The following is a 72,089-nucleotide window of genomic DNA, read 5'->3' on the forward strand; positions in this document are numbered from 1 at the left end:
TTAAGTGGAGAGCAAATGCCTTGAGAATGATTGGGGCAGGGAATGTATGGATGTGCTTTATACAATTGATGTATGTATATGTATGGATTGTGGTAAGAGTTGTATGAGTCCCTAATAAAATGTAAAAGAAGAAAAGAGAAAAAAATGATTAGGGCAAAGACTGTACAGATGTGCTTTATACAATTGATGTATGTATATATATGAACTGTGAAAAGAATTGTATGAGCCCCAATAAATTGTTAAAATTTAAAAAAAAAAAAAAAAGAAAAGCTTCCAACAAAATATCGTCCAACCAGCCCAACAGTAGACTCAACTGTTAAAAAAAAAAAAAAAGAAAAAAAAAAAAAAGAAAAATCAATCATGGGGCCGATCCCCAATCCCAACTACATGGGTACCCCCCACTTCCCACCCCAGAGGATGGCACTTCAGAGGACAGCATTGAAACTATGCTCAGGAAGTGGGGCGTGTCTTAAAGGAGCAAACAGAGGGAAGGAGAGCATGTGGCACACCCCACACAACCAAGCCCTGAGGACAATAATCCTGCTGGGAGCAGCCAATGCACTGAGAGGATCACAGGGCCGGCCCCAGACGAGACAGGACAATGTCCCTCACAGACACCTGGCACTAAGGGGGATGGCACTGAGGACACACGGAGGGAGATGTGCCCTTTCTGATGCCACAGCACTGCGGTGAAACACTCAGGGCATACAGTGGAGCGTGAAGGGGGAGCAAAGCAATTAAGTCCCAGAAGATTGCCCAAAGGGACTTGGGGGCCAGGGTGTGGCACTTCAGCGGACTCAACGGGAAAACACTCATAAAGGTCAATGGACAGACCTGGAACTGTTTGAGCGTTTTTCGGTTTTGCTGGGTTTTTTTTATTTGCTTTTTTGTTTTGGTGTATTAGCTGTTGTTAATTTACTTTTTGTCTTCTTTTGTTGTTGTTGTTAAGTTTTTCTTTGCTTTGTTTTTTGCGTGTATTATTGACTATTCATATCTATCTGGACAAGATAGGCGGATGAACAATCCGGAGGAGAGAACAATGGGACGACGGTTTGGGGTGGGGGATGGGGAGACACGGGCGACGGGGAGGTGGGGGGAAAGGAGGCGGATGCTCAAAACCCAAAGACAAGGGAAGAATAAGTGATCTCACATTGATGGCAAGGACAGCATAGCATGCTTTGGGGGTGGGGGGGTTCCATCAAGAGCAATGTAGCCGAGAGAAAGTACCAAAACCCAAATGAAGGCCAAATATGATAGTGGGACAGGAGGAAAGCAAAAGGAAATAGAGGAAAGAACTGGGAAGCAAAGGACATTTATAGAGGTCTAAAGACAGGCATGTATATATGTAAATACATTTATATATAAAGGGAAATAGAACTATGTACATATATTTATTTATAAAGTATTATGGCAGCAGATGGACATTGGGTCTCCACTCAAGTACTTCCTCGATGCAAGACGGTACTCTGTGATGTTCACCTACCCTGACACAATCGCTGAAGACAAAATGGGTACATAAGCAAATGTGGTGAAAAAAGCTATTGGTGCCCGCCTATCAATAGGTATAGCATTTGGGATCTTAAAGTCTTCAAGATAGACAAGCAGCCATCTAGCTGAGAAACAACAAAGCCCACATGGAAGAAGCACATCAGCCTGCATGATCATGAGGTGTCGATGGTATCAGGTATCAGACATCAAAGATCCAAAACACAACAAACAAACAAAAATCATATTGATGAGAATGAGGGGGAGGACAGAGTGGAGACCCAAAGCTCATCAGTAGTCAATTGGACAGCCCCTGTCAGAAGGGCTACAAGGAAGAGATAAGCCAATCAGGGTGCAGTATAGCACCGATAAAACACACAACCTTCCTCTAGTTCTTTAATCCCCACCCCCTGCTATCATTACTCTAATTCTATCTTATAAGTCTGGCTAGACCAGAACATGTGTATTGGTACAGATAAGAGCTCGCAACACAGGAAATCCAGTACAGATAAACCCCCCAGGACCAATAAAGTGAGTAGCCATACTAGGAGGGTATAGGAAGGGGGAGGGGGAACCAATCATAATTGATGTATGGCTCCCCTCCCAGGGGGAAAGGCAGCAGAAAAGTGGGTGTAAGGAGACAGTAGTTGGTGTAAGACATAGGGGAAAAAAGAACAATTTATAAATTATCAAAGGGACATGGGGAATATATGTATGGGTTATGATAAGAGCTGTAAGAGCCCCTAATAAAATTAAGTTTTAAAAAATCACAGGCAAATGCTTTTAGAGTCCTTGAACAACCAACAGAAAGGATGGAAGTTCAAACCCACCCAAGATTTCTTGGAAGTAAAGCCAAGTGATGAGCTTTCAAAACAGTCTCTGCTTTGGAAGCCTCACGGAACAGTCTACTCTTCATGCACAGAGACACCGTGAATCAGAATGGGCTGAATGGAACTAACCATAACCTAATTCAGGAGGCAGTGGGACAGGTGTGCCGGAGCTGTCTCTTACAGATTCATGAGAGCGGATGGTGAAACCATTGTCAAAGTTTTGCATACATAGCAAATGAAAATGCCATGTTTTGGGTCAGGCATGACTCAGTTCTCAAAGAGATACCTTTGCTCTTTCTCACATAAAGTAAGTACTGTGCAGCAGATTTACCCAAAGCTCATCATTATTTGATTTCTTTACCGAAGCTTCCATGGGCATTGATGGTGAACCCAAGTAAAATGAAATCATTGACTACTTCAAACATATCTCCATTGAACACGATGTCCTTGATTCAGTTATGAAGATTTCTATTTCCTTTACATTGAGGTGTGATCCATGCCAAAGGCTGTCATGTTTGATCTTCATGTTCAAGTTCTCTTCACCGTCAGCAAACACAGCTTTGTCATTGGTGTATCCAAGGGTACTAATGAGTCTTCGTCTAATCTTGATGTCATCTTCTTTGTATAGCTCACTTTCTTGAATTATTTGCTCGGCATAAAGATTAAGTAACTATGGTGGATCAAAGCAAACCCTGTGCAACACTAGCATCGTGACCTTGGGGCAGAACCAGCTCAATGGGAGTGGGCTTGTTTCAGCAGCCTGGGACATTCAAAACATGATCAGTCCATAATAAAACTGTGTGCTTTGTTTCAATCATGAAGTATCTTTAAACACTGTGTTATTGTGTTCTTCAGTGAAATTTGGATAAGTAAATCTACATTGTTATTCATGAGGAGAAAATTCGATTCCGGTGTTTCAGATTAATAGCCTCACAAAACGAATTACTTCCATCACCAACAAAGTCTTGTTCCTCTGAAAAAGGAACACTGCTTAAAATCTGGCAGCATATTATACTTAATGAGAGTATTGCAGAAAATATAAATACTGTGGTTTTTTTCTAAAGTAATCTATTCATTAGTTGAAAGTTTGCCTTATATTATTAACATGAAGGTAAATTTTTGAAGATCTCATTTCTTAACAAGTCATAGAGTATGCTTCTGTGAGAAATCTAATACTTTTTCTTAATTTAAATTTTAGTTCCCTTAACTAAATAAATCAATAAGCAACCAACCTCACTGCCTGTGAGCCAATGGTGATTCAGAGTGACGATATAGTATAGTGTTGAACTGCCCCTGTGTATTTCTGAGACTGTAACTCTTTATGGGGATAGAAAGTCTTGTCTTTTTCTTGCAAAGTTCATTGAGGGCAGCAATTAAAGCAAAGATCCCTACCAAGTTAAATTAGGCCTCCATTCACAGTTTCTTCATTGCCAGTAGATTCAAAAACTAAGGGTTTATTAATTTTTTGCGTTTTGTTGGTTTTCGCTGTACTTTTCTTCTTAGAACATGCAGAAAAGCAGTTGCTATCTATCACTTGACTCCAATTCATTGTAAGCGCATGTGTGTCAGATGATAGCTATTCTGTAGGGTTTCATTGGCTGGTGTTTCAGAAGTGACTTGCAAGGCTGTCTTCTGAGGTTTCTCTGAGTGGATTCAACAGTCAACCTTTCCGCTAGCAGCATTCACACCACTCAAAGATTTCCAGCCTTGAGGGTCTGTGAAATGTGCTGTTCAGAATCTGCCTGCCCTCACTGTCTTTCTGAGGTTGACAATGACACAAATCCCATTGATTGAAGGAAAGAAACTGATTTTGTAAGCAAATGAATACACTCAGAAATCATCTTCTACAGACCCGATCATAGGTAACTCCGACACAGTGCTGCCTCAGAGTACGAGCGGGCCAATTTGCCCTTTGCAAAAGTTATAAATGCACCCAGAAACACATTGCTCTTGGAGGAATCCCCTGCTGGACTGCTAAGCTTTCTGGAGAAGACCTCCAAGAAGACACTTTCCAGGTGTCTTGAACATTTGTGATCTATGAAAGTCACTGGGGTGCAGGGCTCGGAAAGATATTTTATATTGCTATTTTAAGCTTTGGAAAATCTTAAAAATAGAAGGTGTAGGAGTACCACCTCATGTTGGTGGAAAAGCCTTCACCTGTCAGTCTAATGCAGGAGAAATCCAAATCCTGTTACATAATTATTAGGTCACACATGAAGAGCTGAAAACAAACGGGAATGAGTGATAGGAATTGTGTTTTCACAGAGGCATTTTCCATAGTCCATTCTCCCTTCTGCCCTTTGAGCCTTCTCTGACATCCCTGGCACATACAACATCCGGACCTTATCGCCTGGTCTCCACTTGTGATGGAAGACACAGCTTCTCGAATACTACTTTGGTCTTTGCTTAAATGCCTTGTTTCCCTCTTGCAACACAATTAAATAACACATTTCAGAAATCTTTTTGTTGGATAAGCTTAAATTGTGTGCGTGTTCTGGTGGCGGTAGTCTAAAGAAAGAACGATTCTCTTGGGATTTGTATCATCGATGGGCAACCTCAGAACAGACCGACATGAAACACACAGCTATTGAGTTAAATGAGGTGCCGTTTGTTTTGCTAGCTGCAGAGCTACAACTGGATTTGTTGAGAAGATGGAGCTTTTAAAAAAATCCAGTATAAAAACAATTTCCACTCCAGGCTGAAAAATATTCTCCAGATCATGTTTAGGCCTTTGTGTAACCAGGGAGAGGCAAGCAGAGAACACTGTCTTTGTTCTGGGACTAGAATAATGTAGAAGGCCACAGGCCTTGGGCCAATACTCTACTTCTCTACAGTGTGTGGAGAACGCCTGCACTTCATTAGGAACTGGTGGGGAGCAGCACTATTTTTTTTTTTACAGCATGGGTTTATAAATAATTAGATATTTTCAAAAAGTTCCACATGACAACATAGCACCGAGCACTGTAGTTTTAGTTCTTGTTAAAATAGAATGTTATTGATTTTCTATCAGCAGCAGAGGCAGTGTCTTCCATCCTGAACCCCATGTCAAGTATCCCATAGGAAGATCTAGTTTATTTTGGCTCTCGCTTCACCTAAAATCCACATGCAAGTCATGCCTCAAGAGAGCCCAGAACTCACAGAATGGAGGCCAACTATTTTTCTGTTAAAGGAAATTGCCTTTTCTTAATTTGCTGGTGAGTGAGTGCAGCAGCGAGGGGAAACTCATGAGGATACAGCTATTTGGACCATGTGCCAAGCACGGTAGTTTATCATAGACTTACTACAATGGTAAGGCCAATTGCACTTGCAGCTCTGGATGTACTAATCTTCCCTGGAGCAGCAAAAATATCATAGCCTCTGGCCTGACACGTAGCCGTTGAGCTAAAATAATTTTGAACCTCGCTATCAGCAAAATTAAAAAGAAGCGTTTACTTTTAACTAGCAGGGATAGCATACTATTTTCCCCACTTGCTTTGAGGCTCTCTGTGTCAGCTGACTAGATAGAGTAGTTTGGTGGTGAAATTCTCACCTTCCTTGCACAAGACCCAGTTGTGATCACTGGCCAATCTACCTCCTGCGCAGTCACCGACTTGGGTAAAGCTGTGGTGTGAACAGGTTTCAGGGAAGCTGACAGACAGAGACAGGCTAGGAAGAGGTGATCTGTTTTAGAAAACCCGCTGAAACCCCTATGGATCACAACGGTTTGACCCATCGCGCATACGGTTGCCGCAAGTTGAGGGTTGATTCGAAGACAGTGAACAACTTTCCAATACACTTCGTTTTTGTCATACGATGCTACGGAGGGGTTCGATCATCTGAGCACCCTGCAGAGCTCTGTAGTCATGTAACACTTTGATGACATCACGCAACTGGCACCTGGTAGGCAGGAACCGTCCAGCACCTGCGTGCCTTAGTGACGCACACATTGACTAGGAGGCTGTGATAAACCACACTAGTTTCAAGGCTTGTGAAATAAGTGAAGCATCTAGGTGTCCCGTGGTCTTGGATATGTTGGGGTATTCATTCTGAAGGGCAGTATCTGTTTCTGCAGCTGCCGGCCAAGAAAGAGGCAGTATATTTTGTGAGTTTCTTTGTATTTGTGAGGCTGCATACAAGGGGAAATCCCCCTCAAAACATCCATAATTTTTTCAAAGCTATGTATGTAAATTTTTTTATAAAACAACCTTGTCACCTTCAAAGTACTCTCTATTATACTTAACAGTTTTGTCAAATCTGCGATTCCATTTTTCTTTATTGTTCATTTTATTGAGACCCATAAATCAATTATATTAAGTGAACTTGTACAGATACTGCCATCATCATTTTCAAAACATTTTCTTTCTACTTGGGTCCCTTGATATCAGCTCCTCTTTGTTCCTTCCCTCCCCAACCCTGCCACCCTCGTGAACTCTTAATATAATTATATATATATAAATTTCATATCTTATACCATCCATATATTCCTTCCCCCACAGTTCTCTTATTTGTCTCTCTCATTAGGGGTTATACAGCTATCATTGCTATAAGCCCCCCCTTGTCCCCTCTGCCCTTCCTGTGCTTTCACGGAATCGTTACTCCCATTATTGTTTCTGAGGGGTTTATCTATCCTGGAGTCCATGTGTCAAAAGCACTAATCTGTACCATTGTACCTATGCCAGTCTAGCCTATTTGTGAGTTCGAACTGGGGCCAGGAGAGTGTGGGGAAGAAGCGTCAAAGAACTAGAGGAGTGTTATCTGTTTCCTTGGTGCTATACTGCAGCCTGCATGAGTCGTCTCTTCCTTGTTTCCTTTCTGTGAGGGAATATCCAATTATCAACTGATGGACTTTGGGTCTCCACTCTGATCCCTCTCCTTCACAACAATATGATTGTTTTTGATCTTCTGATACCTGCTCCCATCGACAGACACCTCATGATCACATAGAACTTTGTTCTTTCCTTGCTAGATGGCTGCTTATTTAACTTCAAACCTCTAAGACCCCAGACACAATATCTTGTAAGAGCTGGGCACCATCAGCCTTCTTCACCACATTTGTTTATGCTCCCATTTTGTTGGTGCGATCATGTTGGGAAGGTGAGTATCACACAGTGCCACATTATTAGAACAAAGTGTTCTTGTGTTGAGGGAAGGTGTAAGCAGAGGCCCAATGTCCATCTGCTATCTTACTGCTTTTGCATATAAGTATGCATACATAGACCAATGCCCCATCTTTATATATTAATATATTTACCCATATGCATGCCTGTATTTATACGGCTATATCTAGCTTTTCCCTCCTAGTTCTTTCCTCTATTCCCCTTTCCTCTCCTCCTGTCCCACCATCATGGTCACCCTTCATTCAGGTCTCATTAGTTCCTCTCGAGCTACATGACAATTGATCAAACACCACCAGGCACTCTCAACCTTCCTCACTGTTGATTTTAGATCCCTTGATGTTCTATTGCCCCTGAATTTGTTGCCTCACTGATCCCTTCTCCCTGCCTCCTCCTCTTCCATGCCCCACTCCCTACCTATCTTATATAGATAGACATATAGTTTTAAAAAAAGGAAAGCCTAAGCTTAGTTTCAGTTCTATTTGTGGATCTTTGTGAGTGTCCCCCAACCTGCTCAGGTGAGGCTCCAAGTACTGCCCCCTGAGTCAGAAATCTATTTTTGGGGATTCCTCAGGGACTTCATGACTTTGCTTCCCTTGGTGATCTGTTATGGTCTCTTCGTGACTTGCCCCACTGGGAGTGTGGTGAGTTGTCAGACTGGACACACTTCACACACTGTCTCCAGTGTTGACTGCTGTAGCACTGTGGACCAGTGAGTGGACAGCATGTCTGAAGCTGGGGCTGGTCCTATGGTCCTCTCTGTGCATTGGCTGCTCTGAGCAGGAGCACTGCCCTTGAGGCTTGGTGGGCCAGGATGAGGTTCTCTCTCTCTTTTTTTTCTCTCTCTCCTTCTTAGTATGTTCTCATGAGGGCAGGACAGACTGGTCATTCTCTCCAATCTGCGTCTTCAGTGCTGTCCTCTGTAGCACATTCTTCTGGGGAGGGGTCAGCATCGCTCAGACTGGGGCTGGCCGTGCAGTCCTCTCTGTTAATGAGCTGCTCCATGCAGGTATGTTGTCCACAAGGCTTGGTGCCAGGAATGAAGTCTGGTCTCTCTCTCCCTTTCCTGTGGAGGCATAAACAATACGCTCCCCATGTTTGGCTTAGTCCCCTATTCTTCCAATTTCCTCTTCTTTTCTTCTCTTCTCCCTCATTGGTCCTTAAGGACATGGAATAGGTGGGAAAGATGAAGGTATCTTTCTGTCCTGATGCTATTGGCATCTTCTTCTTGTTATTATATATAAATAGAATAACAAGGGATATATATCCCTTTTCCCACCGTCTCTTTGGTTGGATGCTGTATACATCCCTGGGTTTGGTCTGACCCTTGCCAGAGTGCTTGAACCTTGACCTGGAAATGATGAAGTAAGTTACTTTCCTCTAAGCCCTTTGTGCTGTTTGGTCTTGCCTCAGCAGACTCATGTTGTATTTGTCCTTTTGTGTTCAGATAACTTTTCTTAGCATGATTTTTTCCAACTCTTCCCATGCTTCATGCATCATCACCGCTTTTTTACGGATACATAATACTTCATAACACCAGAGTGTTTAATTCATTCATAAATTGATGGAGATTTAGACTGTTCCAATTCGTTGCGACTGTGGACTGCACCGCGATGAACATTGGGGCCTAGATGTCTGCTCGTGGTCTGTTTCTTATTTATTTTGGGTATATGCCCAGTAGAAGGATAACTAGGTGGCATGGTAGCTCAATTTCCATTTGCTTTAGGTATTGGCAAATTGCTTTCCGATTGTTATACATAACTACAAGACCACCAACAATGGATGAGAGTTCTCATCTCACCACACCCCTGCAACATTGGTTGCTTTCTGATTTATTGAATTGGGCTATCTTTGTGGGTGGTAGGTGGTATCTCATAGTTGTTTTAATTTGCATTTCCCTTTTAGCCAATCAGGAAGATTTTCTCATATGCTATTGGCATTCCGGTTTCCACCCTTGTGAAACTTCTGTTCAGTCCTTTAGTCCACCTCCTCAGTGAGCTATTTGCTTTTCTTCCTTAGAGAAAGAACAGAACATGAAGATGTTGGGTTTGGGGGAGAGATACGTTTGTGCCCCATGCATATGACTTTTGGTGTTGTTGTTCTTGCTAGGTGCCATCGAGTTGGTTCTGACCCAGAGTGGCTCTGTGCACAACAGAAGGGAACACTGTCTGGTCCACCACCATCCTCACAACTGTTGGTATGCTTGAGAACATTGTTGCAGCTGCTGCCTCAGTCCATCTCCTTGTGGGCCTTCCTCCTTTTCACTGCCCTCAGTTTCACCCAGCAGGACTCCCTATTCCAGGGACTCATCTCTCCTGACAACATGCCCCAAGTATGAGAGACGAAGTCTTGCCATCTTTGACTCTAAGTAGCATTCTGGCTGTCGTCCTTCCAAGACAAATTTGTGTGTCCTTTGGTAATGTATTATCCTTTCAATATGCTTCCCCAGCAGCACAATTCAAATGCACCAATTCTTCTCCATTTTTCCTTATTCAATGTCCAGCTTTCCCCTTGATTTGAGGTGATTGAAAGTACCATAGCTCGAGTCAGGCATACCTTAGTCCTCAAAGTAACTGCCCTGCTTTTCAACACTCAGAAGAGGTCATGGGCAACTGAGAGAGTACCTAATGGAAGCCAAGATGGTGTTGTGAGTTAGGTATTGGACTGGTAACCACAAGGTGAGCAGCTCAAACTTACCAACTGCTCTGAGGGAGAAAGAAGAGGCCAATTGTTCCCATAAAGGTTTACAGTCTCAGAAATCCTAAGGAGCAATTCTACCCTGACCTAAGTAGATAGAAGATCACTGTGAGCTGGAGTTGACTTGGTGTCAGTGAGTTTAATTGATAAATAAATGCTTTTAATGACTAAATGAATATTATATATTGTAGGAATGTTCATCTATTTTCCTATTTCCCTTTTCTTGAGTAATGGAGGCATCTCAAGCAGACATGGTGATAAAAATGGAATGGAAGACATAGAGGCATACATGGACTTTCCAGTGGACTCACCCACATGGACTCCCTCTTGTCAAAGCTGATATATGCACAGCATCACTGATGTCTACAGCATTGACCATTGTTAAGCCCCAAATATAATACAGCTATTCATTAGATGAATCTCATAAGATTTATGTATGGCATCATCTGGAAACAATTCCCATGAGGCTAAATATGAACTGCAGAATGCAGTATATGGCTCATATTGGTGGCCAAAGTAAGGTAACATTTTCTTTAGCACTGGAAACTATGTGCCCAGGAACCATGGGTTCTATATGAGAAGAACTTCTAACTATTAGACTAAACATAAATTTAGAGCAATTTTTCATCTATGCATCCTTAGATTCAGTAGATTTATGGTGCTGGAAGGAGGAATAAATCCACTGCGAAATACAATAATAATTTCATTTAATTAGACGCCAAAACTGCCTCTTTGCCCATTGTGGCTGATGAATCAATTGGCCTGATTTGCTTTTATAACTAAAAGGCTAAAGACACATCCTATATAGATATAATCTCACTTTTGTAACCAAAGTCCTATTCCCAAATGGTTGCATCCATAGGTCGAGCAGTTTAGGATTTATAACACATATTCCTGGGAGACCTTGTGCAATCCATAATACTGTTCGATGATTCAGTAGCCAAAAGAACTTTGCTGGAAGTTGAATTAATCATGTCTTTTTATGGTAGGAATTCTTATAGCTTTTAATTTGTACCCTGTGATTTCAAGAGACAGGTGTATTAAGAAAACCTATCTAAGAGAATGAGGATAGAAAATACTTTTAGGAGGATTCAATTCTTACATCTTAGACCATGAGTTTCCATGCATATAATATAGTTGAGTATGCACTGAATTAAATTTTTAGTGACAGATATGTTGGCAGAATAATTTTAGGATGAAGACTGGTATAATAATTAGTATGTGTGTATGGAGAAAGAAGAGGGAGTATGTTTATACCGGCAACCTTAGTATTTTGTTCTATGAAATATCTTATTTGTCAAGGAAGGACGTCATTGCCAATGTATTATTTCTCTACTCAAACCACATATTATTCTTACTGTCTAAACCACCCTGGTAGAGTGGTAAAAATTTTTAAAATATATAAATCATTTTACTGGGATTTTACAGCTTTTATTTATTTATTTGTGTTAATTCTTTTTACTAGCTCTAGTCCCAAGAAATACTTAACATCAACCTGTTCATTTAAAAAGTCATTTTATTTGGGGCTCTTACCACTCAGCACCTTACAGGTCTTATAACAATTCATATAGCAATTGAATCAAGTATATTTTTACATATGTTTCCATCATTATTTATTTATTTATATTAAAAGATCATTTTATTGGGGGCTCTTACAGCTCTTATAACAATCCATACATCAATTGTATCAAACACATTTGTACATATGTTGCCATGATCATTTTCAAAACATTTTCTTTCTACTTGAACCCTTGGTATCAGCTCCTCATTTTTTCTCTCCTTCTCCCATGCACCCACCCTCGTGAACCCTTGATAAGTTATGTTATTATTTTCATATCTTACATCATCTGCTGTCTCCCTTGACCCACATTTCTACTGTTCGTCTCCCTTTGGGGGTGGGGGGTGGGGATGGTTATACATTGTTTATTGCGATTGGTTTCCTTTTTCTTCCCCTTACCTCCCTCCACCCCCGCGTCCTTCCCCCTATCCCTCACGGTATTGCTACTCCCACAATAGTTCCTGAGGGCTTTGTCCGTCCTGAATTCCATGCATGGAGAGCTCTTATCTGTACCAGTGTGCATACTTCTGTCTAGTCAGATTCATAAGGTAGAACTGAGTCTTGACAGGGAGGGGAGGGGAGCATTAAAGAACTAGAGGAATGTTCTGTGTTTAGTCAGTGCTATACTGCACTCTGGTTGGCTTGTCCCTTTCTTGTGACCCTTCTGTGAGGGGATTAATACATCTTTAAGTCTACTATGAATGTCTCCTGTTCAGCTCCACAGAGAGCCTCAAGGAATCTGACAACTCAGTTGTCTCATTGCTTCCAATCTAGTCTGTACTGCTTGATAGTCTCTTTGCTGTAGTAAGTGTCCCATTCCTAAGAAAGTTCATGGTAGAAAATATTGAGTAATGAAAACCCTTCAATTTGTGGATTCAAGTATTCAGTCCATAAGTAGAAAGTGTTGGGATGAAATTCCTCATGACATTTCTGCATACTTTATGATGCTCTATTCAAGGATGTTTGCAAAGCAAACAAATTGGGACCCTAGAAAGAGTGCTTCTCTTGGTCGGATGGAGGGCACACTTATTTCCAGATCAGGTTAATGGAGAGAATGTCTCCCAGTTGGGCAGATTGCTAGTAGCACTTAAGAAAGATTGGGGTTTCCCAAGCTCTCTATAGAAGTCGCTAGGTCTCACTAAGTGGTCAGTGCTCAACTACTAGAAGAAATATTGGTGGTTTCCTAAGCTCTCTATAAAAGTCTCTGGGTCTCACTAAGAGGTCAGTGCTCAGCTACGGGAAGAAAGATTGGTGGCTGGAAGCCATCAGAGGTCCACCCCAAGATGGGCCCGGGAACTGTTTCTGTAAAGGTCAGAGTCTTGAACACCCTATGGGATGGGTCTACTCTGCAGACTTGGAGTGTCTAGCTGATGGAATTGACTTGACAATAAACTTCCTCAGCTATGACACAAATCACTGCTGCACTGGCCCATTCGATCTGCACTTAGGACTTGGAGCTCAGGGCCCCGTCTGTCTGCTGTGCTGCAAGTAGCAGACTGTAAATGAATTTGGACTTGTCATTTGAATACTAAGTGAAACGACGGACGTGTGGCAAGTGGTGGCTGCTGCTCAGAGACTCCTTGACGGGACAGAAATCTCACAAGGCAAATGCAGGTGCAGTTGGTTTCACAAGCGACTTCTCACAAATAGTTAAGGGAGAAGTCCTGGAGTATTAATCAAAATATCTTCAAAGAATACACACAGAGGAACCTTCCATTGTGGCCGACCTCCCTTCGAAAGGGCAGCTCCTCCTCGGTCACTGTGAGCGCCTTCTGGCCACGCCCTCTGACAATGTTCTACTTCGATTCATGAGCTTTCTGTGTCTGACAATTGTTTGATGCTATTCTTAAGGTTTTCAGAGGCAGACAGCAGATTCTTTCTTAGCCGCTCCACTGACATGTGTTCAACATTTCAGCAGCATACAGGCCTCCACTGACAAGAAGGTGGTGGGTGTGCTTTCGGTGTATCATCCAGACATTTAACCTGGGTCTCTTCATGGAAGGTAACAATTCTACCACTAAATCACTACAGCCCTCTATGTCCTGAAAGGTTAATGATTGTTTTTGTTATAAATGATGCAAGTTTGGGATGGTCTAGCCTAAACTCCATTTTCCCATAACCTCTGGTATTTTAGTTAGACTTGAACTCTGGTGATGCTGTGGGCTACAAGATGGGCGGTTGACTTTTTGGTTGGAAGTTCAAACTCACTAATTGTTCTATGGGAGACACATGAGGCTGTCTATTCTCTAAACAACCACAGTCTTTATGGGTCATTATGGGTCAGAATCAACTCAATGGCTGATGGTTTATTTTCTGCAGGGCAGGGATAGGAGGTAGAATTGGTATCTTTAGGGCCTGGTCTTAGAGAAAATGATGATTTCTAGTAATGGTGTTATGGTAGAAACAACTGAATCTGACATTTCAAGCCTTGGCCCTGGTGGTGTAGTGGTTCCGTGTTGGGCTGCTAACTGCAAAGTCAGTAGCTGACTTCACCAGCCTCTTCTGCAGGTGAAGATGGAGATTTTTATTCCTGTAAAGAATTACCATCTCAGAATCGCACAGGGACAGTTCTACCCTGTCTGATAGGGTTGCTATGAGTTGGCATTGCTTTGATGGCATTGAGTTCAGAGAGTTTTTGAGTGGGAAATTCAAAAAAGGGATTTGCCAGCTGGAAAAATATAAGTGGTGGCTATTGGTTAGAAGGATGATTCTTGTGCAACAGGTTTCTTCATATATGGTCTTTCTCAGCCTACGTTTGAAGTTCTGCCAAGATAATTTGCTAGGCCACAATCTTGCTAAGGGATTGTCCTATTTATTATATAAGTATGGTGTGTAAAACCATTGCAAGAATATTATAGTTTACTATGTAAATAAGAATATTGTTATTCTGCTAATCTTACAAAGACTAATTCCATGGAACTGAGGAAGACCTCATTAGAGCCAGGAAGAACCTAGATTAAAGCATGTCCTTTGGATCTGGAGTTCTTGTGCTGAGAAACTCCTAGACTCAGGAAACCAAGAGAGTTGCAACATTGAAGACAACAGAAGACAACATGGGCCAAGAAGGACTAAGAACTGTCCTGGTTGAAAATTGTATATTCTCTCCTGAGTTATTCTTGTTATTTCTAAGTTGACCTTGCTCCTGAGCTGTAACTTGTAGCAACCTTCTGTACAACAGAACAAAACACTGCTGGGTTCTGCACCATCCTCACAATTCGCACTCTGTTTGAATCCATGGTTGCAGCCACTGTATCGCTCCATGTCATCAAGGGTCTTCCTCTTTTTTTACTGACTCTTCTAAGCATATAGCCTTTCCAGAGACTGACTGGTCTCTTCTGATAACACGACCAGAGTATGTACACTTGGTATCTCCCTAGTACACCCAAGAACCATGAGTGTTGTCTGTGAGTTCTGTGTGGCCACTGCAATGAGCTATTGAGCCCAGCAGAGAAGTAGAGAGTGCTGTGGGGAGGATAACTGGAGTCAGAACTGGTAAAAAGGTTGGTGAATGTAGGTAGGTCTGACCTTTACCTCAAAGAATTGGCTTTGGGCTGATCTTGAAGGTGATTCTCCTCTCTTCCCCGTGAAGTTGGAGGATTTCAGATCCTGCCACACTTCAACAACCACATCTGCTTCATCTTGCTTATAGACAGTTTTGCTGTGATAGGTTAACATTTGACAGGATGAAAACAGACTAGAAAAAGCAAAAATTGCTATAACCAAATGTGGAAACTGAAAACAAATTCTAATTAGTATTAGATTGTTTTTCAAGTACCATTTATATTGTGATAGATTTTCAAAAGAGGCTCAAGGATGCTCTGTGGCCCACTCAGGGGATTGTGTGCATGGGTGGCCAGTACACTTAACAACGCTTTTTTGGGTCTAAAACGGCAGATTCTTGAGTAGCCTCACACAACAGACGTTGCCTCAAAATGTGGAGGCGAGGATTCATTGGGCATGGAGGAGGACATAACTTCTAGCATACAGGCAGGCCACACAGTTCCAGAAGTAGGTTTCCTTGCAGGGACTTGGACATATTGGCTGACAGGGCCAGCCTGGGAAATATGAGTCATAGAGACTCTTCGGTCTGACCTGCCCACATGTACCAGAAGCCACACTGCTGACCACATAGGCATAATTGTAGGTTCTTCATCGGACGCCTCTGTACATTCAGCCTTCTCTGTAGACTTCTCTCTATCCAGCCATGTGGGAGAAGGAAAGATCAATACTTCTTAAAATTCAAGTTGCATACCCCAGTCTCTAGAAGTTTCTTTTAAATAATGATCACCAGTGATAGGTAGCTCACTCTCATTAAATATATACCAACAGCAGCAACAACAAAAACAGTAGAAAACACAAACAAAACACATAACAAACCCATTGCCAGTGGACTGATCCCAATTCGCGGCAACTCCATGCATTGCAGTGCCAATTTGCTTTGTGGGTTTCTCTTGGCTGTAATCTTTATGAGAGCTGAGCCCCAAGCCCTTTCTTCGGTGATACTGCTGGATGCGTTTGAATGACCAACCTTTAAGTCAGCAGTCAATGCACACTGTTGGGACCACCAAACATGCAGAGTTCATAGCATGGAGGCAGATGGCGGTTTCTGTAGGGTCAATTCCAACGCACAACAACTCTATAGGGTGGAGTAAAACTGTTCCACAGCATTTCCAAGGTTGTCCTCTTAGGGGGAGACAGCCTGCCTCATCTTTCTCCCGTGGAGTGGCCAGTGGTTTCTCACTGCCAACCTTTTCGCCAGCACCTAAGCACTTAACCACTGAGTCACTAGGACTTCCTAAGCCAGACCACCTGATTTTAAATGCTAGGCATGCTACGTTACCAAGTATGTGGCCTTGATCCAATTATTTATTTAATGTCTCTGTGCCCGTTCCATCATCTGTAAAAATGGACATGTTAATATGCAAATGACTGTCAGAGGACTAAAAACTTAGAACAGTGCTTAGCGCTACACAGCTGTTATTCAAAGTATTATTCAAATTATTACTATTAGAATGAAGAACGGTCACCCACATAAGAACACATGGGAACTTGGTGCCATGTCCTGATGTGCCTGAGAAATTACATCGTATGCCAGAAAATGTGGTGGTTTTGTACCATTAGTCCATTCATCCTTCTAGAAACTACACAGCAATATATCTCTGGGAGACAGCCTCTCTGCTTTTGGAAGGAGGATTTCAATTGCTTCAGTAGCGTTGACTTTGCCTCCTGCTCCAAAGGTGGGCATGGAAATCAGTGCTGTTTCTTCAAAGCAACACACGCACCTGTCCCCAGGATTGATTCAGAGTTGGCATAAACCATGATCAGAGCAAGTGATAGAAAATGAATGTTTCACTGGGTGCTAGGAGAAAAACAGGATTTTTCTTCGTAGGTTTTGAACCTGGAGGGATGCAGTTCTGGAACTGCTAGAAGCCATTTTGGCAGTGTATTTTTCCTAGAAAAAGAAAACTCTAGTAGAGATAGTTATTCCTCCATTCCCACTGGATTTTTGTTCCAGGACCTCCATGGCCCACAGTTGGCTCCTCGCCTTGCTTTGGTTGTGGACATTGCACTTCTCCATTGTCTCTTCCCAAGGATGAAGTCAATTACATTCCTTTGTCTTTCGGCTGGTGAGGTCCAGGCATACACTAGCCAATAACCTTATATTTGAAAGCTATATTTAATGTTATATTTGCAATGAAGAAATTATTGGTCTTGCAAAAATTCTATTGTAAGATCTATGCTTCATTTCTATCACTAAGGGCATACTTTAAAATTAACGATTCTTCTTTTTAGGTGTATGAATATTTTTCTATTGCATGCATAATCATTCTTACAGATATAGCTTCAAATACTTTTTTGACAACGAATGTGATGCCGCTTTTCTTGACTTTGTCATTCCTGGCATAGTAACTCATGATCATCTGATTTAAATGGAATTCACTTCAGGTCACTAATGCCTAGAATACTGATCTTAATGCATTTTGTCTCATTTTTTACAACTTATAATTTTTCTAGATTAATATTTTGTACATACCACTTTCAGATTATTAGTGGATACTTGTAGCTGTTTCTTTTGGTTTTGAGTCCTGCCCCACCAGCAAATGAAGGTCTGAATGCTGACTGCATTCATTTTATTAATACTGATTCTCGTTTGAAGGAAGCCTTAGTGGCTTATGATTAGGGGTGCTCACCACAAGGTTAGCAGTTTGAAACTACCAACTGCTCCATAGGTAAAAGGTGAGGCTTTTTATTCCCACAAAGATTTACAGCCTAGACAACCACCAGGGCAGGTCTCTTTTGTCCTCTAGGGGCGCTATGAGGTAGAAACGGTCTCAATGGCAGTGAAAGCTCCTTTGAGGAGTCAGCTGGTTCCCAGTCTTATTTTGAGAACCTTCCAACCTGAGGAGCTCATCCTTTGGTAGTGTATCAGTCATTATTCCAGAGTTATTCATGAAGTTTCAGTGCCTAATACCCCTGAAGCCAACTACCTGTTAATTACTCCTAGTCTTAACCTAAAAGGCACCCTGGAGGCGCCATGTGCGACCCTGCTGGCATCTGAAATACTGGTGCCATAGCTGCTGGTACCACAAAAACACACAAGACGATGTTAAGGCACCAGATTTTTAAACAATCAATGCTGTGACTTTGGTTAAGTGACCTTGAACTTTCCATTTTCAAGTAAAAAGTGAGAAGATTACTTATGTTAGTGACTCCCAACATATAGTCTGTGGATTTAGTCACTTTGGACAAAGTTCTACCTACGCTGTAGTGAAAAAGTAGAAATTTTGTTAGTTTTTTAGATATCCCAAAATTCAAAAATACATACCTTTCTCCCTTTCCTTGTCTAGGATTACAGGCTCTCTTTTGGAATTAGAATATTCTTTCTTTTAGGAAATGATGCCAATTATAGTTCGTAGCTGTTTCTCTTGTTTTTCGTGTATGAAATACAACGTTAGTAAACGAATCACTAAAATTTGGGGAAATTCTACTAGTTTACACAATTAAAACCTTTGGGAGACACTCCATTAATTTTTTTAACTCTAAAATTTTAACATTTTATGGTATACAAAGGACTAGAGCAAATGCTCATGTAACTTGGGGAGTTGTTCTTGTAAGTGCCATGGAGTGTGTTCCTGCTCACGGTGACCCTGTGCACAGCAGAGGGACCACTGCTCGTCCTGAGCCATCCTCACGATTGCTCTTATGTTTGAGTCCATCGTTGGAGCCACTGGGTCCGTCCATCTCATTAAGGGCCTCCTTCCTTTTCCCCTGCCTTTCTCCTTGACTAAACATGATGTTTTTCTCCAGGAACGCGTATCTCCCAGCAGCAGGAGACTGTTGGGAAGATAAAAATCAAGCAAGCAAGCAAGCAACCGATCAACCAACCAAACAAAACACCCAAAGAAGACAGAAAATATTCAGACAAAGGGCTTTTAGTCATTGGGGATAATTAATGCCACGCAGCACTCTATGAGCACCGAGGCAAATTGACTCACAAAATGCTACTTTTCAATTCTGCTGGTAAACATTTCATGCCCAATTTCTGTTGTTATTGTTGCTGATTCTGACTCATAACAGTTAACAATTAACATGGTCTTCTCATGGTTTTCTAAGTGATTATATAAACCAGTCTGATCATGTCCAACTTTGATTTTAATCTGCTGGAGCAAGGCAGTAACCTGAAACTCACACCCTACAGAAGGAGAGAGGAAATAGTTTTATTTCCTGTTACTTTCGAGGTCTATCTCCTCTGTGGTGTAGCAGTTGCATGGTGGGCTGTGAACTGCAAGGTCTGCAGTTAGAAACTACCAGCTGCTCTGAGAGAGAAAGATGGGGCTTTCTACTCCAGTTAAGAGTTACAACTGGGACATTGAATCCTGGATCTTCAAGGCACACAACAAGCTGCAAAGACCCCACCAGAGGGAATTGATGGGGGAAACTCCACTAGGTGAACCGGACTCTACCTCAGACACACCTGTAACCTGAGGATTTAAGACTGAAAATTCATGGTGCTTGAAGAAGCAGAAGACAGCAATATCAAGAGTATTGAATTATTGGTAGGCGGACAAACATTGACTTAGTACATCAATGCCCTATTTGCTGTATTAAGATATATATTATTTTGGAAAACTTGTGATGGGAATTTTCAGTAAATATTATTGTAAATTTTTCCTGACAACAAACTCCCATTGTTTGTGTAAATAGCATCCGGCCACATAAGGATTTATCTGTACAATGGAATAATTGAGGTATTGTGACATGTAGTTAGTTTACACTGGTCCAATATCCTTCCCTCAATAATGTTTTTAAAATTAGAACAAGGAGTAATCGATGACAATATTAATGGAAGATCTTAATCCCCAGGGAGATGATTGATAAGACTTTCTATCATAAATTAACAAGGAGGTCTCTGATGGGGGCCAAAAACAGATTAAAAAATACATAGAGATCCAGGAGTGGGTTTTGGGCACACATTAAATCCTTGCTCCAGTTTAAGAACAATGAGTTCTCACCTCAGGAAGGGAACACAGAAGACATGGGTGCTATAGCAAAATGTGGTGAAGAAATTAGATGGTGGCTGGTATTAGATATAGTGAAGAAATTAGATGGTGTCAGATGTAGTAGAATCTAAGGTCGTAAAGGATTATTTCCAAACAAGCAGATATCTAAATGAAATGTCAACTAAGTCCACATGGAAGAAGCACACTAACGTCTATGGACCATAGATTGTAAATGATATAATCCAAAGCCAAAGGCAGGAATAGTATCAGAGCTTAAATGATGAGATTCTGGTTTGCAGAGGGGGATTATGACAGTGGAAGCCCTAGCTATATTTGTGAGGTCTAGACAGGAAATAACCCTCTTGTGACTCACCTCTATCCATCATAGGGGGATGGGAGTCATCCGGTTACCAAACATAGAGATAACTCTAGGAGATCGAAATGATAAACCTGATTTAAACAGTTAAATCTCTGACATTGGATCCTCCTCTGGGCTTCATTTGTTTTTCAACATTTCAACATTTTCTGATTTTATTTTCATACTGGGATTTACCTCCAATTTATTTTGCTATCTCTAATGATGTAGCCTTCCTGAATTTTTGTTAAAGGTGTTTTCAGTATATGAAACCCAGGACTGATGAACCTATAGAGAGACAACAAGTAGAATAAATGTTCCTGGGCAGCCCAATGAGGGAGGATAGGTAAAGGAGAGCGGCTATCAAGGCATACAAGAAGGAAGAGAAGTTTGGAAACTGCTTGTGGTGGCAATTGTACAATACTGTATGATGTAATTGAATGCTGGATTGTATGATCTCTGTATTAACTCCCAATAAAAAGTTTATTTTTAAAATCTTTTTATTTGGGCTCATAAGGCTCTTATCACAATCTGTACATACATCAATTGAGCAAAGCACCCTTATACATTCGTTGCACTCATCACTCTCATAATTCACCTTCCAATTGGGTTCCTGGAATCAGCTCGGTTTCCCTTTTTTCCCCCCATCCCCCTCCCTCCCCGATCCCACCCCTGGTCCCTTGATAGTTTATAAATACTTATTATATCTTATCTTACACTCCCCGGCATCTCCCCTCACCTGCCTCCCCCTTGCCAATCTCCCAGACAGGAGGTTACACATAGATCTCCGAGATCGGTTCTCCCTTTCTACATGCCCTTCCCTCCTGGTGTCGCCACTCCCACCGCTGGTGTTGAGGAGTTCGTCTGTCCTAGATTCCCTGTGCCTCCAGATCCCCACTGCACCGCTGTACATCCTCTGGTATAACCAGGTCCGCAAGGCAAGGTAGGATTGGGGTCATGATGATTGGGAGGGGAGGAAGCGTTCAGAAACTAGAGGAAGGTTTTGAGTTTCATTGTTGCTACACTGAACCCTGAGTGGCCCATCTCCTCCTCACTACTCCTCTGGAAGGGGTGTCCAGCTGTCTACAGGTGGGCATTGGGTCCCCATCATGCACTCCCCCTCTTTCACGGTGATGTGATTCTCACCACCACCCCACCTTTGATGTTGGAGACCTGGTCTCCTCTGTCCTTCATGGTCACCTATGTTGGTGTGCTGCTTCTGTGTGGGCTCGGTTGCTTCTGGGCTAGATGGCCACTTGTTTGCTTTCAAACCTTTAAGTCCCCAGATGCTATATCTCTCAGTAGCCGGGCACCATTCGCCTTCTTCACCACACTTGCTTATGCACACTTTCGTCTTCAGCCATTATGTGAGGAAGGTGATCACACAATGATTGTTTTTGTTCCTTTGTATCTGCTACACGGTCCATTCAACACCTTGTATTCGCTTAGGCCGTGTGCTTCTTCTCTGTGGGCTTTGTTGCTTCTGAGCTAGATGGCCGCTTATTTGCCTTCAAGCCTTTAAGACCCCAGACGCTATATCTTTTTTTGATAGCCGGGCACCATCAGCTTTCTTCACCACATTTGCTTACACACACGGCTGTCTTCAGTGATCATGTCGGGAAGATGGGTATCCTGCAATGGCTGTTTAGCAGGGTGAGGTGCTATTGTATTGGGGGATTATGCATGAGGAGGCCCAATGTCCATCTGCTACCCTACTACTGAACCTATAAATATATGCATATAAATCTATTGCCCCCATAATCATAAATATATTTACATATGTACATGTCTGTATTTAGGCTTCTCTGTATGCACTTTGCCTCCTACTCCTTTCCTCTATTTCCTTTCGCTTTCCTCCCGACCCATTACCATGTTTGGCCTTCATTCTGGATTCAGTAATTCCTCTCAGTTACCTTGCTCTTGGTCACTCCCTACCAGTCTTCCCCTCCCCTCCCTCCTCTGGTCCAATAAAAAGTTTTAAAGAAGAAAAATGTTACAGTCTCAGAAACTTAGAGGCAGTGAGAGATAGGTCCTCTTTAAAAAAAAAATCATTTTATTGGGGGCCCGAACAATTCTTATCACTATCCATACATACATCCATTGTGTCAAGCACATATGTACATTTGTTGCCATCACCATTCTCAAAACATTTGCCTTCCACTTGAGCCTTGAATATCAGCAAGATATGTCCTCTTTATTGGGACACCATGAAAAGTAAAGGAAGACTGGTTTTCCCTAATCAAAGAAACTGGTTTCCATCAAGTCAATTCTAATTGATGATGATCCAGGCTCCCAGAGAACTCTGCTCCAAAGGGTTTGCAATAGATGCTTTCATGAAGTATATCAGTAAGTCTTAATTCTAAATGGCTCAAGGTGAATTTAAACATTAAACCTCTTGGTAGGCACTGAATTGTTTGCACTAAATATATAATGAACTTTAAAAATTAATCTTATACACATCAGATAGTAAACATTGTGCATAAATGGATGACTCCTCCGGGAGGGTGGACATGAAGTTGTTGCTTTGGTGACTCATTTGTAAGCAAATAATACTACTGCTATTGTTCATACTCATAGCAAGCTGGTGTGCATCAGAACATGAAACACTGTTCTGTCCGTCACCACCCTCACCTTCAGCCCATTACTGCCCACTGTGCCAATCCATCTCATCAAGGGTCTTCCTCTTTTTTTTTTTACTGCCTTTCTACTGGACCCAGCATGATGCCCTTTTCCAGGAACTCGCCTCTCCTGAGCACATGTCCAAAGTATGTGAGATGAAGTCTTTGCCATCCTCTCTTCTAAGGAACATTCTAGATGTACTTCTTCCAAAAACAGATTTGTTTGTTCTTTTGACAGTCCCCGGTACTTTCAATATTTTTTTCAGCGCCATAATTCAAGTACATTAATTCTTCTTCAGTCTTCTTGATTCAAGGTCTCACATTCACATGCACATGAGGTAATTGAAAATATTGTGGCTTAGTTCAGGTGCACCTTAGTCCTCTAAGTAACAACCTGGTTCTGCAAAACTTTAAAGCGGCTTGAACAACAGCTTGACCGAATGCAATGCACCATTTGAATCCTTGACTGCTGCTTCCATGAGGCTTGATTGTGGATCCAAGCAAAATAAATCCGGGGGACTTTAATCTCTCTGCACTTATCATGAGATGACCTATTGGTTCAGGTGCGAGGTCCTTGCCTGTCTTGACACTAAGGTGAACTCCACAGTGAAGGCTGGAATACTTGATCTTCATGAGAATTGCTGCACATTTTCGTATTCAGCAAGGAAGGTTGTGTCACCTGCCTATTCCAGGTTGTCCATAAGCCTTCATCCAATCCTGATGATGTGCTCTTCATGTGATTCAGCGTCCTTAATTATTTGCTTGGCATACAGATTGAGTAAATATTCTGAGAAGACACAACCCTGGTGAGCATCTTTCTGATTTTAAACTACGCGGTATCCCATTGTTATGTTTGAACTGCTGCCTCTTGGTCTATATCCATGTACAGGTTTCCCAACATAAAATCAATTCATTGCACTGAAGTTAAGTTTTTCCTATTAGCTTTCCCCACCATTTGTCTGACAGTTTGTCCTACTGTGATGGCTTGCATGTTACGGTGATGCTTGAAGCTATGTCACCAGCATTTCAAATACCAGTAGGGTCACCTAAGATAAACAGATTTCAGCAGAGCTTTCAGACCAAGAGCAAAATACCAAAAATTAGCTACCGGAAACCTTATGACTAGCAGCAAAACCTTGTCAGATATTGAAAGCCTCATGCCATTTCAAGATTTATCTTGAAGTACAATGGCTACTATGATAGCATATCTGCATTACTTAGATTTTGTGTCAACTTGGCCGTGCCAGGGATCTCAATAGTTTGGCAATAATCCTCCATGATGTGATCTAACACAATGTAATCAACTCCATGATGGAATCAATCAGGACATAATGAACTCTGTGAACACGCAGCTGCTGTGGTGGTGTGCTGCCCTCTTGATTAGGTCACAGTCTTCTCGCAATTGGAAGGAAGTCTGTAAGAGGGTTGTCTGATCCTTCTTAAGTAGAATCTTTGGGAACGCTTATCGTTTCTGCTGGATCTGGATCCTACATCTGATTTGAGAACCCTCTGCCATATTTCCAGCCATCAGCTGACTGTGGCCCTTCGATTCATTCAACTGTAAATCCACTAGCCTGTGGTCTTTCTGACTTATCTGCCTGCTTCTGCTCCATCAGCCCCTGAAACTACAGGAGTCAGGAGAAGACTTCAGTTTACCATCAGGTCCATAGATTTAAAGTGAATTGAGTTTATTCACTTCTATAAGTGTGTGACACATTTCTGGATATGTATATAGAAATTACTTTCTATATACTTGGACATATAAGTCTCACTAATTTTGCTTCTCTAAACAACCCAGCCTAATACAATATCTGTATGCATAGAAGAAAATCCAATTGATAATTCAAATTTATTCACCAATCACTAAAGCTAATGATGAAGAAATTGAAGAATTCTACCAACTTCTTCCGTCAGAAATTGATCAAACATACAAAGAAAATGTTTTGGTTCCAATGCATTGGCAACTGAATGTAAAAGTTGAAATCGAGGAAGAAAGAACAATAGTTGGAAAATATAGCCTTGATGATAGAAACCGGAGATTTTATGACAGAATTTATGAGATTTTATGATAAAAGCTGGAGATTTTATGATTGAATTGTGTTATACCAATGATTTCTATATTACAAATACCATTTTTGTACAGCATAAACAGCAAATTAACTACATCTGCAGGAAGATATTATGGAGAAAAAGCTCAATATCTGTAGCCAAAACAAAGGCAGGGCTGACTGTGGAACAGATGATCAGCTGTTCTCACCAAAACGGAAGAAAATTAAAAGCAGTCCAAGAGAACCAGCATATAACTTTGAGTATATTTTGCCTGAACTGGAGAAGATCTGCAGAATAAATTTGAACCATTGAACTCTATGAAAACACTGCCTTATGAACTATGAGATGACATCTAGGACATCACACAAGGAGAAAGAAAGATAATTAAAATATAAGAAAGAATAAAGACAAAAGTAGATGTTAGAAGAGAGTCCGAAATTTGCTCTTGGACATAGGGAAGGGATGGTGAAGTACAGGCACTGAATGGAAACGAAGCAGAAAATTATAGTGAGATGTGTAAAGACCTAGAAGGAGAAAACCAAAAAGGAAGAATATGCTCAGCACATATCAAGCTAAATGTGGTGAGAAAGAGTGAAACCTTGGGACACAATATATAAAAATTCTGTGGGAAGAATATTGAACAATGCAGGAGGAATCAGAAGAAGATGGAAAGAACACACAGTCACTGTAAAAAAAGAACAAACCGATATGCAACCATTTGAAGAGACAGCACACGGTCAAGAGCCAACGATACTGAAGCTAGAAGTCCAAGCTCCCCTGAAGGCATTTGTGAAAAGCAAGTTTCCAAAACCTGACTGAATATTAATCAAAATGTTTCAACAACAAGCTAATAAAGCACTTGAAGCACTTACTTCATCTTGGCATCAAATTTTGGAAGGCAGCCACCTGACCAATTGAATGGCAGAGTCCATATTTGTGGTGATTCCAAAGAAAGGTGAGCCCACAAATGTGCAGTTCTCTGTACTGTGATCTACTTCTCAAAATAAACTGAAGAAAACCCGATGGAGCACAGCACTGTGGTGTTGTGCAGGAGAGCGCATTAGGTAAAGGCCAATTGGACGGCAGCTCGTGACAACAATAAAGTTGATATTGATTTAAAAATTCAATTGTAATGTTTTCATTCATCAGGAAAATCTCACCTTCTTATGTAGATGCTTCTTTTGTCTGTGTACAACTTTAAAGGTTTTGATTTACCAGCTTTTCCTTCTCTCTCTCTAAATATAGGAAAAAATGTGTATGTAATTATGTCTTCTCCCCATTCAGTTTCTCTATCCAGGATTTCTATTTATTTTTTCAGAAGAATTATAAGTAGGAGCAGATTACCCAATAAGCAAGGTAAGCACAGGATTACTTGTATTTATGTGCTAATCTGTTTCTATTCACTACAGATTAGTACTCATTATTACCTTGCTTATTGAGTAATCCTTTCATAAACATTTATGGCTTCAAGATATAAATGCATTGACTACTCAACAGTAGAAATGACTGTTTCTCTGAATTGAGATTGTAGAATCAATGGTTCAGGTTAAACATTTTCTTTGTCTGAGTCTTGCTTTTTAATGTTTACCTCAGTTACTTTTCCATTAACTGTCTATGTTGCAAATCACCTTGGCCCACGGACCTTTCCATCCAGGCAAACAACGTTGGCTAGAAGGCAAGTTAGAGATGGGAAACCAAAAACGAGTCTCACGTCCAGAGCTCCAGCTCCAGTGGAATTTGCAGAATAAATTCCCAGAATGGGTCACATTTATTACAGAGAAACCCAAATACAAATATGTACATATGTAAATATATTTATGACGATGGGAGAATAGACCTATGTGCATATATTTATAGGTTCAGTAGTAGGGTAGCAAGTGGACATTGGGCCTCCTTGCACACCTTCCCTTAACACAAGAGCACCTTGCTCAGCTAAACAGTCATTTCATGATACCCACCGTCCCGACATGATCGCTGAAGACAGACATGTGCATAAGAAAACGTGGTGAAGAAAGCTGATGGTGCCTGACTATCAAAAGATATAGCATCTTGCGTCTTAAAGGCTTGACGGCAAACAAGCAGCCATCTAGCTTGGAACCAACAAAACCCACACAGGAGAAGCACACATGCCTTTGTGAACATGAGGTGTTGAAGGGATCAGGTAGCAGACACCAAAGAAGAAGAACCATCATTGTGTGATCACCTTCCCCACATAAATGCTGAAGACGAATGTGTGCATAAGTAAGTATGGTGAAGAAGGCTGATGGTGCCCGGCTATCGAGAGATATAGTGTCTGTGGACTAAAAGGCTTGAAAGTAAACAAGTGGCCATGTAGCCCAGAAGCAACAAAGCCCACATGGAAGCAGCACACCAACATGTGCGATCATGAAGAACCGAGGGGATCAGGTTTCAAGCACCAAAGGCGGGGGTGGAAAATCATATCATCGTGAATGAGGGGAGTGCATAATGGGGACCCAATGGCCATCTGTAGCCAACTGATTATCCCTTGCAGAGGGGTAGTGGGGAGGAGATGAGTCACTCAGGGTTCAGTGTAGCAATAATGAAACTCACAACCTTCCTCTAGTTCTTAAACGCGTCTTCCCCCCAACTATCATGATCCCAATTCTCCCTTGCAAACCTGGTTAGACCAGAGGATGTACAGTGGTACTGATGGGATCTGCAAACACAGGGAATCTGGGACAGATGAACCCTCAGGACTAAGGGTAAGAGTGACGATACCGGGAGGGAAGGGGGGTGTGTAGAACGAGGGAACCGATCTCAGGGATCTCTCTGGGGGATGGACAACAGGAAAGTGGGTGAAGGGAGACGCCGGGCAGTGTAAGATAAGAAAATGATCATTTATAAATTATTAAGGGTTCATGAGGGAAGCGGGAGTGGGGAGAGAGGGGAATGGAAAAAAAGAAAATGAGCTGATTCTAGGAACCCAAGCAGAAGGCGAATTTTGAGAATGATAAGGGCAATGAGTGGATAAGTGTGCTTTACACAATTGATGTATGTATGGTTGTGATAAGAGTTGTATGAGCCCTAATAAAATGATTTTTTAAGAAAGAATAAAGGAAAATTCCAGAATGTAGACACAATTTATTGTCAGTGTGCTTTGTTGATGACGAGAGGCAATTCCGGTCAGTTCAAGGAACAGGCAAGACAGATAAGCGGAGAAGCCATTGGCTATAAAGAGTAGTGTCTCTGTTTTCCCAAGGCAGTGTGTTCTGTAAAGAATTGTGAATATTTGGATTCTTACAAAGAACTGTGTTTAGTTTCCCTCAAATATGCAAGTGCAGATGAGAAAAAAGCAGAAGAAAATGTACCCAAGAGAACACAGCTCATCATACCAGACTTTAGTGTTTTGTTTTGTTTTGTTTATAGAGCTCTGGTCACAGGATGGAAAACATTCCTTCTGCCAAGATTGTCAGCCTGTCTGCTGCTCCGGAGCTGTTCCACAAACTCCATGAACACCCGTCACTTCTGGAAGATCTGCTGGGTTACAGGCAGGTTAACTATGAAAGAAATGCATCCGGGTCTGCAGCCGAGCAGAAGAGAAAGATTCGAAAGCTGTTGATTACACGTTCTAATCCGAAGTGATGAGTGCTACCTGAGGGCGAGGTGAGGAGGACTGGGAGGACTTCGGGTAAACAATGTGTCCTCACTTGTCTGGAACTTTTCTGGTTTTAGCACAGAACGTTCCATATTCTAGGAAGTTCTCCAGTCACAAGAAAATCCAGACAGTTGGCAATCCCTAATTTTTCTGCATCAGAATGTCCAGGCGCAGCTTAAATATTTTCTCTCCCTACACCCCCAGTATTTTTGCCTTTGAAGGTCAGCTGAGGAGGTAGCAATGGATCAAAGACAAGGTCACAGGTGACACAGACTCTTCCTGCAAGGCCTTTTCTTTCTCAGTAAATTTATATTGTTAATTTCATAAGTACCAATATCCAGTGCTTTGTAGGTTTGGGCTCATATTTGTTGAAGCGCTACATCTGGTTCCTTCCTCTCTTGCCCCATTGCTTTCTAGCGTTTCCTTATACCACTGTGCCTTAACTCGGAGCAGGCTGCATGTCTGTCTGCTCAGAATTCCTCTATAGGTTTTCTGAGATTTGCAAATCTTCATGAGAGCAGATACCCTCAACTTTCTGCCTTGGAGTGGATTTGAACAGCAGACCTTGTGGTTAACCAGTGAACACTCATCCAATAGCACTGCTAGGGCATAATTACTTATTTCAATTTGAATACTGCCATATTTATATTCAGTTCTTGGACAAGAGTGTAAAACCAATCTTTCATTAGAAACTTTGCTTTGTCAATTGGCATTTACTCTTTCTTCTTTTTTAGCAGGTTTGTTTTTGGACTTTTATTTATTTATTTATTTTTCCTTTTCTTTTTTTACATTTTATTAGGGGCTCATACAGCTCTTATCACAATCCATACATATACTCTTTCTTCTTAAGGATTAGAGGCAAATAGGATTTTTTTAAAATTTGGGAGTTATACATATATCATTCCCTAGTTCAATCACATTAAGCAGTATTGTACAGTCAGTTCAATCAGTTTCCAAATATTCTTTTCCTTTCTGGACTCCTTGACATCTGCTCTGTTTTCCCCCACCTACCTACTACCCACTACCCACTACCACCAGACCCCTACCCCCTGAGACCCTTATTCCACTTGCTGTCCCTATAGATTCATTGATCCTGGGTTGTATATACCAAAAAAACAGAAAAACATATAAGACAAATTCAAGAGGGTGACCCCCTATGACATAACACATCTGAGATAAAGCCCGATATGAACAAACAAAATATAAGAAATGTTGAAAAACAGATCATGTCCAGCATGCATCGGTAACCATTCCAGGCAGGGTTACCCCTTTAATCTTTCACAGTCATCTCTCCAAGGCTCTCTGTTTAGTAACACTTTCCTCCCAGCCCTCTACTATAGACAGAGGGAGGTCACTGGAGGCTTATTTCCTATGTAGTTCCCACAAATGTGTCTTGGGCTCCTATAGATTTCGCAATTTAGGCTCTGATACTATTAACCTCCTTTGATTTTGGATTATATAATTTACAATCCTTTGGCGATGGATGATAGTGTGGTTCTTCCATGTGGACTTAATTGACATCACATTTAGATGGCCACTTCTTTGGATACAAACCTTTAAGACACCAAGTGCTATTTTATCTGATAGCTGGGCACCATCTAATTTCTTCACCACATTTTGCTATAGTGCCCATATCTTCTGGGTTCCCTCCCCGAGGACAAACAGGCCATGATGTAAGAACTAATTGCTCTTAGGTTAGAGCCAGGATTTAGTGTGACCCCAAACCCACTCCTCAATCTATGATTTATCTATTTATTTATTTATTAAATTGGCCTTTGGCTCCTTTCCAAAAACATTCTTGTTATTCTATGGTAGAGAGTTTTATTGATCATCTGCCTATGACATAATAATGTTTCATTAATATTGACTTTGATTAGCCCCTGCTGCTAATTTTTTAAAGCCCTGTTGAGAGGAGGGATATTGGGCCAATATAGCCTAACTCTCTATCACAGTACGTGAATTATTCACTTGTACAGAATCAGTCCTTTCATGGCTGAATGCTGTTTCTACAAGCAATGGGGTTTGTCAGGGAAAATTTACAATAATAATCACTGAGAATGTCAGTCACAGGTTTGCCGAAATCATACATATCTTAATACAGTATATAGGGCATTGATGTAGCAAGATCATGTTTGCCTGTCTACCATCAGTTCAACAATCTTGGTACAGCTGTCTTCCACTTCCTTGGACACCAGGTATTTTCTGATTGAAGTCCTTGGGTTACAATGTATCTGAGGAATGCTTTTTACACAAGTTCATCTTTGTTCAATGTAGAACGTTTATGCCACCTTTGGTCATTTTCAAGGAGCCCTGGTAGTATAGTGGTTACACTGTAAGGTCACCAGTGTGTAACCACAAAGCTCTGTAGGAGGATGATGGGGCTTTCCACTCCAGTAAATACAGTCTCAGAAAGTCACAGGGGGCAGTTCTGGCCTGTCCTTGAAAGTCACTGAGTTGGTTTCAGTTTGATGGCAGTGCATGAGTATGTTAGTCTGGGTTGACTAGAGAAACAAATTCACAGAGACTTATATGTGAATAAGAAAAAGTCATATAAGAGCAAATGAATTTTGAAAAAACATCCCAGCCCAGTCCAATATTAGCTCCAATATTAGCCAATATTAGCTCATATATCCGATCCCAATCTATAAAGTCCTCTTCAGATTCATGAAATACATGTGATGATGACAAATGCAGGAGTATCACAGACCAGTGGTTTGGAAGTCTTGTGGATCCAGTGGCCTGGTAAGCACCTCAGTGCTGGAGGTGTCTCCACGTGGCTCCTCAAGCTCCCAGGGCATGGGGTCTATCAGCATAGTGCCATGTGTCTTGTCCACAGACATCTCCAAGGGAGTGAGTAGAGAGAGAGATAGTGTCTCCTGCCTCCCAGAAGGAATACTGGAATTCCAAGAATTCTCAGGAGAAAGTCATGGCCACACAAAGGCCTCATTGGCTATAATCATATTGACAGATTAGACTCCACCCCTCATTCTTAATCTTCTCAAGTCCCAAATTGACACCAGATTATGTAGCTACCACAATGAGGGAGTGAGTGAGATAATCATTTTCAATGATCTGGACTGGGCTGGGATGTGTTCTTAATATACAATTACTCTTTGATATAAAGTTCTCTATTATATACATATAAGTGTCTATGAATTTGTTTCCCTAATCAACTCAGACGGACACATTGGCAGTTTAGACCCACCCAATGGAAATGTGAAAAAGAAGGTTTAGAGATCTTCTTCCATAAAGATTATAGACAAGAAAGTCCTATGGGGAATTTCTACTCTGTAAAAGAAGGGATTACATGAGTTGAAACAAATTCAATGGTAAAATGTTTGATTCCTTGGCATATGGTTAATAAACAACCAGAAATCCAAAAGTCTAGCATAATGGAGTTTTATTTAGTAATGAACAGTTATTAAAGGTCAAAGTCCTGAGAGCATCATTCACGATTTGGGTTACACAAAGAGTCCCTGGGTAACACAATTACTTGACTACTGTGGTAGTTAGATTTCATGTCAATTGAATTTGTATGAAAGTGTTGGGTAGAATCCAAACTCAATCAAATCAAAGCCTGATGATACTTCCTTGTTGGGTTTGGCCTCTTAATAAGGGAGAAACTGGGACCCTCCTGTCTCTTCCTGCTTGCTGGAACTCTGTGGGAACCGTATGTAGGCCACCCAAACCTGAGAGCTGTCAGTGCCTTGACCTGTTTCCACACAACTCTCCACCCACTGGCCTATGATCTGCCCGCATTACCAGGCTACAGCTCTGTGAGTCTGATGAGGGCCCTGGCCACCAGATGTAGAATTTGAGTTGGACTGGAATAGGATGTCTTCTTGATATGGAATTATTTCTTGATATAAAGTTACATCTTATACATAAATGAGTGTCACTGATTTTGTTTCTCTAGGCAACTTACCCTAATACCACTACTAACTGAAAGGTTTGAGTTCACTCATATGTGACTGAAAAGAAAAGCCCCATGATCTGCTTCCAAAAATGCCATAAGCATGGACAATCCTATGACATACACATGTCACAAGCATGGACAATCCTCTGACATACATATGTCATAAACATTGACAATCCTATGACATACATATGTCATAAGCATTGACAACCCTATGATGTACATATGCCATAAGCACTGACAATGCTACAACGTACAGTTCTACTCTGACACGGGGTCACTGTGAGATTGAATTGACTTAATGTCAATAAGCTTCTCTTTTGGGGGGTTGGGGGTGTTACACTAGAGAATGCTAAATATTTTGTGGAATTCATATAATAGCTCATTTGGATAACATCAATGACAGTTATTTTTCAGAAAGACTTTTTCCCCTACTGCTATGTGCTGGGAAATGTGACACCAAATTATTGGTCAGCATGCTTCTCAACAGGAAAGCAATTAGATATCTGTAGAGAATTACTCATGAAATATTTTACACCGTGTATTTTGGGACCTTGAGTGAGCTTAATTATGAATCTCTTTTTTCTTTCTTTTTTTTAATCATTTTATAAGGGGCTCATAAAACTCTTATCACCATCCATACATACATCCATTGTGTAAAGCACATTTGTACATTCATTGCTCTCATCATTCTCAAAACATTTGCTCTCCACCTAAGCCCCTGGCATCAGCTCCTCATGTTTTCTCCTTCCGCCCCGCTCCCCCCTCCCTCATGAACCCTTGATAATTTATAAATTATTATTTTGTCCTATCTTGCCCTATCCAACATCTCCCCTCACCCACTCTTCTGTTGTCCATCCCCGAGGGAGGAGGTCACATGTAATCGGTTCCCCCTTTCCAACTTACCCTCCCTCCACCCTCCCAGTATCGCCACTCTCACCACTGGTCCTGAAGGGATCTTCCGCCTTGGATTTCCTGTGTTTCCTGTTCTTATGAATCTCTTTTTTCATGAACAAAAGAAAGCGGATATCTATTTCTTAGTTATTTAGTGCTTCTATAGAATAAATACCCCCAAATATGGATAGATTTACCATTTAGGAGGCTAGAACTTCAAATTCAAGGCCATGGCTCTAGGGAAAGGCTTTCTCTCTCTGTAGGCGCTAGGGGAAGGCCCTTGTTTCTTGGTTCTTCGTGTGACTTGACATCCATCTTGCCCCAATTGAGCTTTTCTGATTTGCTTGTTTTAATCTCTTTTATGTCCCAAAAGAGATTGATTTAAGAAACATACTATGCTGTGCTGTCTCATTGACATAACAAAGAAGATGCATTCCCAAATGTGATCGTAACCACAGGGTTGGGGTTGCCACACATATTTGGGGGATGCACAATTTAATCCATAACAATCCTCTATTTCAGCAGCTTGGTTTCTTGACACTCAGTAGGTACCTGTTAGAAATGGGGTAAGACATAACCCTGGCAGAACTGAAAAATGAAAGCCATGAGTTGGGTCTTGCAAATTCATGCAGTTAACCTTCCATAATTTGACCCTATTTTTCTTCAGAAAGTGACTCCTGCCTGCATGTTTTATCCCACCGTACTTGCACCCTTTTCTTAACCTGTTAAGACATTACATGTACTCATTAATAAACAAATGACATGAAGTGCTAATTCGTTTAATGGGTCCAGTGTGCAATGAAGTATAAAACAGGCTGAGATCCAGAACACAACATCAACAACGACAAGACAGCGAGGCAACTGACTAATATGGCACTGAACCTGAAATCAGGTGGATACATGGAGACTGCATTGTTTGCATAAATGAGTGTGGAAATTTTTAAATCTAATCATCTTTGCAGCGGAGTGGTGAAAGGGTTGGTTCCTCTTGCTCTAAGATGAACTATGGAAGCTCTGGGTTGAAAGGGGCACCTCAGAAGCCCTGTGCTCATTTTTGTTTTGGTAGGTGGAGCGCACTGCCGAATACAACAACCTACACTCGGAAGTCAGGATTTGCTCCAGGGCATCTGTTCAAGCCGCTTAGAAAACCAGGGGTGTTTTCCTGTCTGATGTAGACGCCACCCATGCCCAAATTAAGAGCAGATGTTCCAAGTTCACTGGGGATGTTTATAGCTCAGAGTAAACCTTCCAGTCATCTCCCTTCAGCAGATCATTCTGAGAGATGGTACACGTTTTGCAATAATGCTGCCGTCTAGCAGATTTTTAACTTCTGTGCTCTGCAATTAGACTACACATTCTGTTTGCTTAGTGGGGGTTGGGGGAAGAGCTGCTGGCAAAAGAAACGTCAGGTATTTTCCATATTACATTTGTCCTAATCATCCACTTATAAAATCTGGTATCTTAACCAAAAGCAAGAGGGTTTATTTTAGGTGGACATTCGAAATGTCCAACTTCATAAATGCATATACTTTCCTTCAATAGGTTGAACTCAAAATCATCACGACATCTATAAAAATAGTGAGGGAAAAGAGTTTCCATGGAAAGAAATACATATACCATTTGGATTTGTAATTTTATGGCACCAAATACTTATTATGTGCAATATGTACATAGAATGGTCATTATAGGGATTAAACAAAGAAGCAAAATAATTACACCCTGGTCTCACTGAATGTGGAATTGTTGGGGAGACACTTCTTCCGAGCATAAAAATTGAAGTTAACATAATGTAACAACTAAAAATAATGGAATAAGGTCTGCGTGTGTTAAGAACATGGTAATATGGGAGAGAGATTGGAATTTCACCTGAAATGGTATTCTTAAAAAGAAAAAACCAACGTTTTATTAGGGACTCATACAAATCTTATCACAATCCATACATATACATACATCAATTGTATAAAGCACATCTGTACATTCTTTGCCCTAATCATTTTCAAAGCATTTGCTCTCCACTTAAGCCCTTTGCATCAGGTCCTCTTTTTTTCCCCTCCCTCCCCGCTCCCCACTCCATCATGAACCCTTGATAATTTATAAAGGATTATTCTGTCATATCTTGTCCTGTCCAGCGTCTCCCTTCACCCCCTTTTCTGTTGTCCATTCCCCAGGGAGGAGGTCACATGTAGATCCTTGTAATCGGTTCCTCCTTTCCAACCCACTCACCCTCTTCTCTCCCGGTATTGGCCCTCACACCTCTGGTCCTGAAGGTATCATCCACCCTGGATTCCCTGTGCCTCCAGCTCCTATATGCACCAGTTTACAACCTCTGATCTATCCAGACTTGCAAGGTAGAATTCGGATCATGGTAGTGTGTGTGTGTGTGTGTGTAATGTGGGGGGAGGAAGCATTTAGGAACTGGGGGAAAGCTGTATTCTTCATTGGTGCTATGTCGCACCCTAACTGACTCATCTCCTCCCCTAGACCCCTCTGTGAGGGAATCTCCAGTGGCCAACAAATGGGCTTTGGGTCTCCACTCTGCACTTACCCCTTCATTCACTATTGTAAGATTTTTTTTTTTGATGATGCCTTATACCTGATCCCTTCCACACCTCGTGATTGCACAGGCTGGTGTGCTTCTTCCATGTGGGCTTTGTTGCTTCTGAGCTAGATGGCCGCTTGTTCACCTTCAAGCCTTTAAGACCCCAGACACTATCTCTTTTGATAGCCGGGCACCATCAGCTTTCTTCACCACATTTGCTTATGCACTCATTTTTCCTCGGCGATCGTATCATGGAGGTGTGCAGCCAGTGATAGGATTTTTTGTTCTTTGATGCCTGATAACTGATCCCTTCTGAATGAAATGGTATTCTTTTATCACAAACACAGCTATGCTCGTCTCATACAGGACATGTTGGACACAATGGAAATGGACCTGTCTGCTCAGGCAATGCCAGTCTCCTGTTTCTTCTCATCGGAGACGGAGGCTCCAGAGGGAGATGGTGCTTGCATCTCTGCACGCCTTGCTCAGCTCTCCATTTCCCTTAGGCAGCCAGTCGTCACCCCTCGAGGCCCACAGTAAGGACAGTTGCTGAGGTGACTGCCCCCTTCTAATTTTCCTGTGCCCTCAAAGTGCTTGAGGACATTTTTTAATGTGAATTCACCTTTTCTCTGAGTTTAATGTATTGAAACTTACTACTGAAAGTTCTTTCCTACACCTTAACTCCCCCAGTTTAAAAGTTTGCACTTCATGTCAGATTGGCATAAGGCATGAATTCAAGTTTGTGAATTTATGTTCGGTTGCTGCCTGTTCCTGGCATTGTGACTGTAGGAAATTTAACTTCTTACTTCAGGTTATTCATCTGAGAGGGAACTATGCAAGCGAATTGTTGGTTGTCCTTACCATCAACACTGATCTCTAGCCTCCCTCTTTGATTCATTTACTACTTGCCTTCAGAAACTATGAATTATCCTGGAATGGTTTAGAAGCTAATGTTGGAGAGCTCTGTCTTCCTGCGTGTGATCTGCCTCTGGTGCCCTGGTGGCCTAGTGGGGCAGGTGTTGGGCTGCTAAGCACAAGGTCAGCAGTACGAAACCATTAGCAACAGTTCTTTCCACTCCTGGAACAATGAGCAGCTCCACTGGTCTGTGGGAACCCAAGGACTCCTCAGAGATGAACCATTTGAATCATAAACTCACCTTGGAAATTTGTAGCTCTGCCACACTAGCCCCTGATATGGCTGATACCTTTTATGGGTCACTCTGCTGAGCCCCTTTGGTAGCTCTGAGTCCACTTTCCTGTCTCTGCCGAAACGTCTTTCATATTCGGAATAATCCTTCTAAAAAGTGCATTTCTAGGTTAATTCCCTTTAGATTTATCCTTTTCTATGTGGAGTTCAGATCCACAAGAATAAGGAAGCCCATCGGTGACATCTGTCATAGTCGTCGTTGTCAGTAGTACTCAACATTAGCAGTAATGCTCCTGGCCATCCTGTAGATTCTAGCTCACAGCAACCTTACAGGACAGAGTAGAACTGTTCCTTCCGCTCTCCATCTTGAAGAGCAGGAAGTCTCATCTTTCTCTTGACTGTCCCTGCAACTAACTGCCCAATGCCTAACCCTCTGTGCCACCAGAGCTTCTTCATGATTGGTGATAGCAGTTACTCACATACAGTAAGAAACCCACTGTCACTGAGTCAACTCTGACGCACAGTGACCCTATGGGAGACCATCAAACGGCTCTTCGTGTTTCTGAGTCTAAAGCTTTACAGGAGCAGAGAGTTTCAGTTTTCTCCCAAGAAGAGGCTGGTGTGTTTCAGCCACCAACCCCGCAGTTAGCAGCCCAACACTGAACACACTAAGCCAGCTGAGACACCTCTGTTACCTACTGGGGGCCAGGGTCTGTGTTGTACTTCTATGGACTCTTTCAATCCTCCCCAAGCCCCTTTCACAGAAGAGGAAACTGAGCTGCAGAGAGTCTAGCAATGTGCCCAAGAATTAAAGCTAGAAAGGGGAGAAGTCGAGATTTGAACCCAGGCAATTTTGGGTTCCCAGTCCCTTACTCTTGACCACTATACGACACAGTTCCTTTATTAACATTAATTTATTATTGGTAATGATACAGACGAATTATTGTGTGCTTCTTTTGTGCCCGTCGCTTACGTGACTTTGTGCAGTACTTCATGTATTCCTTACATGACGCTTTTCTCATCTGTTTTTCAGATGAGGAAGTGGAGGCGTAGAAGGGCTACCAGGGGTCACCCAGTGAGGAAGTGGCAGAACCAGATTCCTCAAATCCCTGCTTGCGAAATTGTCCCAGGTGTATGTTCTTAGTTGCCTCCAAACTAGATGGAAAATTCCAGATCGGCTGATTGGTAATTACTTCTTATAATCTCTCCATACCATCAGATCAGGGAAATACCTTTAAAATAATCTCCGGCCACAGTTTTAAAAACCAAATATCTGCTCTTAATTTATAACTGGTGGGAAAATACTTTCTGGGTTTGGAAGAATTGGTGTGCTCATAAACAAACGTTTGTATGGAGAGCAGCAAGCTGTGTATTTTGACTGGACACAATGGGAGGGAAATGAATCTTATCATTAGACAAGAGATCAGCATGGCGTGGGAGAATGTGGCTACAGCGTAAAGGACCAGGAAGGCCTGCTTTGGAGTTGTAAATTCTTCTACAGGCACAAAGGGATCCACTGAGAGCTGTGTGGAGGGCCAGGATCTAAGGTGATCTAGGAAGATTACTGGGTCCGTGTTCTGGGGGTTGATGTGAAATAGAGAAGCAAAAGTACAAAGACTGGGTAAAAGACCAATGCATAGTTCTTGTCCAAAAGACATGCAAGAAGGTATATAGAATTTCAATCCTAATAGCAGCTTTATAAAATCCATAGAATGGAATTACACATAGTTGACCCTCTGTGTCCAAGGGTTCTCAATCTCCGAGTTGCACACCTGTGGAGCCAATGAACCATGAATCAAAAATATTTGGCAGGGAGTGGGCTGGGGAGGAGAGCTGAAGTTAAGTGGTCGAAATCCCCTAGAAGCTAGAGAGAGCAAAAGTGCTATTTACTAACACTTACATTAGGTATTATGGTGGCACTGTTGGTTAAATGTAGAATTGCTAACCATAAAGCCAGCAGTTCAAATCCACCAGCTGCAAAGAGGGAGACAATTGAAGCTCTCTGCCTCTCGAGAGATTCATAGTCTCTGAAACCCTATGCAGGGTTTCTGTGCGTCAGAGTCAACTAAACGGCAGTGGGGGATACAGGGTATATGCAAACACGATGCCGTTTTAGATAAGGAACATCTATGGAGTTGTGTATCCATAGGGGACTGGCTCCATAATCCTAATCATCCATAATAATAGGACCTAGTAATTCAGGACTATTGTATATAAATAGGAAAAGGTCAGATGGTTTATTTTCACAGCAATGTAAATGATTTTCATAGACATAGCTTGAGCAAATGAAACAAGGTACAAATATATACTAGAGTCCAATTTTATGAAGTACATGAACAGGGTAAAAAATCTGTGATGAGAGAAGTAAAAATATTGATTGGGAAGGGCCTGGTGGAGTCTTCAGAGATGTTGACAAATCTTGTACTGTGATCTGGATGATGTTGCCTGGTTATAAACATTATATATATATGTATATATTTATGATATTTTCAATTGCCTCATATGCATGTGAAAGTTGGACATTGAATAAGGTACACTGAAGAGAATGTTATGCATTTAATTTGTACATTTATAATGCATTTGATTATTTGTGATGTAGTTGAACTGTGGTGCTGGAGAAGAATATTGAAAGTTCCATGGATGGCTAAAAGGACAAACAAAATCTGTCTTGAAAGAAGAATGACCAGAGTGCTCCTTAGAGGCAAGTATGGTGAGATCGCCTTACATCTTTTGGACTCGTTGTCAGGCGCGATGAGTCCCTGGTACAGAAGAAGGTCGCAGGGAGAGGGACTGACACTGGGGCTGCAGCCATGGGCTCAAGTGTAGGAACATTCACGAGGATGGTGCAGGCAGTGCTTTGCTCGGTTGGCATAGGGTCACTACGGGTTGAAACCAACTCAATGGCACATAACAACATACATGCACATCTGTACAAGTATATAAATGTACACATAAATGTAAAAGTTCGTGGAATTTAACACGTGGGATTTGTGCAATTTCTGGTCCGTGGGTTATACCTTGTAAGAACACTAAAAAAATAAATTAAAAAAGCTTGTTTAAGATAATCAATCATGTATTCATTTTGAACCAAGAAAATATACTAATTTCACCAAATATATATAAAAAAAAGAGCTTGTTGCATGGTTCCATTGACTCCATGAATATATTATGCAGAAACTTGCTAATGGAAAGCAAAGCTTCTCTTACTATTTCTCTGAGTTTTTAAAAGTGTGCTTATTCTTCTACTGCTTCAGTTTGGGGTTTCTTTTTGGTTGGTTGGGTGATTACAGTGTGATTCATTAAGTGTCAAGTGTGATGGGATTCACCAAGAGGTGGCGAAAGGAGAGAAGCCTCCCAAGGTGACTGAAGAGATAGGAGGAAATGAGTCACCTCTTCCTGGTCATGATGTGGTTCAGGCTGTACAGCTCGGGGAAGGGTGGCTTCTCCTTCTCCAGAGTGATTTCAACAGAGCTTCTCTATTTTCAGACTTCTTCGCCAATGCTCCTGTGAACAGGCAGGTTATTGTGATTAACCCATTTTCACATAAAATAATAAGGGCCTAATTTTCAGGAAGATGTGACTGATCTGCAAGCTCATTGGTAATTTGGAGGGAGCGCATAGGAAGTGTTTGTAGTAATATGCCTACGCGAATGCCTGCAGATGTATCATTGAAAGGCAAGCTGATTTTCTCATAGAGTTACCTAGAGAAAGTTTATGGCTCTGAGATGAATGCAGGCTTTTGTAAACAAGTCGGTGCAGGTCAGTCATAGACAAATTTAGGTAGGTCAGCCTTTTTGGTAACCAGTGAATTTGAAAATTCTTGTATGCACAGCAAATATTTGCTGAGCACTTCTAGGTGTAAGGCAAGGAACTGAACTCTAAGAACACCTAGGTAAATGATGCCCAGTTCCCATCGTACGGAGGATGCAGCTAAACAGTGGAGCGCGTGTCAAGTGCCAGGTGTAAGCTGCGGAGTTCTGAGAGCTCAGAGACAGAAGGGGTGGCATTTCAGTAGACAAAGGCGGATAGGGATTCTGAGGGAGAGAAGAGAGTGACTGTTTGGGAAGCTAGTGTTTCCATGCTTCTCTCTACAATGTGGCACCCCATATTTAGTCCTTAGATCAGCTGTGTGGAGTAGCCATTGTTAACCTCGTTTTCATGATGAGCAAATTGAAGAATGGAGAGACAATGGTTTGTTCAAATCAGAACACTCAGGACAAGCCCTTCCTTATAAAAATAGGCACTATACCTTAAGGAGCCCTGGTGGCATAGTGGGCATGCATTAGGCTAAGAGTAAGGTCAGCAGTTTAAAACCACCAGCCTCTCCACAGATGACAGGGACTTTCTATTTCCATAAAGAGAGTCTAGGAAACTCACAGGACAATTCTACCCTGTCCTATAGGGTTGCTATGAGTTAGAACTGAATCAGTGACAGTGAGCTGAGTTGAATTATACCTTAATAGTTTAGAGTGGAGGCTTAAGGGAGCCAGATTGGCTAACTTCAAATCCGGGTTTGGAAATGTTTTGCAAGCAATTTAACTTTGGGAGTGGGGGAGGGGGATTTTCCCCTCCATTAGTAACTGAGGTTAAAGTAGAAACATACTTCAGTAGGATTAGATGAGTCTACCTACATGAAGCATTTAGAATTGCTCCTGTATGTCTAAGGAACCCTGGGGGTGCAAGGCTGACACCACAAGGTTATAAGTTCTAAACCACCAGTATCTCTTCAGGAGAAAGGTGGGACTTTCCACTCTTGTTAAGAATTGCCATGCAACCCGTTTTAAATTTGTTCAAGTTTTTAATATTTTCCTCTTTATTTCAATTGATGTTTACCTCTGATGACTGATGTTTGTTTGTGGGGATGTTTGTATGTTTTTCTGTATATAAAATCCAGGACAGGTAAATCTATAAGACAATACTGGATCAATGGTTTCTTGGGGGTATGAGCGGGAAGGTTGGGAGGAAATGGGGAGTTAATAACAATTAGTACCAGGAATTTTTTTTAATGTTCTAAAATTGATTGTGGTGATGATTGTACAAGTTATTTTAAATATGATTGAACTATTGAATGGTATAATATGTGAATGACATATCAGTAAAACTGTTGGTTTTTAAAATATTATAGTCTCAGAAACTCAGGAGCAGTTCTACTCTATTCTATAAAATCACTATGAGTCAGAATCAACTTGATGGGAGTTTTACGTATTCTGTATATCTAAGCAATATCTAAGTATTTGGCACTATTAATTTAAAACACATCCTGGTGGTACAGATAAACCGCTCAGGACGAGTGCTGAGAGTGGTGATACCGAGAGAGTGGACCGAAGGAGGGATAGAAAGGGGGAACCAATTACATGAATCTAGATAGAACATCCTCCCTGGGGGATGGACAACAGAAAAGTGGGTGAAGGGAGATGTCAGACAGTGTGAGATATTACAAAATAACAATGATTTATAAATTATCAAGGATTCATGAGAGAGGAGGGAGCGGGAAGGGAGGGGGAGAATGAGGAGCTAATATCAAGGGCTCAAGTAGAAAGCAAATGTTTTGAGAATGATGAGGGCAACAAATGTACAAATATGCTTGACACAGAGAATGTATGTATGGATTGTGATAAGCATTGTACGGGCCCTCAATGAAATGATTTTTTTTTTTTAAAGAAGAAGAAGCAGAGAGATGCAAGTGGAGCAAGGAGGGCCTACTGCTACCAAGAAGGAAGATCCAGAAGCAGATTGTGTCTTTTCGACCTGGGCTCTTTGTGCTAGGCTGGGCGTCTTCTAGAGCTAGAAAACACACTGAGAGAAAACCTCCCCCAGAGCTGCCCCTCTGACGTCAGGTTTTTAGCCCACACTGTAAAAGAATAAGTTTCCATTTGTGAAGCCTAATTGCTTGTGGTCTATCCGTTAGAGCCACTCCAAATAACCAAGACACCCCCTAAGGACTTTCGAGGCACTTTCTTAGTGACAAAGAACATTTGCTCCATAACCTGTAAGGAATAATTATCAGAGCAATAATAATAGTTATATAATGAGATAGTCCCTGCACCTCCCACCTTGGACACTTATGCACTATACTTATTTTTAATTTTTATCTAGATTAAATTACTCTTAATTTTAAGAATGCAATTTCATAAAAAAACAAAGAATTTAGGATGTATGGACTGTATATTTGGTTCTAAAGCTTGGACCAAAATCTTTTCCCGTTTTTGTTTTTAAATAAAAATGAACATTGTACTTTTTATGTGGAAATGTTTACACAGCAGATTAGTTTCCCACTCAATAATTCTTACACACATTGTTTCAAATGTTGGTTGCCATCCCAGAAAATGTGTTAGCACTGTCCCCTTCGCTACTCCCCTGTACAGTGATTGTATCTGTCCGATGATGCTTGTGTTTCATGTCAAAATAAAATACTAGAATTATCTGGGGAAAAAAACATCTTGGTGAAAATGTATATAATAAAACATGCCATTTCAATAATTTCTACATGTCTACATAAAAATACTTTTAATTGTGGTAATATATCTATGTATATATACACACATATATACACAAATTATTCACAATTTCAACAATTTTTTGCATGTAATTCAATGAAATTATCACATTTAGTATACTCTGCAATGATCACTACTATCTATTTCTAATTTTTTAATCACTTTTTTTCCCAATCCTCTTTCATTCACCCTAAGTAACAACTAATGGATAACCTTTGGTCTCTATACATTTGCCAATTTTAGATATTTTATATTACTGGTTATATGCTACTTATTCTTTTGTGTCTGATATTTCACTCATCAGAAAAAAATAGGAATTCCAAACTATTTAATTATGCTCATGTGGAACATGTTTGTGGATCTCGAGGCAGTCTTTTGAAGAGAACAAAGGATGACAGTGAGGTTCAACACTGGAAAAGACATGCAGCAGGACTGTGTCCTTCCCTTACTTGTCAATCTATATGAATTTTCTAAAAGATTAATTACTGTGTGTTGAACAATTAATATGAAGAGCTTGACTATATGGAGAACTCAACATCAGATTGAAGGAAGGAACACATTAGTAATTTGTGATATGCATATGACACAACCTTACTTGTCAAAAATTTAAGGTGACTCAAAGGACTTACTGATGAAGGTAGAAGACAACAACCCTCAGTTTGGGTAACAGAAATGATAATGCTCATGATTTGGACCAATAAATGATGTCATGATAAATGGATAGGAAATTAAAATAACGAATGCATCCATTCTACTTGGATTGACAATCAACGTCTTTGGTAGCAACTGTAAAAAAACACGCAATGCATTATAGGATAGATCTATGGCAAAATACCTCCTTAAGGTTTTAAAATGATGTCCCTTTGATGAATAAAGTGCACCAGACTTAAGTCCTCATCTTTTCAATTGCCTCATTTGGTACAAGATCTGGATAGTGAAAAAAGAAGTGAAAGAAGAATTGATACATTTTAACTCTGGTATTTCAAGATCCACCTTGAAGTACAATGATATCTGTTATAGGATAATGTCTATCTGTATACAAGGAAATCCAATCAACACTAGTATTCAAATGTATGTACCAATCACAAAAGCTACTGATGAAGAGATTGTTCAATTCTACCAACACCTTTAGTCTGAAATTGACCAAACATGCAATAAAGATGCATTGGTAATTATTGAAAATTGAAATACAAAATTTGGAAACAAAAAGGAAAAAATAGTAGTTGATAGAAACAAAGCTGGAGATCACATGATAAACTTTCTAAGCCTTGTTCTTAGAAAATACCTTTTCCCCCAATCACACAAAACGTAACTATGCACATAGAACTCTCCAGATGGAACACTGAGAAATGAAATTGACTATGTCTATGGGAAGAGAGGGGAGGAACCCTGATGGTGTAGTGATCATGCAGTCATGCCAAGGGAGAAAGATTGGGCTTTTTTACTCAGGTAAACAGTTACAGTCTTAGGAACACACAGGGGCAGGTCTGCCCTCTCCTATAAGGTTGCAACGAGTTAGAGTAAACTAGACAGCTATGATTTTGTTTTGTTTTGGTGGGAGGAGACATGGAGAAGCTTAATATAAGCAGTTAAAATGTGGTTGGGGGGCTGACTGTGGAATAGACCATCAATTGCTCCTTTGTACGTGCAGGTTAAAGCTGAAGAAAATTAAAATAAGACCATGAGAGCAAAGTACAACATTAATTCTATCCCACCTGAATTTTGAAAACATCTCAAGAACAGATTTGGTGCATTAATTGTGAGGGGATATCAAGAACATATACATGAAGAAAGCAACGGATCATTAAAAAGACAGAAAAGGGAAAATAGCAAAGAGGATGTCAGAAAAGACTGAAGTTTGCTCTTAGTCATAGAGTAGCTAAGGCAAATGGAAGAAAGGATGCGGTCAAAGAACTGAACAGAAAATTTCAAAGGGCAGCTCAACTGGACAAAATAAAATATTATAATGAAATATGCAAAGACCTAAAGTTAGAGAGAAAAGAGAAGATCACATGCAGCAGATCTTAAACCAAAATAACTAAAGAAAAAAAAGCCAAACCTTGAGTTGCAATATTGAAAGATTCTATGGGTAAAATATTGAATGACTCAGGAAGTATCAAACGAAGATGGAAAGAATACACAGAGCATGGGGGGAAGATGGCCACCAGATAGGTAGCTCCTGCCTGGGGCTCTGAGGAGATTGGTGAGTGGGGAAATTTGGAGACCTAGTAGGGATATCAAGTCTGTCTGTCGATTCCCAAGACCACTCAGAGCACTTCTCAGACCCTGAAGCAGATTCCCACCCTATCGCCAGCGCTCCCTGTAGATGCCCGGGGTCTCTCCTGTGGCGCTCAGGACTCCTGCTCTCCGCCGGTGCTCTGTGCAGAATTGCCAGGCAGGACCCTGCACCCCGCATCAGGGTGCCCGCGTCAGTGTGGGTGCTCTAGCCGGCATAACCCCCGCTCCCCCCCCTGCAGATTAGTGCTTCATCTGGGCGCCCCTCTCAAATAAGCTGGCCAGACCCTCCCCCCTTTCTCCCTGGAGGCACTCGCCCAGTGCCACAGAGCAACCAGGCAGCTGGCAGAAGCTGCTGCCTGGACTCAGTGCCCCGCAATCTCTCCAGCCAGCCCACCCAGAGATTCGTGCCCCATCTGAGTGCCCCTCGCGACCAGCTGGCCAGACCCTCTCCCCCTTCCTCCGGGGATGTGTCCTGCACCACAACGCAACCAGGCAGATGGCAGAGGCTGCAGCCCTGCCTTTGTGCTCCGTGCAAACTGCCAACCAGACCTGCCCACACACTCAGAGGTCTCAGCCCAGAGGTGCCCACCCCATCTCTGCACTTCTCTCAGATTCGCCAGCCAGCAACCTCCCTGGGCTCCCCCTCCCCCATTCCCCACACTCGCAGAGCTCCCCTTTCTGCCATGCTACTTCAGGCCTGCCAGGCAGCGAACACAAGTCTGGCAGAAGTTCCTGCATCTGTGGCATAGGGGCCCAAGCCTTTGGGGCTTGTCTACTGCATTCTCCCTTCTCCCTGCTCACTCTACCCCAGCCTCTCGGCTCCAAGCAGTAGATCACTGCCAGTGGTGGCCTCCCTCCCATCTGTCTACCTGTGCTCCTAGCCAGCAACAGATCACCCAATCCCAAACCCGTCCCCTAAAAATGCTCCCCTGAACTGGGGCCAGCACTTTCTATCAGACCGCAGAACGCACAACTGCAAACAGCCCCTAAGGAGACCTGAAGGTGGCTGGAGCACAAATGATAGGCCAAGGTGAGAGGAATTCCCCAGCAGGACTAAGGTGAAACATAACCCTTAAAGGCAGTCGCTAAAGGCAGCCTGCTAAAACACCAACACCAACCTCCCAAAGAGAGCCCAGGGCTCCGAGACACCTGGGAAAACTGCACCTAGTTCCAATAAATCAACCAAAAAACAGCAAGATGCTTCCACATTTTCAACAAGAAAAGAAACAAAATCCAATGACAGAGGAGCACCTGGACCTAACAGCAGTCATAGAAAAGGCAGAGGTTGACCCCCTCCCCCCCCCCCACGCCCCACCTCCCCACTCCAGAAAGAAACCTTCAGAATGCTGCTTGGAACCATACAGGGCATGAGGGAAGCTTTACATGAAAAGGATGAAATGATAGTGGAGATAAAGGCCATGCACCAAAGGGAAATACAGGCGTTAAGGGGTAAGATAACAAAAACTAATAGCGAACTCACGGACTTATCCCAGATAATGGAGGAGGCAGAGAACCGCACCAGTGACCTAGAAGATTTGCAAGCTGAAATTAATAAACGTGAGAAAGTCTTATAAGTCCATCAGAGAAGCTGAAGAAAACCTCAGAGCTATGTCTGACATTTGAGAAAGAACAACATGAGAATTATCGGCCTGCCGGAGGAATGCTCATCAAGGAAATCAGCATTCAAAATAGTGATGGAATGCTTGGAGGAAAATTTCCCTAGCTTAATGAACAAAAACCAGGAAACTATCCAGGAGACAGAAAGAATGCCAGCTAGACTGAACACCAGCAAGAAGAAGTCACCAAGACATATAGTTGTTAAACTATCTAACTATGAGGAAAAGGAGAAAATTATGAGAGCAGCTAGGGGAAAACTGGCAACCACATATAAAGGCAAGCAGATAAGAATATGCTCAGACCTATCAGCAGAAACTATGAAGAAGAGGAGACGGTGGAGCAGCATATTCCAAAAATTGTAGGAAAATAATTCAAATCCAAGAATACTCTAACCAGCTAAATTATCTATCAAAATTGATGGAAAAGTGAGAGTCTTCCCGGACAAGGAAAGTCTCAAAGAATATGTTAAAATGAACCCAGCACTACAAATGATCCTCACTGACCCAGTTAGGGCAGAAGAATAACACTCACCAAGCACATACAAGAGACCGCCACACAGAACAACTCCACCCAGAGATCACCCAAGCGAAAACAGCTCCCAAGATAACACTACACATATGCACAACCCACGGAAAAGAAATTAAGATAGGAAAACACCCAACACAAGAGGGATAAGATGACATCACAGGGACACAGATAGATGTAATAACCCTGAATTTTATGGTTTGAACTCAGGCTTAAGAGACAGAGACTAATAGACTGCCTTGGAAAACACAACTCCTCGATCTGCTGCCTACAGGAGACACAGCTCAGCATTATAGACAAAAATAGGTTGAGAATCAAAGGCTGGAGAAAAACATACCAAGCAAACAGCAATTTAAAAAAAGCAGGGGTTGCGATCTTAATCTCAGATAAAAGTGACCTCAAAGTGCAAACTATAAAAAGAGATAAGGAGGGACACGATATAATGCTCAAGGGAACATTACATAAAGAACCAATAAGCGTTCTAAGTATTTACTTGCCGAACACGTGTCCCATGGAATATTTCAATCAAACACTCCAAAATATGAAAAAAAAGAAATCACAGCCTCAACAATTATAGTAGGTGACTTCAATACACCGCTCTCTGAGAAAGATAGATCACTTGGAAGGAAACGCAACAAGGAGGCTTAAGATCTACACACTACAATTAGACAATTTGACCTGATTGCTATCTGATATCTACAGAGCTCTCCACCCAGATACAAAACAATTCACATTCTTTTCAAGTCCACATGATACATACTCAAAAATAGACCACATGCTGGGGCATAAGTTAAACCGACATAAATTCAAGCACATTGATATCATACAGACCTTTCTCTCTGACCACTGTGCCATTAAGATTGGAAATCAACAAAAGGAAGATAACAAAATCAAGGGAAAACAATTGGAAAATGAATAACTCTCTATTGCAAAAGGAGTGTACTGTGATCTGTGTACAGGCTCAGATCAGAGATGAAATTAGGAAATTTCTAGAAACCAACGAGAATGAAAACACAACATAACAAAACTTATGGGACACAGCAAAGGCAGTCATCAGAGGAAGTCTCAAAGCATTATATGCACATAAAAAGGAGGAGAGGCTTATGATTGGTGTATTGCCACAAAATTTACAGCAAGCAGAGAAAAGTTAGCAAGAAAATCCAACTAATAACAAAAGAAAAGAAATAATAAAAAAATTAGATCTGAGATTCAGGAGAGAGAAAATAAGAAACTATGGGGGGAAATCAATGCTGCTAAAACTTGGTTCTTCAAATGGATAAATAGAATTGACAAACCTCTCCCAAATTTGACCAAAGAAAGGAAGGAACACATTTCAATAGCAAGGATGAGGGATGAAAGATGGAATATTACAATGGATCATAGTGAAATCAAATGGATAATTACACAGTACTATGAAGGACTGTACTACAATGAATTAAAAAACTTGGAAGACATGGACAAATCTTGGAAAAACAATACCCCCCTAGATTATCCCTAATGACCATCAAGAACCTCAACAGACCCATATCAATAAAAGAAATAGACAAAGTTATTAAAGGATTACCAACCAAAAAAATCACCTGGACCAGATGGGTTTACAGGAGAATTCTATCAAGCATTCAGGGAAGAACTGACACCAATCTTACACAAAATCTTCCAGAACATAGAAAAAGATGGCAAACTCCAAAATTCCTTCTATGAAGCTAATCTAACTCTGATACCTAAACCGGGCAAGGATCCCACAAGAATTGAGAACTACAGACCAATATCCCTAATGAATATTGATGCAAACACCCTTAACAAAATACTAGCCAACAGAATACAAAAGTATATAAAACAAATAATTCATCATGGCCAAGGGGGATTCATACCAGGGATGCAGGGATGGTTCAGCATACGAAAGACCATTAGTATTATTCGTCACATTGAAATGAAAAAGTATAAGAACCACATGGTAATATCGATAGATGTGGACTAAGCATTTGACAATATTCAACACCAATTCATGTTTAAGACACTCAAGAAGATAGGAATGGAAGGAAAATCCCTCAATACAATACAAACTATATATGAAAAACCATAGCCAATGTAGTCAATGGAGAAAAGATCAATTCTTTTGAAAAAGGGGCCAAGAAAGGATGACTCTTGTCCCCACTCCTATTTAACATCATACTGGAGGTCCTGGGTAACAACATAAGGCAAAGAAAGGACATCAAAAGTATTCATCTGGGGAAAGAAGAAGTGAAACTATCATTACTCGCAGATGATATGATTTTATATATGGAAAATCCTAAAAGTTCCATGAGAGGAGTACTGGAAGCAACAGAGGAACATGGCAGAGTAACAGGTTACAAGATCAACAAACAGAAGTCTACCTCATTACGGTACATATCAGAAACGGACACAGAAGAGGGGATCAAAATGGGGTACCCTTCACAATAGCTAAACACAAATTGAAATATCTAGGGATATAGCTGACTCATAAAACAAAAGATCTGTATGAGGAAAACTACAAAACACTATTAAAATAAACCAAGGGTGATCTCAACAAATGGAAGGCGATCCCATGTTTGTGGATCGGTAGACTCAATATTATAAAGATGTCAATTCTACTCAAGACTCTGTATTATTTCAATGCTATCCCGATCCAAATTCCAGCAACTTTCTTCAAAACATTTGAAAAAACAGATTACCAACTTCATATGGAGAGGGAAGAAACCGAGAATTAGCAGAGAACTCCTCAAGAAGGACAAAGTAGCCCAATTCAAGAAATCAGAAAATAGCAAGTGTTGGAGGGGATGCGGAGAGATAGGAACTCTTGCCCACTACTGGTGGACCTATCGGAATGTACAACCATTATGGCAATTGATTTGGAAATATCTAAAACAGTTGGAAATTGAGCTACCATATGATCCATATACCCAGAAGAGACAAAAAACAAACTACGGCCAGACATCTGTGCCCCAATGTTCATTGCAGCACAGTTCACAATTGCAAGGATGGAAATAGCCCAAATTTCCATCAACAGACGAATGGATTAAAAAAACTCTGGGATATATATACAATGGACTATTACACATTCCTAAAAAGCAGTGATGAACATATGAAGCACATCGCCACATGGGAAGAACTGCAGGAAATTATTCTAAGTGAAGTAAGCCAAGCACAAAAGGACAAGTACTACATGAGTCCGCTAAGGCAAACTCAAAAGATTCAAAAATGGCCTCGGGAAGAAGCTGCTGCATACATACGTCCCTGGGGTGAGGTCCAGGTAATATGGCAGGGGCCAGACTAAACTCAGGGATACATATGACTTACATATGCTTGCCCATTAAAAAGGAAGGGGGAAGGTATGGGTAGCTGGGGGAGCAGGGCACTAACCCACACAGGGGGAGGGTGTTGATTGTGTCTCCACAGGGAAAGAGAAACCACTTCAACCCAGAGCTCCATGACAGGACCGCAACACACTGACATGAAGTAGGAAACTGATAGAGAGGCCTGAAGGGCCGGCCCCATTACCAACTAATTGAACAATACCATCCTCCCCCCAAGAATTTACTTCAGAGGACAACACTAAAGCTACAGCTCAAGAAGAGGGGAAGAGGGACTGGTCGAGTCAGAGCACACAGGAGCCAATGAGGGGGCATAGGGGAAAAGAAAGAAAAGAGTGACGCACATCCTGGCTCACCAAGCCCTGAGGACAATGTTCCTGCTCAGAACAGCAGTGCACAGAGATGCCCACACGGCCGGCCCCATATGGGACACAGCGCTCCTCATTGACCCATAGCACCACTGGGGACAACACTAGAGACACATGGTGAGAATTGTGCCCGCCCTGAGCTCACCAAGCTGAAGCCAGCCTCTGGAGGCATGCAGCAGAGCAGCGGGGGAGAGCCGGGGAGCAGAGCAATGAAGTTCCCAGGGATAGATTAAGGCCAGGGCATGGCACCCCATCAGACTTGACTGTAAAGCGCTTGGGAACATTTGTGTGTGTGTGTGTTGCTGTTGTTGCGGTTGTAACTATTGTTCTACTTTCTATTGTTGCTTCGTTGTACTCAGTCTTGTGATGGTATATAGCATGTCTACCTGGAAGGGATAGGTGGGATAAACAAGCCGGGAGAGAGAACAACAGGATGACCGTTCCATGGGGACATGGGAAAAGGGGAATAGGGGGAAAGAAGTGGGTGTTAACCAACCCAGGACCAGGGAACAACAAGTGATCCAAAATCAGTGTCAAGGAGGGTATAAGAGGTCTGGCAGGGCTGGATCAAGGGTAATTCAACCGAGATGAATTCCTAAAACTCAAATGAAAGCAGAACATGATAGTGGGACAAGAGGAAAGTACAAAGAAATAGAGGAAAAAACTAGGAGGCAAGGGTAGTCATAGAGATTTAAATACAGACATATACAGATGTAAATATATTTATATACGATGAGGAGGAAATAGATCTATGTAATATATTTATAGGTTTAGTATTAAGGAAACAGATGGACAATGGGCCCCTGCTCAAGTACTACCTCAACACAAGAACACTATGTTCTAACAATTTGGCAGTCTGAGATGCTCATCTCCCTGGCACGATCGCTGAAGACAATGGGTACACAATAAAATGTGGTGAAGAAATCTGACGGTGCCTGGCTAACAAAAGATATAGCATCTGAAGTTTTAAAGGCCTGAAAATAAATAAGCAGCCATCTAGCTGAGAAAGAACAAACCCATATGGAGGAAGCACACCAGCCTGTCCCGACTTGATCGCTGAGGACAAAGCAGGTGCATAAGCAAAAGTGGTGAAGAAAGCTGATGGTGCCTGGCTATCAAAAGATATAGAATCTGGGGTCCTATAGGCTGGAAGATAAACAAGGGGCCATCTGACTGAGAAGCAACAAAACACGCATGGAAGAAGCACACCAGCCTGTGAGATCACAAGGTGTTGAATGGCTCAGGTATCAGGCATCAAAGACCAAAAAAACCCCACAATAAAAAAAGCATTGTGAATGAGGGGGAGTGTGGAGTGGGGACCCAGGGCCCATCTGCAGGAAATTGGACATCCCCTTGTAGAAAGGCTGTGGGCAGGAGACAAGCTAGTCACGGTGCAGTGTAGCAATGGTGAAACATACAATTTTCCTCTAGTTCTTGAATGCTTCCTCCCCACCGCCCCCCCCCACTATATGATCCCAATTCTACTTACAAATCCAGCTGGACCAGAGAATTTACACTGGTAAAGATAGAAACTGGAAACACAGGGAATCCAGGACAGAAATGGTGATACTGGGAGGGTGGAGAGAAGGTGAAGTAGAAAGGGGGGAACAGATTACAAGGGTCTACATCTAACCTCCTCCCTGTGGGATGGACAGCAGAGAAGTGGGTGAAAGGAGATGTTGGATGGTGTAAGATATGATAAAATAATAATAATAATTTATAAATTATCAAGGGTTCATGGGAGAGGGGTAAGTGGGGAGGGAAGGGAAAATGAGGAGCTGATACCAGGGGCTCAAGTGGAGAGCAAATGTTTTGAGAATGATAATGGCAACATATGTACAAATGTGCTTGACACAATGGATGGATATATGGTTGTGATAAGAGTTGTACAAGCCCCCAATAAAATGATTAAAAAAAGAAAGAATACACAGAGTTACTGTATCAAAAAGAATTACTCAACATTCAACCATTTCAAGAATTAACATATGAGCAAGAACCAATGGTACTAAGGAAGTTCAAGCTGCACTGAAACATTAGATAAAAACAAGGCTCCAGGAGTTAATAGGACATCAATTGATATGTTTTAACAAGCTGATAAAGCACTAGAAACACTAATTTCTGTCAAGAAATTGGAAGACAGCTATTTGGTTAACTGACTGAAAGATATCCATATTTGTACCAGTTACAATGAGAGGTTACCCAAGAGAATGCTCAAGTTATAGAACAATATTTTTATGTCTCATGCAATTAAAATTTTACTGGTGATCATCTAACAATGGTTGAAGCAGTATATTGAGAAGGAGCTGACAGGTTCAGGCCAGATTCAGAAGAGAATATGTCACAGGAGTATTATTGCTGATGTCATGTGGATCTTGGAAGAAAGCAGAGATTACTAGAAAGATGGTTACTGGTGTTTTATTGACTATGGAAAGGCATTTGAGTGTGTTGATCATAACAAACTATGGATAGCCTTGAGAAGAATGCGATTTTCAGAACACATACTTGTGCTCATAAGGAACTTGTACATGGATCAAGAGACAATTTTGAGAACAGGGCAAATGAATAATGCATGGTTTAAGATCCAAAAAGGAAAAACATTAAAAAAAACAAAAAATGAAAACAATAAATAAAAAAACAGAGAAAATCACAATCAAAGAGAAAACAGAAAATATTAAAAAGCAGAACAGCTTAAAATGAGTGAAAAAGGTGATCAAATGATAAAATACTTAATTTTCTGTATATGAAATATTGACTAGGTAAACCTAGAGACAGTAACTGAATTAATGGTTTCTGGGGCCATGGCAGGGGAAGTGGTGGTGGTGGTGGGAACAGTGAGCTAATAACAATGAGTTCAAGAAAGAAGAAAATATTGTAAAATTGTTTGAGGTAAAGATCACACAACTCTACTTGATGTGATTGAACTATTGAATTGTATGACATGTAGATTATGTGCCAATAAAACCATTTTAAAAATAATAAAATAGAGAAAGTTTTGTGTCAGAGTAGTGTCCTCTCACCATATTTATTCAATCTGTATGCTGAGCAAAAATGAAAGAATCTGGATTACATGAAGAAGAATGGGGGCTCAGGAATGGAGAAAGGCTTTTTAACAACCGCTGATATGCAGATGACACAATCTTGCTTCTGAAAGTGAGGAAGACTTTTATCACTTGCTTATGAAGATCAATGATTGCAGTCTTCAATATAGATTAAAACTCAATGTAACAAAATCCTCCCAAAAGGACCAATAAGTAACCTAATGATGAATGAAGAAAAGATCAAAGTTGTCAAGAATTTCATCATGTTTATATCTATAATCAATACTCATGGAAGCAGCAGTCGAGGGACCAAATGATGCCTTACATTAGGGAAATCTCTTCAAAATGTTCAAAAGTGAGGATGCTACTTTGAGGTCCAAATTATGCCTGACCTGTCTTGGTATTTTCAATTTCTTCTTGTCCATGGGAATGTTGGACATTGAATAAGAAAGACTGAAGAAAAATCAGTGCATTTGAACTGGGGTGCTGGCCAAGAATTTCGAAAGCACAAAAGGGACTGTCAAAAAGCAAATACATCTTTCTTAGAAGTACAGGTAGAATGTCCATAGAGGCAAGGATGGCCAGACTTCATCTCGAGTACCTTGGACATGTTCTCAGGAGAGACCTGGCATCCCTGGAGGAGGACATCGTGCTTGGTGGCATGGAGAAACAGTGAAAAAGAGAAGACCCTCAATTCAATGGACTGGTACAATGGCTGTAATTTTGGACTCAAGCATGGGAATAATTGTGAGGATGGTACAGGATTGCACAGTTCATACAGAGAGTTGGAATCAATTCAGCTAATGGCAGGTAACAATAGCCACAAGCATAGTATTAATGAATAAGTTTGACCATACCATTGGCTGTCATTAAAAAAGTTAACAACAGAAAATCTTAGAAGAAATACAGCAAACATATTGCTTAGACACAAGCATGATGAGACTTTATATTCCTTATGTTGGTCCAATTATCAGGAAAGACCAAAATAATTTCTTATTTGGAAGTGCAGGGTGAGGAAAAATGAGAGAAATGAGACAGATTGACATGCAGCAGCAGCAGCAATAAACTCAAATATTTCCATAATTATACAAATAGACCAAGATGGGCAATGCTTTATTCCATTACACATAGCATTACCATGAGTTGAAGATTCAACAACAGCTAACAACAAGGCTTTCAAGTTTTATCTCTCTCATAGCAATATCAGAACTTCATTTCTCTCTCTCTCTCTCTCTCAATCTTTTTATTGGGGGCTCTTACAGCTCTTCTAACAATCTATCCATAAATTGTGTCAAGCACATTTGTACATATGTTGCCATCATCACTTTCAAAACATTTCCTTTCTACTTGAGCCCGTCAAAATAACATGGATACAGTGAAGTGTTTGTACTAGTAAACATGGGCCCAGCAGGAAGGAACTACATAACATCTGACGTAAGATAAAGTAAGACAAGTGTGAAGATGTAACTGTTTTACTAATTTTACAACCCACCACTAAGTTATAAACCAGATTTCTCCTGTCATGTCTTCCTGAAACAATTGTGAGTAAACGAGTAGTATTTCACTTGTTTCTACCGTGTCTTTTGTAGGTAAATACAAAGGGGCTTTACAAGTTCGTGGAAAAATTGTTATCTTTTAATTCAATTTGTCCACAACTCTTTGACACCTCTTTTTGCACTATTTTTGGGTAGAGACATTGACAGTCTACTTGGAATCCCGAGATGGGGAAGAAAACCCCGAGGGCATGATGAAAGAGCCTCCAGGGCTTGCTCAATCCCTCTTGGGCTCATTTTAGAATGTCATTTTCCTGATGAGGCTTGCAAGTTTAAGGACAATGTTCAACTGCTGTAGGAGATTCTGTAGATTCTCTGGGTGAAGGATTGAGACAGAAGGGGATATTTGAACTGGGCACCTGGTAGATAATTTGCAGGAAACAGAAATATCTAAGGGAGATTGTTACCATTATTTCTTGTTAGGTGGCTTAGGGTACAGACTTTTAACAATCATTTTATTGGGGGCTCTTACAGATCTTTTTTTTTCTTTTACATGTCTTATAACAATCTATACATCAATTCTATCCTTTTCAAAACATATTCTTTCTACTTGAGGCTTCAGTATCAGCTGTTCATTTTCTTCCCCTCCCTCCCTCACCCTCCCTCCCTCACCCTCCCTCCCTCTCTCACCCTTCCTCCCTCATGAACCCTTGATCATTTATAAATTATTATATTTTCATATCTTACACCATCCGTTGTTGCCCTTCACCCATGTTTCTGTTGTTCATCCTCCTGGAGGGGTGGCCATTATAAGTGGATCATTGTGATCAGTTCCCTCTTTCTCCCCCACCCCCCATTGTACCCCTACTCTCATGGTATCATGACTCCCATTATTGTTTCTGAAGGGGTTTTCTGTCCTAGATGCTGCATGTTCAGAACTTTTATCTGTACCAATGTATATGCTCCTGTCTAGCCGGATTTGTGTGATAGAATTGGGGTCATGATAGTTGGGAGTGGAGGGGTGGAAGCATTAAAGAACTAGAGCAGCTGTTCTCAACCTGTGGGTTGTGACCCCTCGACCTTTTCACAGGTGTTGTCTAAGACCATCGGAAAACACATATTTCCAATGATCTTAGGAACCATGACAGCACTCCTCTATCTGTCTCCAGGTGGGTCCACCCACATGCAGATGCGCCCATATATGAGTGCCTGGCGTGAAGACTGTTACCCATGCTAAACCATGCTTCAAGACAAAATTTCATTTATTTTTCATTAGAAATAAATATTTCACAATATGTAATTATATATTGTTTTGTGATTAATCACTATGCTTTAATTATGTTCAATTTGTAACAATGAAAATACATTCTGCATATCAGATATTTACATTATGATTCATAACAGTAGCAAAATTACAGTGATGAAGTAGCAATGTAAATAATTTTATGGCTGGGGAGTCATCACAACATGAGGAAGGAACTGTATTAAAGGGTCACGGCATTAAGAATGTTGAGAGCCACTAAACTAGAGGAATGTTGTACGTTTAGTCGATGCTATACTGCACTCTGGATGGCTCATCCCTTCCTTGTGGCCCTTATGTGAGGGGATGTCCAACAGTCTAAAGATGGGCTTTGGGTCTCCACTCTGTTTCCCCTCCTTTGCATCCATATGATTGTTTGTTATGGGTCTTCCGATGCCGATACTTGATCAACACCTCGTGATCACACAGGCTAGTGTGATACTTCTATGTGGAATTTGTTGCTTGCCTGCTAGATGGCTGCTTGTTTATCTTCAAGTCTCTAAGACCCCAGACACTATATCTTTTGATAGCCGGGCACCATCTGCTTTCTTCACCAAATTTGCTTTTGCTCCTATTTTGTCTTCAATGATCATGTCAGAAAGGTGAGCATCACAGAATGCAGGTTATTAGAAGAAAGTGTTCTTGAGGTGAGGAAGTACTTGAGGAGAGGCCCAATGTCTGTCTTCTACCTTAATATTTAATGTATAAAACATGTACATAGATCTATGTCTCTATTATTATGTATAAATATATTTACATATGTATGTGCCTGTATTTATACCTCTATAAATGTCCTTTGCCTCCTAGTTCTTTCCTCTAGGATATAGATTTTCTGACTCCAATGATATCTTATTATTTTTTTCTTTTTCAGTTGCTAGTTAAAAGATTGATGCCTATTTGCCTGTGTTTTGTTTTGCTTCATTTTGCAGGAAGATTAAGAACTAAATCACAATTCCAGAGGAGTACATTTATACTTGCCAACACAACAACTTTTTTTTAACTGACAAAAAAATAAAGATGGCCTTCCATAACAATTACCTGTAGTGCTCTCAGTTCATCATCTTTTCCCTTAAGTAGCTAGTTTTAATCATACTGTGGCATTGGTGGTGGTTTTGATTGCACAACTTAAAAAATATATATTTAAATGATTGGTAGAAATTTTGCTACATCTTATTAAGAGAAAAAAATGATAAGATATAGTATGTCTACCTGATTGAATTCATATTCTAGTTATAATTTCAATTTACATAGACAAGAGCATAAGTGAAACAATATAAAGTACCTAGCTAAATCAGTGCTGATGTGTATGAAATGATACCAATTAATGGCTGGGGTTTTCTAAGAATAAATTAGATCATTATTTCCCACTTAATTTTTTTTAAAGGTAGTATGACCTAGTAAAGTTCATTTTAGTTCCCAAACAAATAATGCATGTACACTTTACGGGAAGGAATTGTAATAAGGGATGTTTGCTGTGCTGAGGGGAGGGTAGAGGCGATGGGATTTCTGGGATGCTCGTAGTAGTACCAAGAGAAGAAAGACCTGGAGAACAGATGGGACGGTAGAGGATGGAATGTCGGAAAGACCTGGAGAACAGAAGGGACGGTAGAGGATGGAATGTCAGAAAGACCTGGAGAACAGATGGGACGGTAGAGGATGGAATGTCGGAAAGACCTGGCAGCAGAGTAAGGACAAATGACTGTGGTGTTCTGGGGTGTGCAAAAACTTGTGTGAGGAGACAAGTCCAGGGGGTTTCTAATTCCAGACGCTCGGCTCTCCTTATTGCATATTTTCCACAAGTTAAAAAAAAGTCAAATCTTGACCAACCGAGGCACACCTTCTCTGGTAAACTCGAATCTCTTTGAGGTAGCTTCTGTTTGCTTATTTGATTACTAACCCCCCACCTTCGCCTCAGTGTGCATCGTTGGATTGTCAGCACTATTCTCTTCTGACTCATGAGTGAGTGAAAATCATAATTTAGTTGCCTTTAGAATTGTTTGTGGGTCTGTCTGGTTTGGCTGTATACAATGGCTCCTTTCTTTCTTTGTTTCTCACCAGCCAGTGTGGTTTGTGATTTAATAGCCAGGCACAACACTGAAATTAATACTGGTAGTATTTTAAGCTTGGATGAGGAAAAAGGAAGTAAGAATCTCAAATTGTTAGTTTTTTTGTGTGGGCAGCTTACTGTCTCCTTTGGAAAGAGTTTATGCCAGGCAGGACTTCAGAGTCAGTTGGAAAAATTAGCGCAAAAACGGTTCATACTTTACTTTTCCTTCATTTTGTTTTATTGTATTGTGAAGTGCACACTTCCCAGGTAAGAGGATAAAGCATAAGACTTGTGTGTACCACCATTATCGTTTAAGATGCACTCCAAAATGGCTTATGGAAATTGATTCAGTAGGAAAGAAATCACGGTGATCCTATTTTTTGTGAATGATTTAAACTTTTTTCCAAGTTAAGTCAGTGGAAGAGAACTGCATAACTTTTTATGTGTGGATGATGCTAGGGAGCTGAAGCAAAGATGAGTGTAAGAAAAGTAAAACGTAAGCTATGTGTGTAAGTAGATGTACTGGAGGAACACAAGGTTCACGCCATGTTTGTTCTTTTGTCTTAATTTCTCTGAAGGGAGTTTTTATTTCTTATTTTCTCTAGAAAGAGAACAACTCTTCCTCTTTGTTTTCTGGAAGATTGAGGTGTCTGTTTGGAAACAGTCATATAATACAGAATGAACATTTTTGGAAAACTGTGGAAATGCACAAAGCAGTCCTACTGGAAAATGGAGCTCTTCCCATGAGGGTTTGTGATGGTGTTACATTATATTGATTCACTTCAATGTATGCTTCCATCCCTGAAGACGCATCCCTGTTTGCTAGTTTAGATATTTTTCTTTTAATTTCTAACTTAAAACAAACCTATCTGAGAGAGATTCAAAAAGTTTTTGGAAACATGGAATTCAATAATGTGATTTTCTATGATCTTTTTTAAGTCTTTACACACGGTACCAAATTTCCCCCCAACAACTGATGCCTATTTGGGGATCAGAGGTGGTCCAGGAATCAACCGCCCCCTGGACACTGAGGGAGGACCGAGCTCTTAAAATGGGTGTTTGAATGCTTTTGGATTCTAACCTAGACTCTTACCTGGCCATTCATTGCCTTCTAATTTGGGTTTATTTATTTATTTATTTTGATATGCTATCTATGCTAAAAAAAAACAACCCACAAGCAAACCCATTGCCATCAAGTCAATTCTGCTTCATTATGAGTCTCTAGGGCAGAGTAGAACTATCGCACAGGGATAGTTGTAAAAATGTCCAAGCAGACTGCCACAACTTTCTCCCACCTGATAGGGTCAAACCACTGACCTGCTGGCTAGCATCTAGGCATTCAAATACTGCACCACCATGGTTTCCTCTGATTGTACTATAAAAATCAGAAAACCAAACTCAGTGCCATTTCAGTGTGGCCCTACACGCAGAGTAGAATTGGTCTATAGGCTTTAGAAGAGATCTGTAACTGTTTAGAAGAGATCCTCCTATTTCTTTTACTGGGCAACACAATGCTTAACCAACTGCACCACCAGGGCTCCTTGACAGCACTACAATTAGATTCCAAAATATTTTTAAATGGTAAAAAGCAAAGATTCCAGGATGACGACTAAGCTTCTCCTGACGCAATTCATGGATTTTCCATTGCCGTGTCTGCTGTTGTTAGGACCTTAGACTGCTTTGAACAACGGTCTTGTGTGGACAAGATTGCCGCCTCCAAGGTTCAGAGAGCCATCGTCAAGTGTGCAGGACTGAGAAATGTGTATAGGTCAAGAAGTCAAGAAAAGGGTGTCTAATAAAGTTTCCCAGAAAAAAATATTTTGTTGTAACCAAAAAGGACAGGTCTTGGCCACAGTAAAATTTTTGTGGAAGGTACTAGGGGAATTCTTTCAAATATTCCCATGAATGGTCAAGGATGTGGCTTATGCCCTTACCTGAAGGGTTGGTCTCCCTGCCCTCCTATGATCTAGTCAGTCTGACTCACAGTGGAATCATTCTCTTCCCTCCCCAATGCCACTTCCAGAAGTTGATGAGTAGTTTCCACTGAAAACTCCTAGCACTTGCATGACCTTGTTATTCTATAGCTGGGCAAGAGGCAGTGTTGTGAAGAATAGATCCAGATCAGGAAATTGGAGCTTTGCCTTCTGGCCTTGACTCTGACTAGACACTTGACTTTGGGCAATTCATTTGACTTTGTGTGTGTGTGTGTGTGTGTGTGTGTGTGTATGTGTGTGTGTGTGTTTAGGCTGCAGATCTTGTAAAGTAGAGAGAATGTCTAGCCTGCTTAATTCAAAGATTTCATTTTGAAGATTTAATGCAGAGCATATGTGGAATCCATTTGCAAATTTTAAATGCTTTTGGACATTTATATTTTGTTGTACACTTGGGTAATATGGTTTGATGTGATGAAAAAAGCAGGACTTGGAGCTAGACAAACCTCTGATTTCAACTCTGAAACTTGCAAACTTCATGGTTTTAGTTGAATCACTTTTTCTGTATCTCAGTTTACTCATCTGAATGTAAGCACAGTTACATAATCTATCAAGTGGCTGGGAGGTTGAATGAAATAGAGCATCTGCAAAATGCTTTCTTCCCACTAAAGAGTACATTTTAGTGTGTTAACAGATGATAATTTTCTTTTAATTATTTGGCTTATTGAAATATGAATACATGATATGAATCATTCCTTATTCCTTTCTAAGAAACATACAAATATATTCATGTATCTATCTATATTTATTTATTAAACAATAAACATTTTTTGTGTCCTGAGATATATTGTACATGCACAACACATATATTAAAACCCAAACCTACTGTTATTGAGTCAATTCCAACTCATAACAACCCTGCACAGAGTTTCAAGGCTGTAAATCTTTATGGTGAAGATTTTCTCCCAATTAGTGACTGGTGGGTTCGAATCACTGGCCTTACAGTTAGAACCCCAACACCAAACCCACCAATTTATACATATAGTGCGGTGCATGATATTGTTTTATGAATAGCTCCTTCAATAATAATTCACGAGTCGCCCACTAGATTCTAGTACAGTATGTGATACACAGAAAGCTTTGTAGCTGTGTGAGGAAGAATAAACTTATTGTTAGGTGCCATCAAAATCCACAGTGACCTTACGTATAAGAAAATGAAACTTTGCCTAGTTCTGCACCACCAGTAGTTTGATGTTTGAGTTCCTTGTTGCCTCCACTGTCACACCATCTTGATGAGGGGCGTCATTTTTCGTGTTAACCCTCACCCAGGTATGATGTCCTTCCCCGGGGAGTGGCATCTCCTGATAACATATCGTAAGTACATGAGACCATTAAAGTCTTACCATCTTTACCTCCACGAGGCATTCTGGCTGTATTTCTTTCCAGAGAGATCTGCCCTTTCTTCTAGCCTAGTGTATCTGGTATTCTTCATTAATGTTGTATTTCAAATGCTTGGGTCTTCTTTATTTATGGTCCAGTTTTTACATGCTTGTGAAGCAGTGGACCTCTGAGAGTCATCGCTGCTGTTTAGCATTTTAACCTCCCTGGCGGTCTAATTATGTCAGCAATTTTGTACCCAAAGGGGTACTTTGTTTTGCATAAAATTTGTTGTTTTATATTGTAGGCCTGTAAGAATGATTAATTATTAATAATTAGAATTAATTAAGAATTAATTCTTAAGAAATTACTCATTTTAATCTCTCTAGTAGACATTCGAGGTATGATAAACTTTCATACACAGTTAACATTTACCCCGAGCCTCCCTCGGGGTTACCGCCAGGGTTATTAAAGAGGTTATTTTGCAGTAATTTTGCCAAGGATGCCATTTGATTTCCTGATTGCTGCTTCCATGGCCGTTGACCATGAATCAAAGAAAATGAAATTTTGACAATCTCTCTGTTTTCTCTGGTTAAATGATCTTGCTTATTGCTCTAGTTGTGAGGATTTTTTGCTTTCTTAATGTTGAGGAATAATTCATCCTGAAGGCTGTTGTCTTTGATCTTCTTCAGTCAGTACTTCAATCCTTGATTTTTAACAAGCAGGAGTGTGTCATCTGCATATCACAGTCTACTAATAAGTCTTCCTCCAATTTTTCAGATAGTTCAAATTCTTAGATTATTTACCAGCAACAGAGCAAATAAGAATACAAAGGATATAGCCTTGGTGCATAATTTTCCTGATTTAAACTCATGCAGCATCCTCTTACTCAGTTTACATGACTCTCTTTTAGTCCATGTGCAGATTCTGCCTGAGCACAAGAAGCCCATGTGAACATCTTTTCTGAAGTATTTCTGGCTCATCAGCATTAACTCATGGAACCCTGTTTGTTACTTAATTTTTTCCATTGCTGCTGTCAGTTTTCTCCCTTATGGATCAAGGCAGATATTCTTTACTGAACTATTGTTTAGTTTTAATACAACTTCAAGGATTATTTTTAATTTAAGTTTTAAGGATTATCTCCTGGATCCAGAAATTTTAAATTCTATGAGAATTTGAAACTCCGTTCTATATCGCCCCACCCCCTTTTGGGTCAAGATTCTTCTAAAGAGTCTTTGATCAAAAGGTTCAATACTGATTGTTGGGCACTATCCCATTCCTCTGACTTCATAGGAAAGACAGACTTGTTCTGGGAGGCAATCATCACACCTTCCATTCTGTCCTCCTATTCCTGGCTCCCCTTCTTCAGGAGAATAGAACAGAATTGTTGTACTTTGGATGGCCACTTGCTAACTTTCCACACCCTTGGCACTGGACAACTGAACTAGGAGACAGAACAGAAGCACTGATAACAATAGGCCGTTTAACTGGATCTTTCAGGAGATGATGGTTCTAAATATCCAAACCAAGAAGCCAAATCCTATGAGATGCTCTTTCCGCAACCTTAAGAAGAAAGGTCCCATAAAATTTTTCAAAGATATAATTCATGTATGCCCTTTTGTCCACATGGTTTTCCACTAGGCCAAATATTCCTAAAGGGGAGAAGAGCCTTGGGGTGCAGTGGGTATGAGCGCTGCTTGTAGCCGAAAGGTTCAGACCCTGCTGCTCCAGGGACGAATGATGTGACAGTCTAATCCCAGAAAAGATGTGACAGTCGAATGCCATAAACAGTACAGCCTTGAAAGTCCCACGGGGTCTTCTACTCTGACCTGCAGGGTTGCTGTGAGTTTTCCTGGACTCGGCAGTGGGCATGACTTTTTTTGTTTGTTCATAAAGTCATTGCAATGGAAATAACCAGTGAAAAATGCCTTATTAGACAATTAATAAACAGTATAGGTAAAAATAATCAATGTCAACCCATAGAGACCTAACAGGACAAGGTAGAACTAACTGCCCCTTGTGAGTTTTCTGAAACTGTAGCTCTTTTCAGGAGTACAAAGGCCCGTGTCTCTCCTGTGGGTGGCTGGTGGTGTCTAGCTGTTAGCTACATGAGTCTCTGAGGGATTTTAATAGGTTGATCTTTGTGGCAATTTACCCAGGAAACGGTTCTGAGTGGGGGAGTAAAATGATAGATTTATTATTTCAAAGAAACAGGCAGGTCATTGTGCACTGAATAACATAGATAATTTGTGAATCATAACATTGCAATGTTTTTTCAGAAAATTGAAGTAGTCATCTCACTGAGATGCACTGCATTGTGATCAGAGTAAGACAGGCACATGTGAAATAGAGCCTATCCTTTCTTTGAAGGAGCGGTCTGGCTGCACTGCTTCCATGATGGGATTGTTTGTTCTCCTAGCAGTCCTTGCTATATGGACTATTCTTCCCCAAAGCCATAATGAAAATGCACCCACTCTCTGGTCTCCCTCCGAAGCAAGCATGAGGAGCATTTGCCTCATGCACTTTGAATATGTTGTCAGGAGGGAGCAGCACCTGCAGAAAGACATTGATTTTCATAAAGCAGAGGCTCGGGGGGGGGGGGGGGGAAAGGGGAAGACTCCTAATTCCACTGCGGGCACAAGCATAGCAACAGCTGTGAGATAGCGAAGGAGCTGGCAGTGCTTCCGTTTTCAGTACTGGGGTTGCTGGGACTTGGAACTGACTCAATGGCCTCCGGCAGCAAGTAGAGACTTTCAAACACTGGGGAAATCTGTTCTTTAGGGCAGCATGTAGTGACCCTGATTTTAGTCCAAGAATTTTAGAATATCTTGTTAGTTTTGATAGATTTATAACACAAATTGTGAGCTCCAAATCCAAGATGTCTTAATGGACTCCACGTATACTTGATGAAATGAAGAAGTTGAAGGGATAGTAGGATGACTAAATGGAAAGTAAAGGCATTTTGGAAGTCATTCTGTGTTGTGGTTTCAGTGACCACGAGTGCCCTGCTAGCCTTGTAGAGAGGCTCTGCTTTCAGCCTTCAAGTGAACTAGGGCATTGGGGCTTTGGCTGTTGTAAAGATCCTATTGGTAAACAAGACTGGGCAGAGGAGCCCAATGTATTTGTGTATTTAAAAAAGTCATTTATTGCAGTGATGTGTTTGAATAGGTGAGTTAGAAAATACTATATTTTCTCTCCTTTAGTACAAGCTGGGATGCAGAAAGTGGAAGAGGAAGTGTGGACCCTCTAAGGAAGGATGTGGTCAGGTGGGGCGAGTAAGGCAAACTCCATGGGAAGGAAATGACAAATTCTACATTGTCACCATCCACAATGACATCCATTTGTTTGGGCCAAAGATTACACGTTTGGTCGAAGTGTTCTACATGCCCCTTTCGGAGTTCAAAAACATTTGGAAAGCTAAAGAGGGCTGTTGGTTCCTTCCACTAAATTACAGCCTTCTATTGGTTTATGAACCCACTTGTAAGTATGTTTTCCATAGCATCTGGCTCCTGCCCTCTTCCTGCCTGAAATCACAGGCAGAGGGCTTAGAAGGGAACCTCTGGTCATTTCGTGGGCGTGTGGTCACTGTGGAGGGGCGCTGCCATTCTCTGAGACCATCCTCCTTCAGTGGATCTCAGCAGCTAGTGACAAATATCCCACCATGCCTCCATGCGAAGTTATAAAGAACAGGCTAATGAGCTTTTATGTACTTCCCAATCAATGTCAACATAGAGCAACTTTTGCCCAACCTGTTTCTCCTATACCTCGATCTGCTTTTGACCTCACTTCCCCCACCCGCATTATTTTGAATCCTATCAAACAATTTCCTCTATAAGTATTAGTCTGTGTATTTCTAAAAGATACCAGTTACCTTCCAATGGATTCCAACTCACAGCGACCCATATGCAGAGTAGAATTGTGTTCCATGGCAGCCTTTTCGGAGGTAGACCATCTGGCCTATCCTCCGAGGAGTCTCTAGGTACACTTGAATTTCCAACCCTTTGGTTCACTAAGGAGTGTGTAAGCTGATTGTGCTCCTCAGGGATGTATGTAAAATGTAAGGACTCTTTATGTATAATGAAGGAGCCCTAGTGATATGGTGGGTTCCACCATTGACCTGTGGGCACAGGATGCGACTGTCCATGTTTCTGAAGATTTGCCATTTCAGAAACCTTCCATACTGTCATTATGAGTCTCAACCAACTTGATGGCAGTGGCTTTCCACATAACTGTAATACCATTGACAATATGAAATTAATATTTTAAAAACCTTCATAAATGATGACTTATCTAATTAATATTAAAATGTCCCAGTTATGTTTATCTTTACCATTTGTTTACTTGAATCAGTACTACATATTGTACATCTCTGTAAGTTTCTTTTAATTTATATGTAACCCCCTTTTCCATCTTTGTTGGGCCATTTTTCTGATTTTTTACTAGTTGAATTTTTGCAATATTGTATATCATGTTCTGGTGATTCCTGTGAATTGGTACTTAGGACTAAAGTAAACTTTGAATCTTGATCAGATGAAGATTACACTTTTTGACCTAAATTATTCCATAGGTAGTTTGTGTACTTTCATAAAGAGATGCATGGTGTCTGCCCTTCTCTTTTGTATGGTTAACGGAAATGGATGATGGATGTTTAGATCCATCAATTCATTAGGGATTGGAGAATGGTGATACTATATTCCTATGACTTTATGAAATATTTCCTTGATAAGATAGTGACTATTATTCCTTTTCCCAACTAGAGCAAATGCCTGACTCATATCTCTTTAATCACTAAAGAATTGTCACATGACCACCAAGCCTCATGAACAAATTTGAATTGAGTTTTACAGGGTTTTCCTAACATGTTCCTTGAACATTTATACACAAATTTAGAGTTAATCTCATAAGGAGCCTTGCTGGAACTGTGAGGTGGATGTTGAGCCACAAAGTCAGCAGTTCAAATCCTCCAGTCATCGCGTTGGAGAAAGAGGAGACTGTCTACTCTCCTGGAGGTTCACAGTCTCAGAGATCTTAAGAACAGTTCCACTTTGTCCTATAGATCACAATGAATCGACTTGCTGTCAGTCGATTGCTTTTGCTTTTTGTTCCTAGAATATAAATATTAGATATATATAGTTCTTAATAATGTGGTGCACTCATATATTTAACTCATAGGAAAACTTCATGAGTTAACCAAGTTAACAAGTAATCACCAAAAACAAACAAACAAAAAAAACCTTACATGTTGTCGGTTGGAGAGGTAGTTAATTTTTTAACTGGGTTCTTAAAGGGTGGTATCCAAACAAGGAACCATCATAGTGAGGAATCAACTAAGTCACATCACAAAAGAATACCAGCCCTTGTGATACAAAGATGACAAATAACAAAATCCAGATATGATAAAAGATAAGACATCAGAGCTTAAAAAGTGAGCAACCAGTTTACAGAAGGCAGTGGAGGCCGGTGGAAGCACCAAATTCACTTGTGCCTCTTCAGAGCAGCTTCTGGCAGATCCTTCCTGACCACAGCAGGAGATGGGAACAACTGTATTTATTTATTATTAAAAATAGTTTTATTGAGGGCGCTTACAGTGCTTATAACAATCCATACATCAATTGTATCAAGCACAGTTGTATATATGTTGCAACTATTTCCAAAACCTTTTCTTTCTACTTGAGCCCTTGGTATCAGCTCCTCTTTTATCCCCTCCCTCCCCCCTCCCACCCTTGGGAACCCTTGGTAATTTATAAATTATTTTTAATTTAATATCTTATACCATCCTCTGTCTCCCTTCATGTTGTTCATCCCCCTTGGAGTGTGGTGTGTGTGTGTGTGTGTGTGTGTGTGTGTGTGTTATACTCTGATCATTGCGATTGATTCCCCTTTTCTCCCTCTTGTCCTGTCTAGTTCCCCTTACCCTCATGGTCTTGCTACTCCCATTATTGTTCCTGAGGGTTTTATCAGTCCTGGATTCTGTGTGTCTAGAGCTCTTATTTGTACCAGTGTATATGTTTCGGTCTAGCCAGATTTGTAAGATAAAAGTGGGGTCATGATAGTGGGGGGAAGGAAGCATTAAAGAACTAGAGGAATGTTGTGCATTTCATCATTGCTATACTGCACCCGGGCTGGCTCATGCCTTCCTTGTGGTCCTTCTATGAGGGATGTCCAATTGTCTACAGATGGGCTTTCAGTCTCCAGTCCGACCAGCCACATTATTGCACCAAAATGGTTGCTTGTTTTGGGTCTTCTGATGCCTGATACCTGAACCTGTTGACACATCGTGATCACACAGCCTGGTGTGCTTGTTCCATGTGGGCTTTGTTGTTCTCAGCTAGATGCCGCTTGTTCACCTTCAAGCCTCTAAGACCCCAGGTGCTGTATGTTGTTATATCCAGGCACTATCTGCTTTCTTCACCACATTAGCTTACACACCTCTTTTGTCTTCAGTGATCATGTTGGAAACGTGAGCATCACAGAATGCCAGGTTATTAGAACAAAGTGTTCTTGCATTGAGGGAGGACTTCAGTAGAGGCCCAATTCCTGTCTGCTACCATGATACTTAACATAAAAAATATATGTACATAGACCTATATCCCTATGACTATATATTAATATATTTACATATGTAAATGCCTTTTAGACCTCTATAAATGCCCTTTGCCTCCTATTTCTTTCCTCTATTTCCTTTTACTTTCCTCCTGTCCCACTTTCATATTCGGCCTTCATTCGGCTCTCTGTACTTCCTGTTGGCTGCTTTGCACTTGATCAAACCCAACCAGGCATTCTATGCCCTCCTCGCCATCAGTTTTGGAATTCTTGTTGTTCCCTTGTCCCTGGGTTTGTTGGCTGCCCCCTCCCTTTCCCCCGCCTCCTCCTCTCTCATTCCCACTGGATGAACAGCTTTAACACCAGAAAGAAATTATTGTCAACGTGATTATAGTGGATGGAAATACAATATGCTATAAAACCGTGTCAGTTGACCTGCCTCCTGGCCCATCCTGAATTTTCTCTAGTTTTCAATATTTCTCAGTTGTTTTAAGACAGATATTTTTCCCTCTGACTTATCTTACTATTGGTGGTGGTCTTTTTTTTCCACCACCCACCCCCCACTTGATTTGTTTTTGTTTTTCATTGTTTCTGCTATGTTTCCCAGTTTAGCAAGCACATACAGAGCAGATGCATAAAGACAACGACTGACATAATAGCTTATGGGGGATGGGTGAGGGACAACTTAACTATGGAAATATATGATGTATGAATTTTAAGTCAATAAACATATTTAAAAAAGTAGTCTACCCTGAATGTCTTTTAAGTGAAGACATTATAGGACTATTTTATATTTGTGTTATGAACTGCTATATAATTATTGCAAAATTTAAGTAAATCTTTATGTATTAATATATAAATGTACTGTTAGGTTACAAGAAATATCATCCTATAATTAAAAGGAGCAAATATATGCATAGAAAATATTTCATGTCCTGGAGGAACATGAAAAGATACTAGCAGTTTGTGAACTAGACTTCTGTGGTCATAGCCAAAAGGAAATTCTACCACTTTTAATTCTAGCAATTTTTAGTGGAAAATGTATTAATTTAAAAATATTTTAAAATAATCTGAAGCTTCAAATAACTGGAGAAGGATGTTCTTTGGGGTCAATATTTCTGTAAGAACATTAAGGCTCTTATGTTTGGCAATAGTGAAATAATGAGGGATTTAATGAACTGTAGACTGTTAGAAGTTTTAACAATGAAATCAGCCTTAGAAGAAATGCAAACCAAATGCTTCTTAGAAACGAGAATGAAGAAACCTTGACTGGCCCCTTTTGGATAAATCATCAGAAAAGGCCAATCTCTAAAAAAAAAAAAACATCAGAGTTGGTAGGGTAGATAGAAGGTCAGGGTAAAAAAAAGACATCCAGTGAGGTGGATGGGCACAGTTGTCACACACAGGACTCAAATATACCAAGGATCGTGACAATGGCACGGGCCGGGGCAATATTTTGTTCAGTTACACACAGGTTTTCAAGAAGCAGAGCTCTTTGACTGCAACTAACCACCCCTCTCTGAAAGATGCACTACTTAGTAGCAATGAACCGCAATTAGTGAGCAGCAACGTGGGCAATGCTCTGAATCAGCTGAAAGGAGCCAAAAGCAATGGGTAGTGGGGGACACCATACTATGTAAATATAGAGGGACCAGGAACTTCCAGCTGGAGAAGGATCAGAGATGACCTCACAGAGGCAAAGATAACTTAAGTCAGGCCTTGATACCAGAGATGGCTGGAAAGAGGCAGTTGGCATTCCAATAAAGATTAAAAAATGCAAAGATGTGCTTGGGCCAGGGTGTGTGGGCTACACTGGTTGGGAGTAAAACATTCATGTGGCGGAGAAATGCAGGTAAGGGTAGAGAGACACATCTGGATCCGAACATTGAGGCCTGTGAAGCCTGGTGGGTGTGTTTGTACCTCAGTCTGTAAGCAATGAGAAGTCTGCTGAAAACTGGCAGGGTGAAGAAGAAGCGAAGGAGAGACTCCGTGAACTGCATCGAGTTGGGAAGGAGTGTTCTCGAATCATATTTTTGAAGGTCCCACGCATGAAGTCACCCTTCAAGTCAAGTTTCCGCAAGAAAAGAAGACATCTTTTTTTGTGCTTTCAATCTGAGCCTGCCAAGAGAAAACAATGAGGAAATTGGCTTTTCTTCATCACACTAATTGGCTGTATTGACAAAAATCCACGGAACCCTCAGCACCTCTAGTCATAAATTTTTCCACTGGAACAAGAACTATCAGCTGACTGCTTTATTCATCAGAGTGACAGCGTTAGCTTCCACCTCCCTAATGAAATTCTCCAGTCTGCTGAGAAAATAGCAGGAAGCCAACTATATTTAGCAAAGGAAAGAGCAACACATCTGAGCGTTGTGCCGAAGAGGGGGGAAAATAAAAGAACTGAGTCTTATGATTAGTGCAACTCAACGCTATTGCTTTTAATTTTCCACGTTTTGTAACTTGCAAAAGCAAAGGGTTTTTTTAA

General features: G+C 41.0%; 1 long non-coding RNA gene across 3 annotated transcripts; it reads right to left on the reverse strand.

Moving 5' to 3' along the window:
- Positions 1-15,457: 15,457 nt before the first annotated feature.
- LOC142442764 (uncharacterized) lies at positions 15,458-47,632 on the reverse strand. 3 transcript variants are annotated; one of them, XR_012783464.1, is made up of 4 exons: positions 47,514-47,632; positions 44,631-44,722; positions 40,689-40,802; positions 15,458-15,857 (listed from the first exon to the last, which is right to left on the reverse strand). It is a non-coding gene; the product is annotated as an uncharacterized LOC142442764 (long non-coding RNA). The 3 variants fall into 3 exon arrangements; XR_012783463.1 differs by lacking the exon at positions 15,458-15,857 and adding an exon at positions 35,737-40,327; XR_012783462.1 differs by lacking the exon at positions 15,458-15,857 and having other exon boundaries at positions 40,355-40,802.
- Positions 47,633-72,089: the final 24,457 nt, after the last annotated feature.

Source organism: Tenrec ecaudatus, chromosome 3 (genome assembly GCF_050624435.1).
Source record: "Tenrec ecaudatus isolate mTenEca1 chromosome 3, mTenEca1.hap1, whole genome shotgun sequence".
In the NCBI taxonomy this organism is placed as follows: domain Eukaryota; kingdom Metazoa; phylum Chordata; class Mammalia; order Afrosoricida; family Tenrecidae; genus Tenrec; species Tenrec ecaudatus.